This window comes from Lepidothrix coronata, unplaced genomic scaffold (assembly GCF_001604755.1).
Source record: "Lepidothrix coronata isolate B3197 unplaced genomic scaffold, Lepidothrix_coronata-1.0 Scaffold13, whole genome shotgun sequence".
In the NCBI taxonomy this organism is placed as follows: Eukaryota; Metazoa; Chordata; class Aves; order Passeriformes; family Pipridae; genus Lepidothrix; species Lepidothrix coronata.
In genome coordinates, this window is record NW_016690193.1 from 3,843,950 (window position 1) to 3,915,614 (window position 71,665).

General features: G+C 43.1%; 1 protein-coding gene across 1 annotated transcript; it reads left to right on the forward strand.

Annotated features, from left to right (window-relative positions):
- The first annotated feature begins 209 nt into the window (after positions 1 to 209).
- On the forward strand, positions 210 to 36,298 carry FHDC1 (FH2 domain containing 1). The gene is made up of 12 exons (XM_017806038.1): positions 210 to 263; positions 4,637 to 5,269; positions 12,085 to 12,146; positions 12,718 to 12,820; positions 20,944 to 21,029; positions 21,111 to 21,211; positions 23,760 to 23,830; positions 23,933 to 24,040; positions 24,935 to 25,005; positions 27,352 to 27,469; positions 29,658 to 29,822; positions 32,259 to 36,298. The coding sequence occupies exons 2-12, from the start codon at positions 4,787 to 4,789 to the stop codon at positions 34,269 to 34,271; spliced, it is 3,381 nt and encodes a 1,126-aa protein (XP_017661527.1). The 5' UTR covers positions 210 to 263; positions 4,637 to 4,786; the 3' UTR covers positions 34,272 to 36,298.
- Positions 36,299 to 71,665: the final 35,367 nt, after the last annotated feature.

The window sequence follows — 71,665 nt, forward strand, 5'->3', positions numbered from 1 at the left end:
CGGTCGCGGCGGCGCCGGCTCTGGAGAGCGGGTCGCTCTCCTCCCGCACGGGCGTTTCGGTGGCACCGGCCGGGCACAGAGGGACACGGTGCCTCCCCGTCCCGCCACCGGGGCGCTCCCGCAGCCGTCACCGTCACCTGCCGCGGCCCCGCCCGGCCGCGCCTGCGCTGCCCCGCCCCGCGCGCCCGCGGCGCGGCGGGCCAGGCGCGATGGGAGGAGGCGGCGGCGGCACCGGAGCGGCTGCGCCGCGGGTGAGCGCGGAGGTGAGCGAGGGGGTGAGCGCGGAGCGGGCTCGGTGCAGGGCTCCCCGGGCCGGGGGGGGCGCTCCGCGCTGCTGGGGGGGGGCGCGGCCGGGGAGGACAGAGGGGTCGCCGCCCGCGTACGTGGGTCCTTCTCCGTCTTCCCGAGGCGGCGGAGGGGTGAGCGCTCTCTGGGGAACGGGCTCCCCTTCCCGCGGGGTCCGACCTCCCGCTGTCCAGGGCTGAGAGCCGCCGCCGCTCCTCCCGCACGGCGTGGCGGGGGCTGCCGCGGGGACCCCCGGCTCTGTGTGGCGGGGCGAGCGCGTCCCGCAGGGGCAGGTGTCGGGAGCTCCGGCCGGGCCGGGCGGGGAGCGCTCCCTGCGGGCGGGGCGCCTCAGGACGCCGGGTCCGACGGGAGCCCGAGGGGAGCGGGGCGCGGGGCGCGGTGCTGCCCCGGATCCAGCCGAGCTGCCCGCGCCCTCCGCGCTGCCCCGTGGCCTGTGGCGTCGGTGGAAGGGAATTGCGGAGTAAGGATCTCTCTCGGGGCGCCTCGGGTGGTCCCGGAGGCAGGGACCTCACAGCGGGGCCAGGCACCTGCTCCAGGACGGAAAACAAGACGCTGAGGCTGAGGGCTCCTCCACTGGAAGTCCCTTCCCTGCAGCTGGGACCCCAAGCCAAAACCAGCTGGAATCGAGCCCCCCGGCCCGCTGCCCGTGCCCGTCCTGCTGGCGCGGGGACCCGCTCGGGGGTTCTTTGCCCATCCCGGCCGGCTGGCAGGGTCGTGGTTCCCTACCAGGGGTTTTGTTGGATACATGAAGGGATGTAGTTTGAAGTTGCTGTGATAGCACAAGCTGTGTCTTCTTTGTAACCTGCGGGTTTTGGCAGGATCAGGGGCTGGTTATCGGTATCTGCAGTTCCTCTCTTTGCAGTCAGCAACTAGTTGCTCCCTTTGCCCCTTTGTACAGCGGTTGTTGAGACGCAGACATCCAAATACTGTGGTTGGGCTTTGGTGTCAAAACCAGCATTCTCGTGAGAACTTGGAGGGCGCCTGACACAGAAACGTGGGCAGGAGAGAACTTAAGGTGTGAGTTAAAGGGAGTAATATCTTGCAGTATGAATTATGAAATGCCCTTCAGTGCATCGGGCATTTCACCTGTTGATTTGTGTATGCAAACACAGTGTGCGTCCGTCTGGGTGGCAACTGCCTTTTTTGCAAGAAACAAATTACTGTAGAGTGTTTCTCTTCCTACCTGGGGAGAAAGTTGTCCCCACCCTCTAAATTTTAAATTACATTTCCAAGTTAGATTAGGTTGGCTAAAACAATGAATGAGACAAAGAAATAAAATTTTTCTTTTATGCCAAATATGGACGCAATTAAAATGTGCAGTAAAGGCGTTACTTTAGAGCTCTTGTACTTCTTGGACTGTTTTGGGTAACAAACATGCAATAATGAAGTGTAATTGAGACATCTTAAACGTTTGTTCTTGACTCCCTTTTTTTTCCCCCTTTAATCCTTTGAAAAGTGCGGAGAGGCTCCTTAGGAGTTAAAATTTTGCTTGGCTTCTATTATGCATCCCAGTCCCAGCGTGTCTTAGTAGTTCACAGTTGGAAAGGCTGCGTCGTTCCCCACCTCCTCTTGCTGTACTTCCTGCTCAGAGGCACCTGCTGATACCAACAAGCAGCCCAGTGCCTGTCCTGGCTGCCAGCTTCTCTCCTCTCCCACCCACAGTAATGGTGGGAGCAGTGGGAACATCTTTGAGCCACTCCTCCAAGAGGCAGCACGAGAAGGGAATTCTGACCAGTCTCCTGGTACCTGGTAACTCGAGACTGCCATCCTCTTACAAGCAGGTGACCTCTGTCACCTGAATTGTGCTTATCTGTCAGAAAACAAAGCTGAATGCCAGCCTTTATGCTGTGCCTCTCCTTTCATGCCTTCCTTCCAAATGCTGATTCTTCCCCTTTCCTGCTTCTGGCTGACTGTTACCTCATCTAAAGCAGTACAGGGCTTGAAAACAGTTGGCTTGAAAACAGTTTTTCCTGTTCTATATATCTATCTTTACATCTAGGTTGAGATGTTTTCTTCCCTGTGCCTTCTCCACTCCTTTCACTAGGAGTGTCCCTTGTCTAACTCAGAAGCACTCAGGTCTGAGATCAGTCATTTTCCACTCCTGTGTGTTAGTGCTGGGACTCTGATGATTCATTGCCTACAACTTTGTTCCATTAGGATTTGATCCTGTTTTTCCTAAAGCATCCAGATTTATTGAAAGTTTCAAAATGAGGTTCTTGCACATTGCCAGGGGCATGGTTGGTCAGTCTGTCTCTCTCTCTCTTTTTTCTTTTCTTTTTTTTTTTTAATCTGTGGGAACCCAAGTTAGAAAATAATAATAATGTTGAATACTGCTTTGTGATGGTGGAAAACTAGCTAATACATTTTTAATTTTTAAATAAGTAGTAGGGAGGAAAAGTTTTTTTCCTAGTGGAGTATTTCTTTAAATTAATGCAACACTTAATTGCTTTGAGTGGTTAATCTCTTTCCACCACCTTGCACCTGCTTTTTTATGCCTCTCTGCTTCTATGATCATGGACTTGGGAAGAGAGGCGTGAACATACAGAGCCCTGTAATAGCAGCTGGATATTAATGCTGACTTAAATTTGAAACACTCTATCCTGATCCACTTTCTTTGTAGCTTTTCTCCTTTTTACCATGCCATTAAAATATTTTCCATCATTTCTATGATTTAAACATCATACAGGTTTTGATATAAGTTTTCTATTCTTATGAATACCTGTATAATGTAAGGTATAAGATCAGAAAGTCTGAAGCAGGAGAGAGGAGTTCATTGCTACCTGTGCAAGCTTTTGAGAAGAAAAGGTACAGTGGATCATTTTGTGCTTGTTTCCATTGGCTTCAGTGAAGCTGTGAGTGGCTGAGCCCTTGCAGACCAAGAGAGAATTTGCCCTAAGGCTTATTCCTGTGACTTGGGTCTGTTTGTTCCTGTACGGTGATGGATCTCTGGCAAAAATAGCGAAGCTTTTTCATCACTATTATACAATGTCAAATTGATCTGGGTTGCTATTAGCTCCATGTGAACCCTGCCGAAGAGGCATACCACTAAACAGGTGCCAAATTTCTGATTTGATGTTGTTCTTGTGCCAGTGCATTACTTCAGCTTTTTCTGTTGAGTTTTCCTGTGACTGATTTTTGCTCAGGGGCCCTGTGTCTTCTGTCTAAATTTGTATTGTGTGGCACTTTGATTTTTTTTCTTTTTTTTTTTTCTTCTGGTCAATTCCCAATTTTTTTTTTTTTTTTGAGATAGCTTCCAAATTTCCATAAAATCATGGGATTCCTCTTTGGTCTGTACTTGAAAACACTTGTTTTCTCTGAGACTTATGATTTAAATCTGTATCAATAGATTTGGCTTATCAAAATTGTAGGTTTTGTGGACATCATACTCTTACTTGAGGGTTTGCTGTCAATAATAGCATCTTCATTTAGAAGGTGACAATGTAGGAGAAAATACTAAAAGCTATTGTGATTCCTGTTAAGTTGTTTCATGAGATAAGCTAGACATAAAAATTTTCCTAAATATTTAAATCTTTGCATATGTACAATGCTCGGGATGTGTAGGATCCTATTCCTGTCAGCTCCTCTGTCCTTTCTGTTACTGAACTAGCTCTTTTAACTTAGATGCTGAAGTAAATTATAAGGGGCAGCTTAATCAAACTGTGGTCTTTGTTCTCTGAGTGTGTTTTGGGAGGTAGTATAACCAGACCAGCAATACTATAAATTCATCTTAGTGAACATAAAGAGTTTAGGGACTGCACACTATTTTTCCCTTATTGGCAATTGTGTGAAAAAGGCAAAAAAAGTAGTACATTAAGTTACATTGTTAAATCTTAGACATAGTTTGTTATTTTAATGCAATTTGGATTTGAGCCGTGAATTCAAAGGATTCAAACAGGGTCTCTTTGATCCAGTTAATCCAGTACCATAGTTAATACTTATATCTTCTAACTGTGTGTGGTCACCTTTAAAAATGTATCTGAAATTAGGAGTAGAATAATATTGGTTTGTTTTAGTAATTTGCGATAAATATATTTTCTTACAAAATTGCACTGAACTGAGATTAATAGGTAGTTTCAATATATACTGTGCGTGATTTAAGAGATGTTCTTACTTTTATATATGTTCTTGAAATCTAGGCACCTAAAGCTATTTAAAATCTTAGTGTGGATAAATATTATACAACTGCCCTGTGAAAGACTTTTGAGTCACTAAATTTCCCTTCTGGATTAAAAACTTGATAGCTGTTGTACCTTAATTTTGGTGTCTTTTCAGTGCAAGGGACAATATCCAGTCTCTCTGATCTGAGTCTCCCTATTGTCCTTTGTTGTAGGTTGCGAAGATGATACAGTCCCCTCTTGTGTTGCTGCTGCTGGCAGACTAGGGTTTAAGAGGGAGTGTCACCAGTGGCTGCTGCACTCACTGTTCAATGTTTCAAACCCATCCAAGGAAGTAACACTCTCCACTTTGGAGAGGCCATAAAATGCATGTTATGAATTGTCTCTCCTTGGTCAATGATAAAGAAAATGGGGCTATTCCAGTTGCAACAGGATTAATGAACGAGGATACGACGACAGCATCTCAACTTTCTCAGCCTGCAGCATCACCGCCCCCTCCGCCATGTCCCCTCACAGGGGCTCCCCCAGCCCCTCCACTTCCCCCGGCAATGCTGCCTCCACCACCACCCCCTCCTCCACTGCCTGGGCCCAACTTACCCCTGCCTCCACAGCTGATAAATGGGCATGACAACCATGGCAAAAAAAAACGAATGCGGAGCTTTTTCTGGAAAACTATCCCTGAAGAACAAGTCCGTGGTAAAAACAACATCTGGACAATTGCTGCAAGACCACAGTATCAGATTGATACAAAGACAATTGAGGAACTTTTTGGGCAGCAGGAAGAAACCAAGCCCCAGGACTCCCGAAGTCGATCTTCAAAGTCTTCGTTTAAAGAGACTAAAGAGGAGGTAAGAATTGAAGTATAACCTCTTTTTTACATAATGCTGTGGGAGTTATGTGAATTCTGCCTCGCCTTTGTCTCTTTCTCTGTCAAGTTTCATCCTTACGGCAAATTTGTCTTGATTTGAAGGAGAGGGGAGCGATGGAAAGGATAAACTCTTTGTTCTTAGTGGCACATATTTGTTTTTCAAAGAGCTAACAGTGTTTTATTATTTTAACTTGGTAAGTGCTGTGATTTGATCACCTGTTAAAATAAATATGAATAAGTGGAGGGAGCTGAAGGCATCTGTATTTACTCTTGTTGGATAGCCCTTGAGTTTCCAATGCGGAACACAGGTGTGTTGTTGCCCTTCTCTTCAGCTCTTTCCCTATGTCTGTGGTGCAGATGAGATGTTGTACATGCAAACATGCACCAGGCAGGAGAGAAGAGGGTCCTGTTGCAAGGGTTAATGCTGTATTATACCCTTGGTGTCCTAGAGACATCAGGAAGGGAAGCACCAGAATGACAGCAAGGATATAAAACATAATGTAGTGATTAAGGGTATTTGTTATTTAGTTGAGGTAAAGTTTCACCTTTCATAAACATGGCTTTCCTGCTCATGAAAACCTTATTTCATCTACCCTGCTTTTTCTGGGCATTAAAATAACCCTCTAACAAGATCTGAAGATTGTCACTGGTTTCTGTTCTGGTGATGAGGTGCTACATAGCAAGTACTCTCAGGTTCAGCCACTCTCTGTGAACTGATAAGTAGCTTTTCTAGTTCTTAAATCCTCATTTATAGACAGCCTCTTTGTGAAGCCTGAATTGAATTGTCTCAACTGATCTTTCTGTGAAGTAATTGGAGGGCTGAAATGCAGACAATCACTGGTGTGTGTCTACATACATGTTAGCTTGTAAAAAAAATACAGAGGGCATGGGGTTAAGACATGTAACAATGCATCAGTTTTTAGTGAGAAAATAGGGACTAAAAGTTGCTGGTATCTCGCAAGATTCGTGAGATGTCAAAATAAGATCAGCAGGGACAAGATGAGAAACCAGTATACTGATAGCTTGCATGTTGTACATAGACTAAAATGAAAGATTTTGAAAGGCATGTGTATTGCAGGCTCTGAAGCCCTGACATCGGGAAGTAGTAATTGGAGCCATCATCAGAGGTAGTCATTACCTCTGTGCTGTGTTCAGGCTATGTTCATCTTCAAATCAGGAGTGTAGTGAGTGGACTTCCTGTGCCGTTTACAGATGCTGTGTTTTCCTTAGAAGCTTCCCCTTTCAGAACTGCTGTGTAGTGAAGATCTAGTTCTGGTAAAAATTACAATAAGTTTCATAAAACAGAATGTGGCTCGTGGTGCAGTAGCTGGCGCAGAGAAAAACCCCATTGTGCTCCAGAACTCATGCAGCATTAGAGATGAAAATTAGAGGCCTGCAGAATAAGAGATTCACCAAGATACAGTGCCTTGGAAACAAAAACTTGCCTTGCTGCAAGTTAATTGTTTTTTTGCATCTGTCTGGAGCTGATATGGTGGTCCAGTGCATCTGCACTGCTTGATGCCTGTGCACCCTGGTTCAGGGCTCCCTGAGTGACTTTGTGCGTAGCAGGTGGTGAGGCAACAGCACTTGCCTCTGAGTGATGCCACTTAAGTGACAAAATGTTCAACACCGTTGCTAAGCTTTATCAAGCGTGCTGCAGCAGTGTGTCAGACAGCGATGAGCAATTTCTTATGTGTTAATGGACTTTGCAGTCCTATCTGCTTAGCAAAGAGGGAAGGAGATAATCCCGAGGAGCTATGTGTTATTGGAAGTGCGGAAGTACAGATGCGCAACAGCTCACCTGCTTAACGTGACTACGGACAGGCATTGTTCAGCAGGAGTCTGGAGGTCTGAGGCATGGGAAATGTTTGTGATTCCCATCGTCCGTGCTGTCAGGTGCTGCTCACTTACTTTAGTGCAGAATGATTATCCTCAGCTCACTGTAGTAAAACCTACACAGGCTGAAAGGAGTTGGAGGCAGGCTGAGGTACACGGTGTCTGTGTGACCTTGTGGAGAGCGTGTTAGCGTGGGGCTGAGGGCGCTGTAGTTCTCTTTGTGGCTGTGTTACTGGCTGACAGGGAAAGATGGACAAGATGTTTTTTTTGTTTCGTTGCCTCTGTTCTTAGTTGATTTTAGAAAGTGCTTTATGGTCTAGCAGTGAAAATATTCTTTGGAGTTTAAATAGTGGAATTAGCCCAGTTGGCATAGTATGTCAGCAATGAATTTTCAAGATTACTTCAATTGCTTGAACTCTACTATCACTTAGATCCAAATCTGAAAAAAGCAGCACGTGTTGAAAGTGCTTTACAGAAGTGCGTGGCTGGAGAGTGCTCTGTTGTTGCAGTGGGGTTCCCCTCAGTGCAGTGGTGTAGCTCCAGTGAAAGTGGTAAAGGGTGATTCTTCAGCCAGTGTTGAGGAGAGACTGTGGAGGAGACTGGGGGGTTCACACCTTTTCCAGAGATAGCTGTTGGTTACAAAGTTATGAGCAGTTTTGGGAGAAGTCCTACACGGGTGGGAGCTTACAACACTACATGTCCTTTTAATTCCTCACTGGCTGGTGATTTATACAGGGAATTTAGCTGTAACATTGTCATTATAACAGAAGTCCCTTTTGAGGTTTGAGTCAAAACTCCTACAGCAAATGCTTTCCTTTTTGTAAACAATCCCTCACCAAACCCTTAGGAGATTAATTAACATGTTTCCTCGACTAAAGGCTTAATTTGCCCTATGGTTCCATGTAATTTGAGCCTCTGAAAAATAGGGGGTGTAGAGGTAAAGTTTACACGCCAATTTACTTTCGCCGTCCTTCTGTGGTGTCACAGTATGGCACAAAATACACTCACCCAGGCTTATAGCAAGCCTGGCAGCAGAGTGGGCAGAACAGCTTGTCAACCAGAGGAGCTGGTCTTGCTTTGTCCTTTGAACTGTCCCTCTGCTTCTGTCCCTTACCTCACCCCATATGTCTGCTGGCTCTGGACAGATACTGGAAAATATAATACAGACACTGGATCCTCTGTAAACATATTTAAGTAAGTAGCTCAGCAGAATGCCGTGAGGTTCTTCATTTGTTTTCTGCTCTTTTAGTGAGTTTTGATGACTTGTGAAAGGGTGCAGTGAATACCAGCACCTGTACAATGGAGAGAGGAAGAAAGAGAAGGAAGATGGAAGGAGTGAACAGGATGTCTCTTGTCCCCTCTCCTAAATATGCCTTCTCTCTGTTTTCTCTGTGCTGGCTCTGATGCACATTCCACCTTCTTGAAAGCTGATTCAACCAGTTAATCCAGCAAAGAACTAACAGCAAGAACCAAATGAGATGAGTACCAGTGCCTGCCTAAGGGAAAGAGCAGGTTAGGAACGTGACAAGGGAGAATGACATGGAGTGGGACAGCCCTTTAGTAAGCTGCCAGGTTCACTCTGCTGCACTGTGGAAGTACACCTTTCCTCAACTATTCCAGGCAGTGCATGTGGCTCAGAGAACAGAGGCCAAAATATTAAACTCGACAGTGATTTAGTGCATTGTAAAGTGAAGTGGAAGTTGAAACAGGAAGTTGTTTATATTCTTCCTAACCTTCAGCACCAAGCCTGAGCCACCAGGATATTCCATGCTTGCTCTGATTTGTAAACTGTATCCCACCATGTGAAAGCCCATTGTTCTTATGCAAAGAATACATACAATGTTTTGCTTTCACTAATCTGTCATAAATCCTCTTTGTCATGTTCATGTTCCTGTTCCTCATTGACGATTTCATGGTAAGAAACTCCTGTTGCATTTCTGCAGTCACTACAAAGCCAGTTTTGATGAGAGGCTTTTTGTGTCTCCCAGAACACTCCTCTGAATCTGTCGTGTTGATTGCAAATTTGTGTCAGGGTTCAGGAGCTGATATCATCTTACCATCATCACAGCTCCACCATGGTACTCAAGCTAATTTTCCCCTTCTGTTAATACATCGAAACAGTGAACATTTCAGTGGTGGATTAACATTTGTTGAACTGAGGCTCTGTTACCTGTGCCTGCTGCAGATTTTGGAAACGTGCTGGGTTGAATACTATGGCGATGAAAAGCAGATTCATGAGTGAATTGGTGTCTGTGAATCGGTGTCCTTGCTTTAAAGATTGCACTGTTTATGAAGCGGAAGTGGCAAGTGTGTGAGCCTGTGATGCTTTGCATTGAATGGCAAAGTGCAGGTGTTGACATGATGGAAAGCGTCTGAGGGAATTGTAGTATTTCCAGTTTCAGAGAGCTGAATAAGATGAGAATGGAGAAAGCTCTCCTGAATTTATCTAAAGTAAATCATAAAATCCATATGAGAGTTTTCTTTGATATGAAGAATCCCAGCGAGAATAGGAATGTCTGTTCTCAATTTTCAGTTCCAGTCCAGTGTAACTCTTTGAGTCAGTAAGTCCAAGGGTATTACTGGTGGATGGCACTTTAAAATCTCTTTAGATGGCAAGCAGAGATCTGGAGCATGCTGTGCCGGCTCCAGTGTTGAAGGCCTTTATGAACAGAAGATAGGAGCAGACTGAGCAGAATTTAGAAAAAGCTGCAGTAATGTTTGAAGGGTGAAAAGCAACAGCAGACAGCTTTCTGCAAGGGTGAAATCAAATGAAATCTCAGGGGAGAAGAAGAGTAGACATTGCAAACAGATGTTGAGACTAAGATTATGAATCTAATATGCAACTGAATGTGAGATGGATGATACCGTATTTGTGTGCAAGGAGTAGAGTATTTATGGAATATTTGCCAGGTTCCGCTATTCTCATCCTCACACTCCCATCTGGAGACTCCTTGAAGGAGTTATGACAGCTTTTTCGAACACTTTTGATAAGCTCAAAATACACACCAAGCCAAGAATGACCAAAACCTGGGATGTGTTTTGATTGTGTGCTTAAACAAGAAATCAGGGGAAAAAATTGTGTACATGCATGTACAGAGCAAGAACTGTGTATAAAATCCTGGTACATAAGAACAGCTATGACATTTTTATGTTGTACTGATAATACAAGTGCAGCTGTATATGTTCCTGTCTGTTGTTTTTCTTTACAGAAAGATGTTTAAAATTTCTCTAATTTGTTTGAGGTTGTACTGTAAATCTGAGTTGTGCCATAAAAACCAAAGGTTTACCCAACTGATGGTCAGTCATCTTGTTAGCAGTTAGTGACTGACTGAAAATAATATATACAGAAGGTTAATTGTGAACATGTTTAAAAATCTCCAACAAACCAAAAGCCAAATCGTGATGGCAAAGCTTATAGGCTTAGTACAGAGAAATGAGAGAATTAGGAGTGACCAGAGCAATTGGAGAGTGGAGTTACAGTTCGAGAGGTCAGTGAGAGGTCCCTGCAGTAAAACATTTGAAAAAGATTAGATACTGCAGGCAGAGAGATAGTTGAACAGGTCCTATGTTAAGGGGCTTTTCCTTAATGATCTGTTAGGGGCCACTCAACTCCCAAGATAACAGGAGAATAAACCACGATGTGTCCTCTTATCTTTGTGTATGCTAAAACTGAAGGGCTTCAGGCTAGCAATCTAATTTAATCTAATTGAAACTAATATGCTGATATTTCCTGAGTTTTCTAGTCTTTGTTGTTTTCAGAAGTTAGGAAATTCCAGAATTTCAGAAAACTTTTCAATATGATTCACTCTCTTCAGCAGATGAGGAGGCTGTCTCCTGGGTGTATGCTGAGGATAGTCCATACCTATATTTTCACCGTCACCAGCTGACTGCAAGCTAATTCAATTTCATGACAATGCCAATGTTGCATTTAGATATGTATTTCTAATTTGAGCACCGTCACAGAGGTCAAAACGCCTTTCCAGTTGTCAAAACCTCAAACATGAGTCCCATAGTAGTCTTGAACATCTATGTGTACTGAGCTGTTTTATTGTAGCAGTCAGGTGGCACTGTTAAGGCAAGACAATTCTCTTGTCCTTGTAAATCTCATGACTTTTGTAACTGTTATCACCAAAATAGCTGTGGTAAAATTTTAACCTTAAGGATACAATTTCTAAAACAAGTCAAACTTCTCAGGTTTAAGCTTGTATACTGTTAGAGGAAGAAAAAGAGATGACACTTTTATTTAATTTTTTTTTAATTAGTGGAAAATGTCGTGGGGTTTTTTTCTCTGCTTAGTCTCCAGAGTTTATACACATAAGATGATGCAGCAAATCAACTTTAAAATACAAAGTAGGGGGGGACTGTTATTTTATTATGGATTTCCTTTTGCTTCCTTTTGAGCATTATCTGTTTCAGGTTTTGATTCAAGATCAACTTACTTATCTTTCTGTGGATCAGCATGGCTGTTAGTTTGCATGAATGAAATCATTAGTGGATACTGACCTCTGCTTAGAAATCCCATCCTCACATTTGTTATAAAACCTCTGAAATAACTTGGGGTTTGAAGTGTGGTGCTCCCTAACCTCGAGGCCTTCAAATGCAATACAACCTATTACCTGATAAGCAACATTTCACAGATGCAGCAGTATGAAATAAGCAAGAAGAATGTTTTTACTTTGTAATGAAATAAAAATATTGATTCCTTCCATACATGTTGCTGTGGATTTTTTTTTTTGCTGCACTTGGAAAAAGGTGTTTGAGTGTGCTGTGCGTTTCCATAGTAAAAACTAGTTTTGTAGTGTATGATCTTTGTTGATGAGAAGTGACTGTGTGTTCATTTGGCCTGTGATTTGGTGGCAACTGCACACAATTACCTGTAGCAATTGAAGAAACAATATCTGCATTATGTGCTATTTTCCTAGATATTCTTAGCTTAATCTCTCTTGCTTTCTCTCCCAGGTTTCCATTTTGGATGCAAAGAGAAGTATGAATATTGGGATATTTCTCAAACAATTCAAAAAGTAAGATTTGATTTTTCTGTGCAGCTAGTGCAAGCTACAGATGTGTGAAATTCTTTATAGTGCTCATCAAATGTATATTGTGCTCTGTTCCTTGTGGAGTTTACAGTTCTGTTCAGGTTTGTCAAACGTAATTTGACATAATTTGTTTTCTAATATGTTTAGTTCTGAGTTCTTTTATGACTTAGCACCAAACATTTAGAGTTTGCTAATGTTAACCAGTGGAAGTTTTCAGGGAGTTAGTTAAGAGTTAAGGGAAGCTCTTGTATCTCATGCAATACTGCATGCAAACTGCCTTTCACTGGCTTCCTTTCTTTATAAACAATTAGTAGAAAGGGGAAATGTGAGGAACTTTTAAGAGCAAGCTGTTTCATTGCTATATGTATTCGCTGAAAATGTTGCCCTTCAGTAAAGGCATCCCTGATAGTGGTGTCTGAACAGTGCTGCTGTGGACACTGATGCATCCATAGCCTCACTGTAATTTCATTGAGTAGCCCAGGCACGTTTTTTATAATCTGTGTAACTACTCACCCTGCAAGTGTTAGAAATATGTATGCTCAATTGTTTTTTCAAGGTCTGCTGAATCCATCATTGAAGATATTTATCATGGAAGAAGTCAGCCCTATGGTTCTGAACTGCTACATGAATTTCTTAAATTATTACCAGAAGCAGAGGAGGTAAATAATGGTTTTACATGGAACTTATTTTTTTGTAGAGTTCTACTGCCTGGAATTCCAACAAGAAGGTCTCTAAAAGAGGAATCTCAATGCCTTCCTGAGGCCAGGGGATAGGAAACCACTGAATGCAAATATTTAATCTTCATTTGACATGTTGTGTTGAGGTCACAGTGTAGTCATTCCCCTCACATCAAGTACTTTCACCTGCTTTTAAGGAGTTGTTAAGATCCTTTAGCTTTTGTGATGGTCTCTTTTATCCCACTGATATCTTAGCAAGACCTAGAACCCTCCTGTGTGCAGATAACTCTGCTCTGGGGAGGTCAGAAAACTCAGAATCAAAGTATATTCTAATGCAAACAAATTTCACTTCTTTGGCACCTGCCTCCAGCTTTCCCATCACAGTGCCTGTGAGCTGAATGTTGGTAGCCCTATGCTACTGTCTTTTTGCCTTCTGGTTCCCTGCCTTCTTGGTGCATCTGGGATTTGCCTGCTCCTGGGCCTGGGTCATTTGGTTTCAACAGTGTAGAAAGGCAGCTCCAGTGTGCAGCACCCATTGAATTTGCTAACACGGCTTCATGCTCAAAGGAGACATGTTAGAAGGCACAGAATTACCACAGCACCTTCTCAATGTTCTCGTGCTCTCCGTATGACCAACATGCAAGTGCAGCTTTCTCCCCTCCTAATCTCAAACTTCAGGTCTATTCATAGAATTAAAGAGGTGAAGCTTCATTGACTGACCTGGGAGCCCTGCTTAATGATGTACAGTTCCTTGTCTGCTCACATATTTGCACTGACCCATTTGTATGCACTTGAGAGAAATGTAAACCACAAACTCGACAAAATTAGCATTAGAATTGCTTGAGTGCTTCACATCAAAGTGACGGCTGAAACTTGGGAAATTGCTAAGTTAAAGTCCACATACAGATCAACCTCAACTCACATGCTTTACCACTTCAAGGTCATAGGAAGCACTCTGTTTCCTCTGTGCAGCAGCAAATCTCAGATCCAGTCAACAGCAGAACGTTATACTGTTTTGCTGTCAAATTTATAACCCTAAACTGAGTGCCTTTGCAGAGAATCTTGTAAAAATTGTGTTATTATACTTGATTAAGATATTGTTTGGCATTGGAGGGATATCAACAAGTTGAAATGTAATTAATAAAAAAAAAAAAAAGGCAACAGTAGTGCTGGGACCTCAAACCTATTCCCCCTTCCCTCTTTGTTTGAATTGTAATACATATTCCTGTATATAAACAGAATTTATCTCCTTCCTCTGAAGGAGTCAGGCAGAGGTGAACAGTGGAGTGCTAACTTAAAAGAAAGTGTCTCCTAGTTAACTTTGTGTATATACAGCAAATTAGATGGAAAGAAAAGTATTTTTCTTTTTTTTTCTGGTTTAGATCTTGGTTGTTATTTTATGACAAGTAGAAAATCTTTCAAATAACGTATTCTATGTGATACAAATGTTGTTGTCCAGCTAGAACTGTTATGCAAGTTGTTGAATTTTATCAATTTTGTCTGCAATACTCAAGTAGATGCTTTAGCTATCCAGGAGGTGCTGCTAAGAGTGAAAAGGTGTCCTTGTATATGTTTGTGTCCTAGTATATGGTTTGACAACAGACCTGCCCCTCAAGATAGTGGGGCCAGAGAACTTAAAAAGTGCTTTTAAGGAGTCACTTGAGAAATTAATAAAAGATACTTTATGGTGCAGTAGAGTATTAGACATTAAGGGACATCAGAGATTAGATTTGTTGCTGTTCCCAAGGGAAGGCTGGAAAGAGGCTGGTTTCCACTGTGCAGGTATTTGCGTGTATTTAATTAATTCCATGCATCAGAAAAAGGAAAAACTTCTGTTCTCTTTGTTATTCGCCCCATAGTTGTTTAACTTTTGGGGAGTTTTCTCTGTGAAAGCTGGGTGGATGGTGGCAGGCAAGACAGGGAGAAAATCCTGAGTGTAAGGGACTGATGCTTCTGCTGGTATGGAAAAATGTTTCCATGCCTTCATGTTTTCATGCTCAAAGTGGTCAAAGAATAAATGGGTCCAATAACTCATTTACTATTGTGGCTCCTAAAATTTTAGTGTAGGCAGTTAAAAAATTCATTCTTTTTATGAACCTCAGGGCTTTTCAGATTTGTTTTTTTCAGTGTTTTTTTCCTAAATATATGTTCATTGTCTGCCTCTGAGTCTGAATACCTGTGCCCTGGAATAGTGATTCACCATTTGCCAAGGGAAAGGCATCAGAAATATACAACCCCACATATAAATAATCCAGAATCACTAGAGATACCAGGTAAATTGGTGTTATTTGTTCTCTGTTCCCTCTTTTGTTTAACACTCCCTAATTTCTTTTTGCCATATCATGTGAGACAGCTTTGGCAAGGTGTCGTCACATTGGCCTGTCCTTACACAATGTTGCTCCTGTCCTCAGCAAGGATTCCCTGGGATTGCCCTTTAGATACTTCCCCTTCTCCTGAAGACCTCCTTTGTTGTTGTAGGGATTGAGAATTACTGTGAGCAGAGACTTAAGCATCCTAAAAGGTTAGTTGCTGTTCAGTTACCAGTGCAAACTGTCTTGGTGTAACCATAGGTGGGCTTCTGGAGTTCCTCTTTGTATGCTCTTTTCAACAGCTCAGGTATTTTTACAGTCACATTTCCCAGCAGCACAGGTTTCTTGCAGGTTGGAATGAGAGCCAACTACCTGCTGCTTTGCTTGTGATCCACACCAGTAACTGTGTTTGGAAATGTCTTCCGTTTTTTCTTTTATATAGCACCATAAATCCTTAGTCTGTAAAAGTGAAAGAAGGGAGAGGAATACCTTTCCTGGTCATAGCTGTAGAAAGGGCAACTCTGGACCATTTAGTTTCTTCTTTTTCACAATGACCTTTACAGTTCGTCTAATGTGAGTAAATGCCAGCTTTGTAGTCTAATCTTATCTTATCTAGAAGTGTTGTGATACACAGTCACATTACCTGAATGTGCCCCTGGTCAGTAGTTTGACATCTGTGACACATTTTGCATAATTTCAATTGTTAGTATCTCTGATACCTGATGGATGTTCCAGCTTTTTTTACAATATAGTCTAAGTACTTGCATTAACAAATACATTTATCATCTGCTGTCCTTAAAATTATTCTTTTTATTTGTGGTATTGTACTGTGGCAACTCTATTTATATGGATAAATAGGTGTCGGTACTGGTAATTTTCTAGCTGTTTTCTAAGAAAAATCCCAACAGCTATCAAATCTGTTGGGATTTTTGCGTATAAATGGCAAATACTGGCTTTACTGAATGGTTTTCTCAGACTGAATAAGACTGTTGTTGAAATATTGGCACTGCTGTGAAGTCTTTCATAAAACTGAAAACATTTGGGTATTTTGAAATGTTGAATTTGAAAAAGTTGACAAATACTTGAAGCTGGCAAACCTGGAGCTTGCTGCAAGGTTCTGCTCAAAGTTTTATTCAGGGCTGTGGGTATGTCTCCAGTCTGGCCACTATACAGTGGCTAAATAAAAAGACCAAGCAGATGTATAAAAATTCTCAATACAATAACAAGTATGATAAGATCACTGATTTTGTATAAGCCTCTTAGAAGTCCTGCTGTTTGTACCATACTGTGCTAAGCAGTTTTGTAAGAGAAAGCAATGCCTATTTGGAATCTCCTCTGCATCATCCTTTTTTTCAGTTCATTTTTTTCCCAGGGAACCTTAACTAAGGAATGGCCTTCTCTGCTGTATCACTTCTAAAATGATTCCTAACTGTTTCTTAATGATATCCCGTTGAAATGGCTGACAGCTTTCATTTACTGGCATCCTGACCAAAGCAGAGAAGGAGCTTTTAGCTGCTTTTATGTGCATATCATTGCACTCCTCAGCAGGCCCAGACTGGTAAAAGCTGAGAGTCCAGTGTTTAACGAGCTAGAATAGCCTGAATTTGTACTTTAAATATATACAGAAGAGAGCGTATCATACTGGTAATCAGCTCACCCACACACATGCACGCCCAGGTTATCAACACAATGTCTTAACTTCCTTTGTAATGTCTCAAGCCTGTCCTTTGCTTGTATACTCTGTTTTCAAACCCTAGTCATCTGTCACCTGCTGTACTGGAACTGTTTCTGTCAGACAGCTCTACCCTTTTCAAACCATGTCTGTGTAGTTAACTGCCCCCTCCTTTCCTCAGCCACTGCTGTATAGGGCTGACCATCCTTCAAAGCTTTCATCTCCTGCTTCCTTTTTTGCCCTTTATGATAACCTGCAGGTTTTTCTCCATTTCTTTTTATCATTTGCTCATGGTGGTTTGCCACTGCCCAGGCTTGTGCCCCATGATGCCTCACTGCCTAATACATTAGGTTCCCACACGCCCTTGTAGATGGATTCCACTGTGGTGCCTTTGGGGGGTTTGGTGTTTTTTAACTGTCTTTTTTGTGAGTGCTCTGAATATTTGCAGTGGCATGGAACTATTAAATAAAAAAACTCAGAGAAAACATTTATTCCTGCGTAGAAGTACAACAAATATGTTTTATGCCATAAAGTAAAATCCCACTATGAGTGTTACTGGTAGCTCAAAAATGACCAAAAACTCGAATACATTAGCGTTCCTGTCTGCGAGGTATAATGACATACTTGCAATAGGCATATCTACTGCAATTGTTCACAAATCAAATCAAAGATCAGGCTTTCTATGTTTCATAACTGTTTTTAAAATTAAGCAAATTACATATGTGAGAACCTTCTATATCTAAAATCTGATTTAGTGTGCATGGGCATGCATGGACAGTCCAAATGTATATTCCATATACAAATATAATGAAAAATTAAATTAGTAGCTCTGCACTCAATTTGAGTAATACAGAACTGAGCATACAATGTAATTACACTCTCTTGCATATATACATGGCACTGCCATACCTCTGTAAGTGACTGTCTACTGTTGTGGAAAAGATTTTGTTGTGCTTGAAAAGAGGAGGGCAAGGCCTGAACCGAGAGAGTTACTCATTGCAATTTTACAAGAATCCACTTTTTTACATCTCTTGTGTTCTCAGACTAACACACCTATCTACTATATCTGTTAATATGATTAACAGTGAACACTGTTGTCAATCCCCGTAGTTTCTTCGCAGTTCCTGGCTGCATTTGGTATTTGAATTTGACCCCCACTTCTAAGAGCCATCAGAGAATCTCAGTTCTCTTTGGGAAGACTCAGGCAATATGGCTGCAGGGAGAAGAGGCCAGTCCCATGGGATTTTTAGTAGTCTCCCTTGGAATGTATAAGGACAAACGTAAAAAATGTGTTTCAATAATTTTTAGCTTTGGGACTCAGCAGCTGTTTTTTTAGTTTATAGGTAGTGTCAGTAAAGTCAAATAACTTTCTTTTTTGCTTCATGGTCATATAACTGGTCTTTTTCAATCATGAAATTTGTAATAAAGAGGGATCAGAAAATAAATTGTCCTGTCTTTACCTTAAGCTATTTCCCTGATTATTTACTTCTTTAAGGCCAAGTTAACAGAAGATTTAGTCTTCTATGTGAAAAACTTACACATATGGAGAATCAGGCTATGCTATGCTGAATTCCAGGGTGAAAATGACCTTATAACTCTATCCTGTTCCTGTTTTGTCTGCTTGTGGAATGGGTCACTTTCCTCCACCATGTTTTGATTTTGGACTTGTTAGGTGAGCTGCTTTGCTGCTTGTTATAAAGTTAATTTTGAATGCCTAAGGAAAAACTGGGGGTTAAGATGGTTGATGTAGGCTGGGAAAAGTGTAACCAGGTGTTGAGCACATCTTTGATTTAAGTCTGGTTATATAGGCCGTCTTCTGGGTTGACTCAAAGCTTTTTGCATTTTGACATTCACACCCCATGCTACCTATCAAAAGGCAGCCTCATCAGTGTCTTCTGTTGTGCATGTTTAGAAACATTCCTCCTCTGAATGAATTCTGGGATTTAGTACTCCCTTGCAGCACTCCAGGCATTTTTCCGAGTAGGCAGAAGAAAGAGGATTTCATCCAGTGTCTGTAAAACTAAAATTCCACACAGAAAACATTGATTGCTACTTACTGGCAAAAGTATATTTAAGTATAGTACAGGTAGCATGAATAAGTTAATATTCCTTTGAGTATCTCAGGATCTCTTGTTCACTTTTTGTGCAGTTAAGTCTTCAAATTGCATCTTCCTATAATTACCTGTGGCTGATATGATCTCGATTTTGGTGACTTGGGGTGGGTTTTTTGGTGGGCTGCTTTTCTTTCTTTCCTCCCCCTCTCCCATATCTGAATACCTGTATCCTTTCCAGGCAAACTCTGATGTTTGCAACATAGTAAAATGAGGTTTGAGAATTTGCAGGGTTTTTTGTTTAGGTTGCAGACCACTATTTTTTGAAAGCTAGGTTAAAGAACCTGTAAAGACTAACTGAGATAGTAGACATATTCCCACTTCATGATGTAGAAAAAGTGTTTATTTGGGGTTTGTTTCTTGCTCATTTAATACTTTAGAATTATCAGCATTTTCACGTCTCGTCTTTCCTGTTTTTTGTTGGCAGACTTCTTGAATTACTCAGTAAATCAGGAGTTTTCTCAGGCCTCAAAAAACGGGTATACTGTTTATCTTTAGAGGAGCTTTTGTCTGAGTGTCTTGAGTTAAATAGGGAGGTGTTAGGAAATAGAGCTAGATAGCCTGAATAAAAATTGCTCTCTGATTAGAATTCTCTTTCTTGGTCATAAGTTTTTGTTAGTTGTTTTTGTTTGTTTGTGTATGTGTTTTTTAATTTGAAAAGGAATTCTTTTCTACTCTGGATTTAATCTATATTTTTTGTTTTTTCTTTCTTAATGTGTTGTCAACATCTATTTTTTTATGATGTGGAAAAAAACGTGAATAAAGTAGAACAAAGTGGTTAAAAGAATCCTTTTCTTCTGCTAGTTCAGAATTTATTTTAAATCCCTGATTTTGCATAGCATATGTTGTTTTCCACTACAAATCAGTTACTTTTTTACAGTCCAAGCAGGAAAATAATTTAAGTGATTAATTTGGAAGCTGATTCTGTAAAAAAACCTCTTGATATCTTGGTAAATCATGGCAACGTGATAACTGTTGATGTCCTGATGTAGTGTGCCTGTCTCCAGGATAACTTAATATGCTTTCTAAAACTGAAGACCATCTGTGTAAATGTGGTTGTTAATGGGCTTTAAGTGTAATGCTATAAAAAGGAAGGATGATGGGCTGATGTGTAAATCAGTGGAAACATGCAACTGCTGCTGGGTGTGAACTTGTTGGTTGAATGAAGAAACAGGGTACCTGAGAGTGAGCTCTGCTTTTGGACCCAGTTGCTGTGTTGGAAGATGTGGAAGAAATTCTAGTTACACTCAAACATATGTGCATGTATTTTTCAATTCTTCTATATAAACAAATAGTGAGTATGTGGGCAGATCAGCGGCTTCCAGATCATGCAAATATATGGATTTGGTGGAGCTGGGAATGATGATTGCCAAAATTAATGCAGTGATACTTCCTTTGCATGTAAATGGTGTTTTCAGAGTACTGATAACAAATTACTTAAAATGCAAGATTGGCTTTATCTTTAAAATATTTCATGTGAATGAAAAAAATACAAACTCAAGAGGATGCAGTTTATCCCTTAAGAGTGTTTTAGGGGAAATGGTTGAAGCAAGTATCTTGAAAAAAACCCCGTAACTTAAATCTTAACTTCATTGTGCCAAAGAGATCCAGGCAGTCCTCTGCTGGAAGTTCTGAACACAGCTAAACTATGCCCAAGTGTATATCACAGTTATTGAAGAGTTGAGGATTGTTTTTCGGATCATCATCAGTGTCCTAAACATAGTGATGAGAGCAAACATTGCTCAGAAATCAGAATCACCAATGAGAATGAAGGCATTGTATTTTCTTCCATTGGACTGTGTTTTTTGGGAGAAGAGGGATGTTATTTTTAAAAATTTTTTTTGTGGTTGGGGTGTGTGCAAATTACAGGAGCCTGGGACAGTGAAACCATTCAGTCAATGGGTGGACTTTCCAATGCCTTCTGTTAAATTTACTGCTTTTCAAGTTGTTTGCTTCCAAAGTCAAGTTGATCTTTGGTAAAATTCTTTGCTAGTGTTTTTTTCTCTTTTCTAGGTAAAGAAATTAAGAGCTTTTGATGGAGATGTATCAAAACTGTCTCAAGCTGATTCCTTCATGTATTTACTAATCCAGGTGCCAAAGTAAGGAGATAGCAGGTTTATTCTGTTCATGATAAATGTTGTCTTTTGGCTGTCAGTTCTAAACCTGTTTGTGTACTCCAGCTATGCTCTTAGGATTGAAGCCATGGTGTTGGAGAGGGAGTTCTCACCCTCCTGTGCTTCTCTACAGGATGACATGAAAATTATAAGACGGGCAACAAAAGGTAATTAAATATGTTGGGACATGCCTAATACTCTTGTTTTTGTTAGCATGTTAATTAGTCTGCATTACGAAGACTAGAGCTTGAATTTCAGGTACCTTAGCTATTAAAAGGAAGCTAACTCCCCTCTGACAAATGCCATCAGGGTGTGCCTGGTGAATCTTTGCTTCCAAAATCAAAAATCTGGAGACTTTGGACACACTAGCAACAAGTTCATAACCAAAGCCCGCAAGTACTGTATCTTAAACTCAGAGAAGCAAAGGTGTTCATGACCAAATGAGGATAAATCATCTTTTGCATACAGTTTGCTCATTCCTGCACCATTCTCCTTCTGATAGAAGATGCTTGTTACACTTCTCTGCTCATTCTTTCAGAGATTCATAGAGAAAGTGACTGTACTTTCTAAATTTCTCTGTATGCCATTTCCTTTTGAGGTGGCAGTATTGATAGGCTAAAATCCTTATGGTAGAGAATACTATTGCTATTTGTATGTTTTCTGTTTCTGTTCTCTATGTTTCTCTCTCTATCTATTTTGTTCTTTACCTTTCACAAGTGTTGAAATGCTGCAGGTGATTATTTGTGTGTCTTCTACTCTGCAGGAAAATACTTAATTTCCTGTTTTCAGTTAAACATTAATGCTGACTCTTTCCAGTGTCTTCAGTGACTATTTGCCCTGTTCCTCAATAAGAAATTCCAATTTCATGCTGGAAATGTTTTTGACAGGCTAGTAGAGCACTGCTTAGACTGCTTCTAGTGGTATAAAAAGGCACAGTACTAAAATATTCAACTATTAGCACTGGTGATTAGGATAGTCCTTTTAAGTGAAAGCAAATGAAAAAAAGCCTGCTGTGTTTTTCCCACCAGTGGGGATTGAACTAGTCCTTGAGTCAGGAAAATGTGCCTTAGCTTAAGATGAGGTTTGAGTTTGGCCTTTTATTAGGATTTCTTTCAAATCATTGTTCTTTGTGTTTTGAGCAGACATATGTGAGGGCATATGTTATATGTAAAAGCAGCTGCACCTTAATGTCCTTCACGTCCTTCACCCAGGACATCTGTAAACTTATGAATTAATTCCCTCCAGAGGAGACACTTTGGTCTCCAACTCCTGCATCAGGCCAGTCACGCAAATCAGACTGACTGAGCCTTCCCTGTTTTCAGTCCACTTGTGTCATGTGCTTTCCATTTGGACTTTTCACTTCAGGGTTTGTTGATAGCCCGAAGTTGTTTAGGAATTATGTCTACTTTTCTATTGCTATCTCCTAGGTTTCTTTCCTTGTAATTAAGCTGAGAGAACACTCACTTAAATTTTAATGCTGACAATCACTAAGGGTTAGGATGGTCTAAATAGCCTGATGGATTCTCATCTAGCCTGCAAATGGATGTATGTCATAGTGACGCAGAGCAGGCTCTTACTATGCAAAGTCTTTAGAAATTGCCTTCTCTTCTTGGCCTTGTGAAATTTGCTATTCTTTTCTGTATTCTCTTGTCTTTCTTCCTCCTTGCTTCCTCACCTATAGCTTGTTAGATCAAAGGTTATTTAATTAGTTCTATGTTCTTAGGCTCCTAATACTGAAATACAAATTTACAAGGGCTACCTGCTTCCAAAATGATAGATTACTGCATTGTGTTGAGCAGTTGAATGCAGGGTAAAAATTACAGAATGTGAACTTGGAAACAAAATAGATTTTTAAAGTATTTATGCTGCAGTTAAAAGGATTCCACCTTTTATTATGTTCATCACTCTAAAGTATAGTATATTACATTAAAACCAGCTCAGGGTGATTTTCTTGCTGTATGGACACTTGCAATATTGGAGTTATTTGGTTTGCCGTGCCACTTGTGTAATGCCAATTTATTAACTCTTTACAGTTCTGAATTTCTGCATCTCATTTCTAGGGCAATCTCTCTGGTGCCTTTTAAGCACATGTATTGTTCTTTGCTCATATGTGTAAATGAGCAAAATGTGTAAATGATTTGTACTAAATCATCTTTGATATGACTAAAGTAAAATAAATGCTGTTCTGAGTTGGTGATCATACAGAAATAAAATGATGATTCATAGTGGGAGTGGGATAAGAAGGAAAATTTAAAAACTGCCTGTTATCTTTTCAGACCTCATGGCCAAGTCTGCTAAAAAAAGAATAATTGTTCAAAAGCCCGATCCTGGCAGATGGCAAATGGATCCTGCAGGGTGCAGAACATTTGCCTCACACTGGAATTAGTAGGTGGTGAGGTTACTTAACCACTTGCATGAGACACTTCACACATTGCAGGATTAGGCCCCAAATGTTTCCTTAGCTGATGGAAGTTGCCTTGGAAATACTACACTTGCTGAGTTAAAGTCTGAACATACACTTGGGGTTTGTCAACTGTGCTCGTGAATTGGAGTTATATAGTACCATTATTTTTCCCACGACCTTTTCAGTTTATTGTAGTTTCATGTTAAAATTAAAAAAAAAAAAAAAGCTTGAGATGAAGAGGAGTTTGGTAACTGACTGTGTATATTTCTAAACAAACACTTGTTAGACAGCAATTTTCTTGCTCCTTACAGAGCTAATGACTTGTGAGGAACTGCATTCCATATTGCACTTGGTCCTTCAGGCTGGGAATATTATGAATGCGGTAAGTGACATCCAAAAGGGAGATGGCTGATGGACCATACTTCCTTGTTAGTATTGCAGTGCACTGATGTCATGCCTCAGCTGTTTGCTCATTTCTTTTTAGGGAGGTTATGCTGGCAATGCTGTTGGATTTAAACTGTCGTCACTGCTCAAGCTGGCGGACACAAAAGCAAACAAACCTGGGATGAGTCTGCTGCATTTTGTTGCTCTGGTATAGAAAAACTATTTTGCTGGTATAAGCAACTGCTACAAATGTAGGTCCATAAATGATAGACAATAGAAGGGGCCATGTGCCTCAGAAAAAGCAGCTTTTTTACAGCTTTGATCTAGTATTCACCTTTCTTCTCCTGCCACAAAATTCACCAGTTTACCTCTACCTGGTCATCCTATCCAGAAACTCATGGAAAACTTAAGTTTTTGTATCATGTAAAAACTTGCCTTCATCAAACTTCATCATTGTAGATTTTCTCTTATTGTCCTGAATTCTTACACTGTGAAAGTGGCTTATTTTGGTAAATATTCTTTCAATCTTCCTGTTGAATCATTTGAGCAACCTTTTTGATAGTTTTTCTCCCTTGATGACTGACACAAGTTTGTAAAGCTGCTGCAGACTTTTTTCAAGCTATTTTTCTTTCCTTTCAAACTTCTTGATTTTAGAAGGAAGAGGATTTAAATGCTTCTATATGTGACTTTGGTTATCTGTGTACAAACTGGCTTAACAGATTTCCAGCCAGCAAACAATAGGGTATTAATTGATGTTTGCACAGGAAACATTGTATCTGCTCAAACAATGGCATCAGTAAATTGTTCTTTCCTTGACATTCCTTATTAATACATGTGGCTTATGTTCACTGGCAGAAGCAGCTATTATTGCACACTGGAAAATGGAAGCTGGAGTTTAAAGTTTCCAGTTCTAATCCCTGCCTTTCTTTAAGGGATGTCCTCCACTCAGTTGTGTTAGGATGAATGGGAAGAAAAACAATGCAAGAGAGAAACCTTTAAGTGCCCTCCCAGAAGCTTTAGAACTGTCAGACTTAGGGGCTTTGGCATGGTGGTGGAATGTTAATGGATTGTGTATGTTTTGGTTTTGTTGTGTTTGTTTCAGGAAGCCCAAAAGAAAGATGCTGCTCTTCTCAACTTTTCAGAAAAAATCGGGAGTGTTCATGATGCCGCCAGGTGAGTTAAAAGAAAACTGAGAACTTATGGTTAGACCGTGACTTGGAATTTTCTTATTTGTGAAGCAATGAAGCTTGTTCAAGAAAGTCTTGGCACAAAAACAGATCTTTACAAATGTTTACTGTAGCTTTGAGGGCTTAATTTCCATTTACTAGCAGAAGTATGCCTGCAATGTGCCTTCAGGTATGAGGTTTTTTATTACACGATCTCCATAGGGGTTTGGTAGTTCTATCTCTGTCAAGTACATGTGCATGTTCATTACTTTTAAAGGATGGAACTAAAAGCATGTTACTGTTTTTTCTTAAACAAATTTTCATCTGTCTCTGAGCAGGCTACTATACTTTTCCAAATCTGGTATCAGGTACAGGTGCTGGCCCTGGCTTTGCTTAGATGCTTTTTGGGGTTCCATTTGCTTCTCTCTATTTGCTGTCTTGGATGGAAAATCTGAATGGCTTGTTGGCTCTGCATTTTTTATCATCCTGAAGTCTCAAGCTGCATAATTTCAAACTGAACCTGATTCGTACCTCAATAACTGTACTTGCTTATGTGAGACAGCATGATCTAAATCCCAGATCTGGAAGCCAGCAATGCTGAAGTTCTGTTCCCAGTTTTGCTACTTCCTTACTCTTGAGCTTTGGGCAATCTATTTACGTTCTTTTCCCAGCTGTAAAATGGATCCAGTCTCTTAGATCTGATGGAGAGTTAAGTAATGTCTGCAAAAGACTGAAATCTTCTGAGGAAAGGAGTGGCCATGGAGTTAATAAAAAAAATTTTTGAGGGACCACCTGTGTGGCTCTCTGCCATCCAACCCACACACCTTTTTGGCAGTCTGCCATGTGGCCTGCTGGGGAATGTAGCTTTCCTTGCCATCCAAGCCCCCTGGCAAACAGCAGGGGAACAGGCAGAATACCAAATTTGGTGATTTTTTTTTTCGTAACCACTTTGTCCTTTGATCATATTTGTTAGTGCTGAAAATCTTCTGTTGTAATTCACGCTGAAGTCTATTCGGGGAATGCACTCTGTACAGGAAAATGAAACAAAATTAAATAGTGCCTCACCATTGGGCATGAGGAAGGTCTTTAGAGAGAACTGTCATGTACAAGTTGCTTATAAATCGTCCCAATTAGAACATGTTAAAACAACTACCTTTATGTTCTTTATGTTTTATTGTCTTGCCTTCTTTACTTGTAGGCCATCCTCTTCCTCCTTCAAAGGCAGAAAAAAGTAGCCTGTATTTTCTACTGCTTTCCTTAGTTGCAAAAACACCTATGATCTGCCCAGAACAGGGAACTAATCTTTGCAGATGAAGTAAGCAGAGAAAAACCAGCACACATTATATTCATTTGTGTGTGCACTGACAAACTTATGCATGCTGTCACCATCTTGCTGCCACGTGCACTTCAGTCCGTCTGCCACAAATTCTTCAGCTTTACTATTCGAAAGTCATGCTGCTGGTGAAATGACCTTAGTTAGGAGTATGCGTACAGTTGTTAATCTTTAGCATTTAGGAAACCATAGTGCTTCAATTCCTAGACAAAGCCTAGTTCTCTTGTGAAGGAAATGCCATAGATTTAGAAGCATTTACTCTCAAAGTGGCTGAGAGATTTAGGTGGGAACTCCCATTGTATGGAACGTGGGTCTCCCAGGAGAACGCTTAGATTATATCAGATCAGAGCTCCTTCCTGTGATCTTCAATTTCTGAGTTACCTCTCCATAGGAGCAGCTCTGGTACATAGTACAAGGATGAAATATTATGACTCTTGGGTTTATACTGTGTAGGCTGTGTTGCTGTGACTGCTTAGAAGACTGTAGCATGCAATTTCATGATGCCAGATGCTACTGCCAAAATGAGTAGTCCTGGCTGACAGTCCCTTGTGGCCCCCTTTTTGTGGCAGCTCCTGCACTCGAACAATGATGTAATCAATTGGACCAAGCAAAGGAAGCAAATTGGCTCTTCTGTTTTCCTAGGTTAATTTTTGGTACACAGATGTGGCTTGGCCATCTAGAAAATGAGTGCTAGCACAGGCACCAGGGAGAGAAAAGGAACATCTGGTCAGACGCAGGGTGTTATTACCCTTTCTCGTGGTAAGGGTGGGTAGGACTGGCTGGAGTTAATTGTGAAACCACACCCCATGGAAATCTTTTGAGGTTGCAAATAAGAAGAAATGTGCTTATCTCTCTCCTAACCCTCAGTGTCTGCTCTGGAGAGATTTCCTGAACAGGCAGGTCTTGTTTGATGGCCAGGTTGCACCTCATGTAAAACATCCATTTTTGCAGCATGTTGTGGCTAACCTGTGGGCCACTCCTTCTCCTTTGATAAACATTCTCCTTATATGCTATTTTTAGGTTATCCGTCGATAATGTAGAAGCAGAGCTCCACTCGCTGTCTCTCAAGGCAAGATCTGTTAAAGACAGCATCCGACGAGACCCAAAACTCTTTCACCAGATGGAAAGCTTTCTCCAGGTTTGTAAGATATTGGTGTTAGTGTCACCTGAATGCAGCAGCATTCTTCAGATGAATTCAATTTGTATGGACATGTTAATAAACAGAAGTGTTATTTTAATACACCTCCCCTATCAGTTGTACAAAGGTGTTCCAACCTCATGCTATTTGTCAAGTAAGAGTGTTGGACTGTGTTTTTACAGGGAGGGATACTGAGTGTACATTGCCCCAGGCTTGTTAGGCAAGCATGTTTAATGCATGTGTAATGACTGATGAAGATCAGTAGTTAAAATATAAGACAATTTGGAGTGGTCAATGGTTTTGTACTTTGCAGCTGCCCAAAATGTAGTATCTCTGTGTTACGTTATACTGGAGCATGTCAGTTTTAGCTGAGACTGTGCAGTAAATATAAGTCTTTGTTGCTGGGTGTTTGAAGAGATACTAGCAGCTGGAAGGTTAAGGAACTGTTTTCTCTACTAATTTACACTTAGCACAGTCTCTTATTGTGAGCCATTCCATTATTTCCAGGTGGGTTCTCCTTTTTTTTTTTTTTCTTTTAGTACTGCAATGACTTTACAGGCCTGAATGTGTATAGCACTTAACTTTAAAGCAGAGTTCTTGGTATTTTCTGAGTATGTGGTGATGCTTGGAGAAATACATATTATACTTCAATTAAATTATTTTTCTGTTTCATGTTATAGATAATTATTAAAAGTAAGAAGGCAGGTGTTGATCCGGAACTTAACTGCCCTGATTTTCCACTTGCAAATATAGTTAATGAGTCCCTGCAGTTTTGTAGGAGATGAAAAGCTGATGAAGAAAGGGGTGGGTTAAGATTGAAATACTTGTCCTCATTCACTCTGAATCGTTGGCTTTTATCCATTGCACCCAGACTCTTTAATGTTATGTTTTAACATGTTTGGGATTTTTAAAAATTTAATAGCTGGTTTTATGTAACACTACAACCTTGTTTAGGCCACATTCCAAAAGAAATGTTGGGAAAAAAATCGTTTTACAAATGCATACCTTACATAAACACTTCCGTTTTTTGTTTCTAAATTAAGGTGATAGCCAAGCTGATATAAAAGTCAGCTTTGATTATCTCACCCTCCTGAATAAAGTACCGAATATGTGGGAGGGACTAATTTTCAATGTATGCTTTTATCAATTGTCCAGTTTATCTTCAGTCCAGGTTTTATTGTGAGCCTTTTTTTTTCTTTTTTTTCTTAAGACTAGCAAGTCATATTTGTTCCTACCCTACTGGTATAATCATCCAGGTAACTTCCTGAAAGCAGGATTGGCTCAAATGGTCATCAGTGCCTCCAGCTGCCTTTTCCCACCCCAGTATTACATTATCAAAAGTATTTAGGTGTCCATGAGTTAGATTCTGAGAACATACTTGTCTGAAAGTTATCTTTTCTCATCAGGTTACTTTAAATCACATGTGGTCTCAGATCTGGCAATGGGCGAGGATAGAAGCGAGTGGCTGGTGATGCAGATAGAGGAGACAGGAGCACCTGAGCAAAGTGTTTTAAGCAGTTCTGCTGCTCAGAGTCTAATCACAGCCTTATTCTCTTCCTCCTCAATCTCTTTGCACTGATTTACTCCCATCCTGTCTGTATAGCTCTACATTTATGATTCAAAGTGCTAGTTTATGGGAACATTTTCTGGATGTCTTAAAATATACATATTTCCAGCAGTTCCTTGCCTTTCTGGCATGAAAACCTTTTTTTATCATGGTCTAGGGTCACCTTAGGAAGGAAATGATTTTGTGATGTATATCCATGAATCTATTAATGTACTTTTCTGGAAGAGTGGGGAGGGGAAATTAATCCTTTATGCTTAGTCGAAAGTTGAAGGGGAAATGGGAAACTAAGGAATGAAGAACTTTTAAGGGGCTCCCTGGTGATCTGTCAGTGTCCTAGTACAGTCTTTGATTTTACTCATCTGAAAATTAAAGTTCTGAGTTTGTTCAAGGGCTTTTGGACTTTTTCCTGGTGTTTATCCATTTCTCCTGACCTTCTTTACTCTGTCTGCTGAAATGACATGTTTCCTCATTAGTAGGAGTTCTCCTTCAAAATGTTAATTTCCCAGGCTTGGGAATAAGTTCTAGGTTGGAACATGAACTTTATAAGTTCCTAATATATACATGACCTGTAGTGACTTTTAATTTTTGCGTGGTTCATGCTGTATATGGTTTTTGCTGCAGTTTGCTGTAAGACATCTAAAGGAGCTTGAACACCAGAAACGAGAATTGCAAAAGGAGGGAAATGCTCTCATTGACTTTTTCTGTGAAGACAAAGAAACTATGAAGTTGGATGAATGTTTCCAGATATTTAGGGACTTCTGCATAAGATTCAACACAGCTGTCAAGGTAAGAATGCTGAAGTATATATACCAAGATGAAGGAGGCATTGGTTACAGTTTCGGTTCAGCAAAGTCTACCTATTGTTACCAGTATTTTAAGGCTTTTATAAATAGTATGAATTAGTTGGATCCACACATTTCTTTATTTCTGTGCCTTATGCAATCTGCATTTGACAGCACTTTGTGTAACAGCTTTAGTTCAGAAAAAAAGAGAACAATCTGGATTCGTAGCAAGCTGACAGGATGTTCAGCTAACATGCCCGTCATACCATTAGCTTACCTAAGTTTTGCCACCCAAGACAGCACATAGTTACACGTGTGTGTGGACATTATACAAATGTACAAAACCACATGGTGATCACTACTGCAGTCAGTCTAGCAAGAGATGACTTCATGCGTATACGTTCAAATATTTGGGGGATTTAATTCATGGTCACACATTACGAGTGGTTGTTGGATAGCTATTAATTTGAGGTCCAATGGGGATTTTCTTTCTCTCTGTAGTAAGCAGCTACACTCTAAAAAATGACAAATCAGACTCTTACTTGGAAATATTAAGAAGATTTGCTTACTAAGCATGGACTAACCACTGTTCCTGCAAAATTAAGAGAGCAATTCAGAATAAAGATAGCAGTTCTGAAAAATGAATGTAATGTGTGGACCGCAAAACCAGCAGTTTATGTCTTTATGTGCTTAAAATAGATTTTTCATTTGAGTAAAATCTCCTAAAACATGTTCTGGGTGGGGTTAAAATTTTCTGCATCTAATATGGAATATGATGGTAATAATATCTACACCTCTTTTTAACCATTTGTCTTTACAATGCAGTATTTAAAATTGAGCTTTAGCATTTGGCAAGAATTCATTCTGTTGTTCCATATGTGTGAAAGCAAGCTATCTGCCACAGACATTTTTCCTTTCTTAGCTGCTCAGGTTTCTTAAGTCTCTAATGCATCTTATCTTTCAGAGCCCAGTGTAGTCTCAAATCTACCTTAAGAGGTGTAGATTAATCCATTCATCAAAAAGCATTAGGCTTTTGTTTACTGAAAGCTTTCAGGTGACTTCTTCTAGTTATGCAGCTCTTCTGTTGTCACAACAGTGGGAAGATCAAACTAGACAGTGCTTCAGACAAATAGAGGTGTGTTTTTTTTAAACAGTGTGCCAATGATCAGAACAGATTTAACAACATGCTGGAAAACTATGTAATTTTCGAACCCTCTGTCAAGACCAGCCTCTCCCACTTCTTTGTTTTACTACCGCTGTACTGGCTGCAGCAAACCAGGTTCTTCATTTCAGAAAGTGACCCAGAAAGCTCAACCAAAGGTACAGCTGGATTAAATCTGAAGCCTAGAGGTGACAGTTAAATTTTGATATTCGCAGGAAATCACCGGTAATTATTTTAGTAAAAAGGTGTTACTGTGTTGTCTTTCAAACACAAACTACCTCTTCTATGGCTCCCTGAATCAAAATCCCTCAGCCTAGCTGCCAAAATCTCTATCCTATCCTGGGCAACCTCTCTACGGTAGTTGCCAGTTTTTGAAGCCAGCAGTGAATATGAGATCCAGAATTGGAGTGAGACATTGATAAATGGTCCTTGAGTGGTGTCAGTTGATGTCTAAGTATTGTGAGGCATTGTGTTAACTTCTCTATTTGCTTCCATATGCAATTAAGCAATGACTTTTTGCAAAATATCCAATCTGTAATGATAGAGGGAAGTAGCACTGTGTAGAAATTGCACTTGCTGAGGAACAATTGCAATTGTAGTAAGGGTGGATGGAAGGACCGTGGTGTTAACTGCGTGCTTGTCAGACAAGTTTGTCTTAAAATACAAATGTAATGATTAGATAGATGTTTACTCACCTGATAAAACTGCCAGCTTTAAACTTAGTGAGGACTTGAAGCTCTCCATCTTATAGCAGGAACTTTTTAGCTGGACCAAAAGTGGAAGCTGGTTGGGCACTGGAACAGGCTCCCCAGGTCACAGCACCAAGTCTGCCAGAGTTCAAGAAGCATTTGGACAATGCTCTCAGGCACATGGAGTGATTTTTGAGCCTGTCCTGGGCAGGGCCAAGAGTTGGACTTTGATGATCCTTGTGGGTCCCTTCCAACTCAGGATATTCTATGACCTGACATCTACTCGGGTGTGATAGATCACGTTGCTGGTCTTTGCAGGGACTTATGCATTTTTTGCCTACGCTGACCAGACTGATGTGTTGTCAGCATTAGTTATGTGGGGAACTGCTCTCCACAGGGTTAATAGTTGCAGGCTGTGGTTGCCATGGTGATTTCATGTGTGCATATTTATTGGAGGTTGGGAGAGGGTGATAGCAGTAGGAGCTAACTTCGATGGGAAGAAATAAAGGGAGCAGTAAAGCAGCGTGTCTTGTTCTCATGCATAGGACACTGTCCTCTGGAGTCATGTATTTATGGTTTTCCCGTTTAGGAAAACAGGGAGCGAGAGATGCAGGAACTTCATAGTCTGCAAAGGCGAAAGGAGCTGGAGGAGAAGCGTCGATCCTGGGCAGCTGGAGAGCTTGGGAGCTTTGGGCGGAGCAGCAGTGAAAATGATGTGGAGATGTTGGCCAAAAAAGGACTTGGAGAGTTTCTTCCCTTCTTGCAGCAGAGACCTCAAAGCCCTTTGTACAGAAACACAAATTCTAGACGCTCTCGACTTTCTTTGGGGATTACTGCTGACAGGGAGTTGCAGAGTTTCCTGGAAATCTCAAAAGACGAGGATCCAAACAAGTTTAACAGCCTTCCCCGTGCAAACACCCGACAAGCAAGACCAAACGTAGCCTGGACTGAATCCAAAGAAACAAGAGATCTCAACTTAAATACCTTGAACTTACACCAACAGTCTGAAATGGAAGTGAAAGGTGGTGGCCTAGTGCAGGTGCCTCCAGCTCAGCCCAGTCACTTCAGCAGCTCAGCTCGTCCTGGTGCCCATTATTCACAGAGGAGCACTGATTACAACATGCACACTTCCAATGTTTCCTGCGAGGAGTCTACAGATTTAAATGCTCTGGCCCTGGCAATCGAGGAGCGTGAACCTGTTAAAGGATTGCATAAGTTTGATATTCAAGGAACAAAGCCTGCAGAGGATGCACCTTTAATATATTTAGAGGATGGTGGTGGAACAGACTTGGAGACTCTAGATGATCTAAGCTTTCATTCCCAGAGCACTGCCGATGACGACCTGCCTCCAGCTTGCAGAAGTTCCAGAGAGGCCCACGACCATCAAGCCAAGGCAGTGGGTTGCAAGAGTGAAGCTTCAGAGCCCAGCAGCAGCAGCCCCATGTCTGTGGATACAAGTGTTTTGGGAAGTAGGGAGGATGGGCCAATGTGCTACGTGTCAGATACAACAACTGATTGTTCTTTGACGTTGGACTCTGAAGAGGGAAATGATTTTAAATCAACAGGTAATGAAATAAGAAGTGAGGCTGTCAAAGCATGCTCTTCTGGGAATGATGCTCAACACAGGGCTAGAACTGTCTTCTCAAATCTCACCTCTCCAAATGATAAGGATGATGCCAATAGCAAGCACATGATTCCTAAAGAAAAGCCCATAAAAAATAAAGATCCAGCAGGACCAAAGAGAAACTCTCTAAAAGATAGATCTCCAAGCTCCTCAAAACCCAGTGGCACTCGCCCTAGCCACACAGCTCCTTCCAGACCTGTCAGAACTTTGAATGCCTCTGAGAATGAAAGTATGAGGAAAGTGGTGCCTATTTCTCGGTCAAACAGGGCACCGAGCACCGTGAAAAAGCCAGAAGCCAAGCCAGTCCTTCGTGAAACTAGTACAGTGGAAAGTCGGCTGTCTCATCGCAGCTCTGTCCGAGGCACAACAGACACACTGCCAAGAAGTCCTTACAGGCACAGCATGTCAGTAGAGGAGCCAAAGTTACGAAGGGGCACTGTCACCTCAAGCAGTGCTCATTTTGAGAGGGACAGAGTCTCTCTCAAGAAGCCAAGCTCTAAACCTGTTAGGAGTAATGTCAAATCAAAGACAGACGAAACAAAGATGTGTCGCTCCAGTGTAAAACCCCAGACTCCTACAGATGACACCAAGGTTGCCACAGTCGGTATTCCCAAAACACCATCTGCTGTCCCAAACTTTGCAAGGAATACAGTGGCCTCTTCTTCAAAGCGTGCAAAAGTGGATCTATCCAGCTCATCCAGACCTCCAACCATCACAAGGTCTGTGTCCCAGAGGCTGCCTAAAGTGAAGCCAGCAGCAACCTCTGATGATCCAAATCCAAAGGAGAACAGTATGAGTACCTTAAAGAGAGCGAGTAGTGCCAGAGTGGTTGGGAGAAGCATCCTGCAGGGAGAAGCCGTCAGCACTACAGCAGAGCCTGCACCAAAGGAGCAGGGAACAGTGGAAAAGGCCTCTCTTAAACTGAAAGATGCAAACCGGACCACAATTGGTAAAATACTGAAGCCATTACTGAAATAAGGGAGAGGTGTTTTTTAACCTTGCAATGTGAACACTTGTTCAAGCACTGGATGTCTGTGTAGTGAAATTCCTTAAAACAGTAATATTGCCGATAAATGGCATCATGTGCTCATTAAAGTACAGCACACTTTGGAAAAGGTCAAGTAGTTGTGTTCTGGTCTAAATCCTTTTTTATGAATTTGAATGTATTTGAACCTACTGTGATGGAATGCAAGCAGAACAGCAAATCTTTGTGTTTATGATACAGAAGGTCACCAAAAGCCAAAAAGTTTTAAGAAGTTTTAACTACAAGATGAAACACTTTGTGACAGAAAACGTGGATATAGGCCAGTTTTTTTGTGTACATAAGATTCTTCCTAAGACTCAAGCCTTTGTGCTGGTTGGTTTTCTTACTTGATGTCAAAATGAATCCTGTGGAACAGTACTGAAAACAAACTTAGGTGATTGTGCTTTCCATTGCTTTTAATTCCTTGGATTCGGGAGCTCTTTTTGCCTGTTGCGAAGTCCATTGCTGGCAATTGGACAGACTGGGAACTGCTGGCCAAAAAACTGTAGAACAAGACATTTGCTGTTTTGTGGCTATCTTTAACCTCTCTGAAGAATTTATAGCATGTTTTATGAATGTGTATGTGTGTCTGGAAAAGGCTTTCTGCTGGGCAGGAGGCTTGTTCTCCAGGAATGTGGCAGCATTGTCTTGCATGCACACGTAGATATGGCTGGTGCTGCATCGAATAGCACAGCTGGAGGCTGTGCCTGTTGGAAGGGCCATCTGTAACCATTGGGATGATGACTACTCCTGACTTGTTTTAATCACAAGCAAACTTGCCAGCTTTTGGTCATACAGAAGTGCCATATATTTATGATACATATCAGGATGTTTGCAGTTCAGCTCTTGAAGGCTGCAATGTAGTGCCGAGCACTTTCTTACCATTCCATGTTTCCACTGGTTTATATACTACCAAATTACTTGAATGTTGCAATGGCTCTGGTTGAGCCATTAGTTTCCCTGCCTCCTCCTCCTTCTCCACTCCCTCTCCTTGTCAACAAGAATATTTAGCATGAAACACAGAGCTTACGCATGACAGTGTTTTTGTAGAGCTCCTTGGTTGCTTCAAATGTGGCTTTTAATGTTTAAAGACTTTAAAGGAACTAAACTAGTATTTGATAAGCTTTTTGCAAAATAAAAACACTTTTTTTTTCTGCAGATACAAATTTTAACTCCTGTCATACTAAGATAAAGAGAATGAGGGAAAACTCATTCAGCATGCTGTGCATCTTCCCAAGAGAAATGTAGGTAGGCAGGGAAACTGCTGTTCTCCTAAGCATCTTATTTAAAGAGTTGCCTTTTATTCATTTACGAAGAAAGCCTCGTTTAAGAATAAAATAAAAAATAAAAGGAAAATCTCTTTGGACAAGTGGCATTGACTTATTAGTGGTAGATCTGTTTGTCTGCTTTATCCCTCAGTGCTGGGAGAGCATAATTCAGTGAGAATGAGCCATTTAATTGCTCACATTCTTCTCACGGGCTAGTATCAGGGACAGCTAGCTTTGAGGTTTGAATTTGGCAAGGCACCTTTAGCTCCTCCCACGTACCAGCAAATCTTGATGCAGACATCATACCCAACCACCATGAAGTATTGCATAGGGCCTCTTGTTTGAGTCTGTCCCACAGGGAGAATTTATATAGCCCGCTTTTTGGCAAGAGCAAATATTTTGCTTGAAATGCCATAAGCTTTTTGGATTCTGCCTCCCTTGTGGGTTAGATAAAAAAGCATCTCCCTTGTTATTTGTATCTGTGTGGATGTATGCACATCTGCAAGAGCAGATTATTCTCTTTTTTCCTTTTTTAAAAAAGAAAAAAACAACAAATTTTATTGGTAGCAAGCTTGAAAAATAATTTAAATGTGTTTGGAACATGTAAATAAATTTCTATAAATCGGTGTAAAAGAAAACTGACTGTATTTAATGGAACATTTATACATTTCGGAGTAACTCGGTAGTTTAATAAAGTTCCCATTTACTGGGTATGAGGTTTGTACTTTCTCTTTCCTGTTATACTCTTGGCTTTGGTCCTGGAGATCTCAAGCGACTGAGACTGGGTGTAGGTGACTGAGGAAAGACTTTACAGCAGAAATCGTGATTTGTTTTTGTACTGAGACATGCAATTGAACATCAGTTTCTGAATGTTTCTGAAGTAGGACTTTCTGCACATCTTGGGGTATAACATGGAAGGCATTAGATGGTAGATGCAGCACTTTGTGTACACATTGTATGTTGTGGCCAAGGCAAATGTTCGTGGCACTAACAAGTCTGGATCTGTCGCTATCTTCATGCCTTTGAGCTTAGCACACTTTATTGAGAAATTCTGGTTTACAGTTCCCAGGACTGTGGAAATAAAGAATGACCTGTTTTGCAGGAGCAGGTGGTGACTTTTACACTGCAATTCTGAATTTTTCAATTTTATCCCATTCTCCCATTATTTTTTGTTCTTTACTGCACACAAAATAACATCTTTCAGCAGAAAAAAAGTGAAATCCATCCAGCCTCCTTGTCCTTAGGGAGGCACTTCCTCGTCTCTGCTATGGAAATGATTTCTGGACTGGAATTGCTGCTATTTGCAAACTTGTTTAGCCCCTGACTTTTCTAGTTTGGTGAGTGTGTCTCTCCTCATTTGGAGTGGCAAGCACCTGCTGTCTGCCAGTGCTGAGTGATGGCTGCTGGTGGAATCTACGTGGGAAAGCCCTTCACCAGCAAAAGGTGTGTCTCAAAAGTTTATGTTTCTTTAAACTTCATTTTTATGTCAAAAGGGTTTATAATTACCAATTCATTATTTAAACTACCAGCTGTCAGAGACAGTGATTCCCTGTAGCTTTAATTTCCCATGTCATACAATTTTCCCAAACACTAACAGGCCAGGGCGCCTGGTTGCAGTTGGTTTTCAGGAAAGAACTGAAACCTTTTCTCCAGCTTTTTTCTACTGAATGGCTGATGCTTCCAACTGTGACCAGGGGTACATCAATCTCCTTTGGTGGCTGCTGAGGTGGCAGTGAATTGGGGGAGCCCGGGGGACCATGAGGGAATCTGGTGGAGCTGGTGGAGATTCAGAGGTAGAGGAAAGCCGTGGGAGTAAGAGGTGCTGATTCACACTTAGAGGAATTTAATATTCACATCTCATGTGGGAGCTGCATACAAATGAGGGGCTCAGTGCATCCCTCATTACAACAGCTCATTAAATTATCAAGAAAGACAGAAAGGGTCTGTCTTTCACTGTGGGACACACCTCCCACAGTGTACAAGTCCGGACGGTGTCATTCCAAATGGCACACCGGTGTCTTTCTAATCCTAGGGTACATCTGTGCGGACGGATGCAGACAGCCACACGCTGGTTCCCTCCTAAGCCGAGCCGAGGTGGCCGCAGGCTGGAGGCGCAGGGCGCGTTCCCTGGGCGCTGACCCCGAGCTCGCACACCGCGGCTGTAATTGCACACCCTCGGCCGGGCTCGCTGCTTCGGCAGCGCTGCCGCACAGCCCCGGCTGTCCGACCCCGGGAAGACCTGCTCGCCGCTGCATGTGAGAACGTAATCCCTGTGAGAGAGGCCCAGCTAAACACAGTTCCTTTCAGATTTGGCTGCTCAGTGTTTTCCATTAACTTGATACATGCTGTTTACATCCCACTGCCGCCAGTGCCAGAGATAACTGCCTAGGGAACAGCTCCCTGCAGGTATTGTTAACAGCTGCTGGAAACAAAGGAGTTTGTTTTAGCCACGTCACTATCTAAATAGCCAGAAATACGTTAGTTTTTATTACTCGTGAGCTGATATTAAAAACTCTGACATGTTTTCCTGGTTGAAAGATGCATTCGGGAAATCTTGTACGCCATTAAAAGTGGCAGCTGAGCAAATATCCTTGCAACTTCAAAAGAAAGTGACACTGAGACAAGGGACATGGAAGGTTCTTGCTGTAAGGTATGTGATCACCACCACCAGTACCAACTACTTGCGCTCAGAGAAAACTGATTCCAGCCAGCGGTTTTTCCTTGCCATATAGTTGGTTTCTGTGTCTTTTCAGGCTGAAGGCTGAGGTTGCAGGGTAGACACTGCCTCAGCTGGCAACTTGCTCTGATTTAAAAAAAAAAAAGGAGAAGAGAAAAATCCTCATTAATCTCTAGCTGCTTATGTCCTTACTTATAGCACTGAAGCACTTGGGATATGAGCATATTGACTTCAGTGGTGCTGTTCAGGGTGAGTTAGGCAGTGACTGAGCAAATGCTCAGCAAGGGTGACCTTGTCTGCATGGAGGGGAGAGAGTTACATGGGTTTCTGAGACCATTCACACCATCTGAAGCAGACAGACTCCCTTTGAACAGAGATGTGCCTCTTCTGCTTTTCATCGGGTCTGAACAATAGGTCCTTTTTTTTATCCTATTCCAAAAAAAAGGCAAAAAGCTTTGATGCCTCCTCGTGGGTCAAGTGGAGCAAAGATATGAACTCTACCTACTCTGGTTTTTGTCTTTTTTTAACAATAGGACTTTGACTCATAAACAGAGCTGTTAGCTTCAAATAACTCTCTGCTGCACAGAGGCAGCAGATATTTTCAATGGTTGCAGTGATCCAGCAGCAAAATAGGCATAAAAGCAAGAACTGTTTAGCTCCCCAGTGCATCCCAGTGACTGCTTTCTCTTTGCTCTGAAATACAGACCTCTAGCAAGTGAACCCAGACAATGTTAATTTGGGCACCCAAGAGGAGCTGGCTAAAATATGTTTGATTCCACTTCTAAATAATTACTCACAATAAATTTTATTTTTCAATAGTCTCCCATTTTTTTGTCATTAGAAGTAAAAAAGTGACCTTCAACAGAGAGCAGTAAAGGGGGCTGAGGGATGCAAACCTTCTCTCAACATCACTTCCCTGGTGCTTGCTCTCACAGTTCTTTTGTGTAGGGTTAAGTAAACAGATTAATTGATCCTCTATGTGCACTTTCAATAGTTTCTTCAAAAGAGTAAGATTTTACATCTTTCAGGTCGGGTAGCACAAGTTGTGGGAAGGAACTGAATGCATTTCCAGGATGGATACCTGCATAATAGGTGTTACGCGTTACTGAAGCCCAGTAACTGATGTGCTGCCTAGGGAAAAGTGCATAAGGGAAAATGTGGCAAAAACAAATGTATAGGCACAACTGGAGACAAGTGTTCAGAACCCGTATGGGTCACTTTCTCTCTCTGCTCTTTCTGGCAGCTCTAGGTTTAAATCATGGTCTCCAGGAGAAACTAGGACTCCCCTGTGCCTGACTCCACCGAATCACTGCAGAAAGCAATTCTCTGAGAACTGCTGGAGTCGCTTGAGTTCTGGGGCTGAAACTAGGACACGTTGCTAGCTTTGTGTTTTGGTTTCTGGTGTTTCTCACGCAGTGTTTTAAACTGATTCAGATATATTCCCTATGCAAATCTTTAATCCCCTGTTTTCGGATGAAAAATTGGTGTAAATGTGGTTTTGATTTTTTCCCCACCCTTTTACAGCTGTATTTGCCCCTTTACATCCCATGACCGCTTCCTCCCACTCCTGTTTCCTCTGTTATAATTTTCCATCCTCTGCTAATAACTCATTCCTCTCTTTATCTTATTTCCACGTGGCAGGCATTCTATACTCTTCCATTTGCTTCATCCTGCTTTCTTTGTTTCTTGACTCCAGTGGCTGCTTTGCTCCATCTCTTGCTTTCTTCTTTCTGCCAATGTGAGTCCTTCCCCAAACGTCTGTCTGCAAAATCTGCAAGCTGAGACTTTTTGCTGCCAGCTTCCAGTAAGGTGTGGGAATAGATCAACAAAATGAACTCAGTTTTTAATGCTTGCATGTCTGTATTTTGCAGCTTTGCCTTGTCACTGCAAGTGAGTAGCTGGAGGAGGCTGTTACCCAGAAGTGCATCTTTGCTTTTCTATATGAATGTCGCTTGTCCCGCACGCCAGGCAGCTTACGGGGGAGCAGGGGGAGCTGAGGAGCTGAGCACATGGGATGATTTTGCAGAGGTGGGTGAGGAAAGTCTGTTCAAATAAAGGTGTGACTAATTTAGCTTTGCGGTGTCTAAAAAGCCCTAATGAAAGACCGTCGAGGACAGCTTAAAAAGCCGTTTGCGAAGTGATTTCTAACCCCACCCATAGTCATGGTACCACAAGCAAATAGATTTGTGCAGTCAGTTTGGTGCTGCTTCCCTGTGCACCAGAGCATAATAATTGTATTACTCTTTCTTAAATGTGCACATAGGTTTTCATGATATGGGTTAATGCTCCAGGAGATTTTGCATTTCTCTGACAGACAACGGACCTTTTCATAAGAGATAGTGCATGGAAGCCCAAAGATGGGTCTTGAAGCATATATACTCAATTTTAGTTCTGCTGGAAGTGACTAATCACTGCATGAAAGGGAGAGCACTTGTAAGGCATGCACAGTGTATTTTTATAGGGTATGCACTGCTTATTGCTGTAAGTACTTGGTGTCGCATGTGTTCTTTCTAAAAACAGTTGAATCCTGTTTAAGAACGTCTTTCCTCCCAGGAGGTTATAGCCTAAGCAATTGAATAGTTGAGCTGAGAAGGCATCTCTAGAGGTCTCCCAGCCCAGCCTCCTGCTCCAAGAAAAGCTAACTTCACACGTAGGTCACTTTGCTGAGGGCCAAAGGGTGTTGTTCTTAGCACAAAGTAGTTATAAAAGGGAGGCGTAAGATTCTGCTACTGAAATAAGGGTGCTGAGGATGGGAAAACACTAAGGAAAATGCCCGTCTTCTGCAGGCTATGGCTTGAAAAGTGTTTGCCACCTGGTTCAAGCAATATATTGTAATTTTTAATGTTAGCCTTAGCTAATCTTAGGTGGCTGATGGTGACCTGAAGTCAGTAAAGCAAGTAAAGGCAGGAGCTGGGCAAGAAATGTGAGGGAACACTCAAAAGCAGAAGGACCCTACTTAATGCAAGAAAGAAAGAAGTTTGGGGCTTAAGAGAAACCAGAGGGGAAAAAGGAACACTGAAAGTTGCAAAGGCTTCTGGGAAAGAGTGGATATTTGCAATTTGGATGAAGAAAGAGGAGGAGAGGTGGGAGATGTTCAGTAGCCAGGCTGAGAATCGGCCCAGCACTGCTAACCTGAGCGCAGGTGAATGTGGGCAGGTGCTGGTAGTGGCATAATTGATCCATGGGATACTGAGAAATGACCCTCGTGAGCTCAACAGCTCACCCCTTCCTGGCAGATGTTTTCTTACCCTCTTCTTAAAGGAATAACCCAGCCAAATACAATAAGTAAGTTACAGTAAGTATTCCCAGTGATGAACTTGTGTCCTGCAGGATGGGATGCCTCTTTCTGCATGTACAATTTAAGCAAAAAGTCTCCTGACAAATGTGATACTTCTGATGCTTGTCTTCCCTTGCAACGCGGCTTTATGAATGAAACCAGGACCCTCACACTTACAGAAGAACCGCTGTGGTCATCCCAAGTAATACAAATACTTGTATGGAGTGTGTAAAGCAGCAGCTAACCAGGAAGCCTAGAAATCTAGAAAATATTTTATATTGCTGCAAAATACTGCCTGGGTTGCTGTGATGGATTTGATGCAATCTGTTGTGAGAGACTTGTAACTTGACTGGATGGAGCGTGGGCTGGATCATGTAGCAGCTCCTGATGGTGCTTTTAGTGGTCTCTGCAAAATATGAAACTGGTTCATACTCCAGTGGAGATGGTCCCAGATCAGAGCTCATGCCCTGAAGGACCTCATAATGCGTAAGGCAGCAAAGGAGACAGCTGTAGGGAAAATACAAATACACAAGCCAAATCTTAACCCCTGTCCTCCCTGTGTGTACCTTGCAGTAGGAGTGTAACCAATTTTCACTGACCACTTGGACCCACTTAACAATACCAGCCAAACCAGACCCCTGCAAGACAATTTACAGATGAGTTGCCAGCTGGAGATACAGCACAGAGGCACAGACAAGTGGCCATGAGCGGAGTGTTAGCAAGGAGAGCTCTTTAAACTATTGTGAGGAATATCCCTGAAATCTTGGGCTGCTTCTCATCTGCACAACAAGCTAGAGGAGCGAGGCCACTGGGCACAGCCCTGTGCCCATGGAGTCCCAGAGGCTGTGGCGTCCCCAGCCCGCACAAAGAGTATCTGAAATAATGTATAATGTGGCATAAGCAACCCGTGGGAGAAGGGCATGTGGAAATACAGCAGGAGACGTTTTGTAATTGCAGAAGCCCAGCAATATTACAAAAGACCATAAAGCAGAGATTTGCAAGAATGTGTAGCTTGGAAATGCAGCATGAATTGGCAAAATGGGTCCACGACTAATCACAGAGGTCCATTGTATGATCAAGTTTAACCTCGTGTTTAATGAAAGTACTTCTCTGAATAAGTTTCATTTAAAGTACAGTAAATAGCTCTGAATAAAATGTCCAGCCTTAATATACAACATTTTAAATGACAGAGAAGTCACCCCAACCTTTGGTAAATAGTTCCAACACATACTCAAGCTCTCTGTTTAAAACTGTCATAGGATTTCTAACACAAATTAATCGGGGTGGAGTCTCTAATTGCTGGTAACTGGATCTGTTACAGTGCTGTTTGCCAAACTGGCAAGCTCTTTTTATCATATTTGTACTTCATGGATTAAGCCTTTGCAAGAACAGAGTTGTGATTTCCCCCTGTTGTCTTCTGCAGCTGGTCCAGTCCTCCTGTCCCTTAAGCTAGGAATCTGCATTTTTCAGTAAATCTCTCTCCCTTCCCCCTTGGGGCTGTGTTGAGCATTCTGTAATTAAGGAGACAGTGATAACATCTAATGATTCATTTATTGACATTCTTTAAAAAGGAATCTCTTACTCTGTCCCCTCTTTTCCTGGGTTTCTCTCCCTCCTTCCCTTCTGCTAAAGTTGATGACAAGCCTGGAGCTATTCTGCAGATTAAATGGTGGCTATGCCACCTGCTTCTCAGTTGACCATTTTCTGACTGTCTTGACCATTTTCTCTACTTTAGGGCTGCTTTTTAGAAAAAGAGACTCCTTTTTATCTTTCTTTTTTACTTTTTGGTGCCTGCATGAGCCATGCTGCTCCACAATCGCTCCTGTTCAACTGGGCTAAATGTCCCTCAGTTGAGCACAACACCTTTGCTGCAGTGCCTTGAGGTGAATATAAAACAGATGGCCTCATCCTGGGTCATTTTGTTTTATTGATGTTATTGTGGAGTCCCGTGCTATGGCAACCAAAGGAGTTGCACTCTTTGGATCTGGAGTGGGGCGGAGGGAGGAGGGACTCTGCAGTTGCTGTTTGGGACCAGCCCTGCTCCAGCAGCCGCGGCTTGGCCGGTGCCAGCGCCCTGCCAGCTCGCTGCGGTGCGGGTGTTTATCCAGCACAGCGGTGAGTCACATGTGCCATGCTCCACCAAAGCCACCTCCAGCAGCTTCCCCATGAATCACTGCAGCCTGAGAAGACTTGCAACAATTCCTGGGCCACCAGAAGGATGATCTCATCGCCTGCTGAGGGGAATAAGGATAAAGTCACGTGGAGCTCTGCTCTCAGAGCCAGCGAAAACGGCATCCCAGCAAAGAGCTTGCAGGTGACCTAACTGGGTATGTGATTCAGTGTTATAGGACCAAACAAGGCAAAGATCCTTCAGGCAGGGAAAGAAGGAAGGAAGGAAGGAAGCAAGATACTGCAAGATACATAGAAATAATTTGAAGTGGCTTTCATAGCAAAACATGTAAGGAAAGGAGGGATGATGTGGCACAGGGTCTACAAAAGACTTAGTTTTAAGTAATTCTCTTAGTATTGACTGTTTTCATCTCCTTTTATGATTCTCCAAGTGGTATTGCCTATTCTGGATGATTACAACGTGAGGTTTGATGATGTAATCTTTGCATACTGTGTCCTGCCCATAGAGCTGAGTTACTGTGATACTGGTTCAAACTCACTCACCAAACCCAGCTGAAGGATTTACTCAATTTTAACTCCAGCTGACATGAAGTGCTTTTGCCTCGTCTAAAAAATTAATTTGTGGCAATTTTCCATTTCCATTGGACTTGTCATTATTTCAAGGAGAATGCTGTTTTCTGAGCAGGCATCAAGTGGTCTTTTCTGATTTCAAATATAAAAAATTAGTAAGCCTGTGCTCCTTCTTGTAACACAAATCTTTAAATGCTACGAAAAGTGCTAGTTATTTATTTTAAATGTGTGGATTTCTAAAATCAAGACCAATGGAGGAAATTGGTAACTTTTTAAAATCATCTTGAAGTTGCACAAGGCTGAGAATTTTACAAAAATTAAAAATCAGCTCTTTTTGTTTGTTAAGAAAGGTTGAGGGAGCTGGAATTTATGAAGCTGGAATTTGTGCCTATTACAGTGAAGCAGCTCAAAGCTGCTTCTTGCCTCTACTGCTGGCAGCTGGAGTTCAGACCTAAAGAGAAAGTGGAGGAAATTTAGTCCCAGAGATCCCTGGGGTTTCAAGGTGCCACATCTGCTGTTTCTGAAGTATGTGCCCAGGATGCAGGCAGCCAGCAGGCTGCAGTGAGGAGCAGTCAGCAGGGACTAACTCCCACACATATTTGCTCCTTGAACTGTGCGTGTAATGGCCATCATCCCTCTTCCTGGGCAAGGTATCATCACATGTTGGTGCTAATTGGATAGTGCTGACAACCCCCAAGGTAATATTTTGGCAGCTGCTTTACATTTCTTCACTCTCTTAGGTGCATGTTGGTGGCCAACCACATGCAACAGTGTGGGTTAGATAATGAAATTATTGGGGTAAGCACTGATAGGACTGAAGAAATTGATTCCAGATGGAACTTCCTCACTGTAGACCATCAAACAGTACCACCAAGCCCTCCCGCTCACATCCACTAATTTTCCCTTCCCCAGGCCCAATGTCATCTCGCGTCACGGAAAGGCCTCATGGAAATTTCAACTGAGGATAAGCATGGTGTTCTCAGCAGCATGTTGGTCCAATGGTATCAAGCACCATATGTGAAATATTTGTGAAAATCGGCCTGGTATGTTTTCCTGCTTCCATTCAGCTTCCCAGTCTGATTTTAACAGATCTCATAGCAGCCTGATTGCTTAGTTGGTAAAAGGGATGAGCTGCTAAACTGGAGCAAAGAAGCCTTTACACCTGTGGGATGCACTGCGTTACTTCCGAAGGTCTCTAATGGTTCTGTAGGTAAGATGGAAACTATCAGATAAAAGGCTTTTTACCTTCACCAGAAGAGCTACTTTGCTAGTGCAAGTGAGCATCTGAGCATGGCCCAAGCCAGAGCTGGAGCACCAAGGGGCACTATTTGCACGTCCTCCATGAATACCAGCTCTGTTCTGGCTTGCAGGGTTTTAAGGAAGTGAGTTGCAATCGCGATGACATCAGGCAGCTAATATTGAATTCAGGCTCGGTGAACTCTGAATGTGCCCGCTCTGTGGAGGTGAATCTGGAGCCTTTTGAAAGGACTTTCCTTAGCTGCTGTGCTTACTCCTTTGAGTCATAACTGCAGCATTCGTGGCGCTCCCAAATGCAGCAACTGACTTTGGGAGAGATGTCTCAACAAATTTCAGTGCAGCGTGTTGGGTAATCTTGAAAATTCTGATATTTTTCTGTTGAGCCTGTTTTAAAAAGTCAGAGTGCGTGTGCATAGGAAGGGGTGCAGCGTGGTTGCTGCTTTCCACGTCTCACTCCTACGGGAGCTGGAAATGGGGCACTGGCAGCTGGTTCCCCGAGGTGGCCCTTGCTCTCTGAAAGCTTTAGAGATGAGGAGGTGGACCAAGGAGCTAAAATCTTTGAATCATGGCTATAAATGGAAGAGAGGTTTTAAGATATTCTCCACTGAAATGGCTGAAAAGCAAAAGTGTTTGGAAATGCTCTCAGTGCAGAGGAAACAAGTTGTTTATGATCACACAGCTCTCTTTGGCCTGCTTTATGCACAAATATGGCCAAAAATTATTTTTGAAGAGCTACAGAGAGATGGGGAAGGACAAAGAAGCAAGATCTCTTAGTTGGTTGCCTGGCTTGTCAGAGGGGAAAAGAAACCCCAGAGCCTTATGCTGGGTAACAGATACTTTGGGGAGGGGATGCTCCCAAGGTGACTGTAGGCAGATGGAGGTGAAGTACAGCTCATATATCCCTGCTATTCACTGTAATACAGCCGAAGCAGTCTGCTCTCAGTTCTTCACCGATGCCTGAATGTCACTCATAGCCTCTGTGCTGCTTGTTGTGCCACTAGGCCTTGCTGTGTTGGCAGTGACCAAGCTGAGGCCGTAGTCCTGCTGGGCATAGGAGGCAGTGTAGCTCCCACCTCTGCTTTCTGCTTTCCACACAGGGGAGTGCATGGGTGAGCATGGTGGGAGCCTCAGACCCCCCAGGAAACTTGTTCCCAGTGCCCCAAATCAGTGCTCAGCTCTGCAAGATGTGTGCAGGCACCTTGTTTTCCTGAATGAGAAAGCTCAGCATGCCCCAACATTTTTTTTTCTCCCCCATCTTTTATCAGTTTATTCGTTATAATAGGATTATGCTTGTGTTCTTCTTGGCCCGATCCCAGGGGTTCCTTCTATCTGCTAGGAACAGTCAACAGACACAGCCAAGCTGTCTTGTTTCAGGATAGCTATCTGAGGCCATGTGAATTGCACACTGCAAAATTAACTATGTGACTGCAGGACTCCTCACTGTTGGCACAATGTATTAATCGCTTGAGATTTCAGCATAGCCCAGCATCTGAACCGAGGGCTTCCTTTTGGTATGCGCCTGGGTCTAATGAGGGAAATTTACTATGAGGTGTCCAAAATATGAGATAGAGGTCTACACAAACCACTTTACGTAAAGGCATTTTGGATGAAGGAAGTGTGTATGGATATAGAAAATATTGTAAAGACTTCCCTCTTTCTTTAGACTGTTTTACATCACCTGCTGTACACAGAGCTGTGCTGCTTCTCTGGTAGTTTTCGATATTCTGAGCTTTTGAGAAGTAGGATGCTGATGCTCCCTAGTGAAGAATCTGTGGCTCTATGGCCACACATTGGAAACAAAGCTTTGCTATTTTTTTTTTTTTTGAGGAAGAAAGAAGGAGGAACATGGAGGGAAGAGTATAGGGGATGAAATGAGCAGAGCCAAAGGCATCAGCAGGTAGTGACCAAGAGGTATGAAATGTCAGCAGGTAGGAGCAGGTGCCTGGTGTGATTCCTTGAAGAAGAAGCTGCTCCAGGAGTAGTCGAGTTGAGGCATGTAAGTGGTGAGTTGTTCATCATTACTCAGGGGAGCAAGACAAATGAGAAATCAATTGAACATCAAACCATTGTTACTGATTGCCTGTGTTGAAAATAAATGATTCATTGAGTGCTTTAATTGATTCATATACATGGCTAGGATCTCCAGTCTTGATCTATGGACCTCTCCACTAGTTAGGCCGGAAAGTCTTGCTCCTGCTCACTTTATTTGTGCAACAAATATCCTTTTCTCTTGGCATGGATTAAGCCAACCCACTTACAAGTGTTTTTCTCTCTATGATCGTTTACTTTGCCTTAAAGAGACTGATGATTCCTCTCACTTACATGGTGGTTTTTTTAAAAAAATTTTATTTTGTAGCAGAGGAGCCTGGAATGGATGAGGATGGCTGTGCACAAAGTGCTGGGCTCTGTGCCCCAGGGCAAGTAGATGACCTCATCCTCAGAGAGCTGCAGTCTACAGTGTACCACGGATTTACGGTGTCCACTGCCAAATAAGTGGGAAAGAGAAAGTTTGGTAACTTAAAAGTCTTTTGTAACTCCTTGTGAGATATACTGTGGAATACTTTGTGTTTTGAAATCTGTATGCCCTCTGTAGAGATAAGCGGCTGCTCACAGGGGCTGAGGAGGCTGTGCCTTGTCCTTGCTGCTGTGTCTGTTATCCACACACCTGAGGAGGAGATGTTGGAGATCTGCCTCCACTTTGCCACAGCTGTTTGATAGGGTCGTCAAAACAGAAGGGAAACAAGGGGATGTGTAGGTGAGGTGAAGGGATAGGCAGGGAGCTATATCCTGGCTTGTGTAACTGGTGGGTGGTACCATGGTGGGGAGAGGTGTGAGGAGACCTGCAGGGACAGGGAGATCCCCTCTGGCTGATTTGGGAGGGCATGTCTCTGGCAGTGCTGGCTGGAGGGAGAACAAGTAGAAAAAATAGGGAAAAAGAAATTTAAGAGTTATCTCTGATTTTATCAGGTGGCTAAGCCAGAGGCAGCCTCTCCTAGCCCTGTGTGACCCCAGCCATGCGAAGACAAATGACCTGCCTGCCACTCACTTCACCACCCAAGCTGTATTGTGGCTGCCATTGCTGTTGGGTTGCATGGCCCTGCCTAGATCTCTCCGTGTGCCCTGAGGCCAGGCTGCAGGGAAGCAGTTTGAGTTGTCTGGGGAGAGCCTTCTCCAGTTGAAAACACTGTAATGCCACCAAGCTCCTTGACCCACAACAACAAGTGAGATGGTGACAAGCAAACTGAGGCTGAAACAGCATGAGAAAAAAAACCCCAACAATAAAACAATGGCAATCTCTTGCAATTATTTGCCATCAAGTAGAAGAGTCCTAACTTAGTTGCCCAGGGGCTGATTAAGGATGGAGCCTGACAAGTTGCTCATAGGAGCTGTTATAGGATGAACTGGATTGCAGAATTTATCTGTCAGAGAAATAATGCTTTTCACCAGGTTGTTTTTTCAGCTTAACACTTTTTTTAAAAAACTTTTTTTTTAAAACAGTTAACACTTTGATTCACTCAGCTCTTTGCAGTGGTGCTGGCGCTAGTGGGGTGGGAGAGGCAGCACAGGAGATGAGAGCAGCAGGGTGGGCAGGAGCTGCTTTTTTTCTCTGTAACTGCAGTCCACACCATAGCTATGGGGCTTTGGCTGGCAGAACCCGCATCAGCCTGACGAAAAGGATCTCCAGCCTCTCTATGCACAGGATTCCTTTGTGATTTGATCAAATGACTTGGTTTGATCTGTTTGGCAGTAAAATGACTACAGTGCTGCCATCTATGTTTGTCTTTTTTTGGGTGACATATTTTTGCATTGTAACGGAAGGAGTTCATGTCTTGTGTCAGTCTGTTTAAGAAAGCCCTAACAAACAAGAATAAACCTAGAAACACCTCCTGGTCTGGGCCCAAGCTGTCTCTGGTGCTTGGAGGCCTCAACCTTCCACCACCTGACAGCGTAGCAAAAGCAGGTTATCTGCCTCTCTGCTTCACCCAGGAAATTCTGATTTCTGCAAGTTTGAAATTTTGAAAGCCTGTAAGGGAAGTGTCTGAGTCCTTTGCCCCTGTCCAGAGAAGCTTTGCAGGCAAGCACTGATAGGACAGCCCCTGTGCTGTACCTTGGTGGACACTGACCGTCTGGCTGCAGGAGCCGAGGGGACAGCAAGCTCTGTTGAAGCTAGGTCTAGTTGTTCCTCTCTTTGATGTGTAACTCCCCTCTTTCAGCAACAGTTCTGTGAAGACAGTGTGGATTGGCTATGGTGTGGGAGAGCAGGGTTAAAGATTGGGAACTTTGACTTCAAAATAGGGTGATTTGGGGAGGTAGGTAGCTCGGGAGTTCAGAAAAAGCAGTCTGTGGTGAAAAGAAAGAAGAAAAGAAAAGGATGCTGAGAATGGTGCTGGGCTGATAGACAATGTGATCATATAGCTATGGACAGGGACTAACATCTGGAAGGATGCTGGTGTGCTTGTGCTGCCTGTTATTTCTTTTCTCTGTACTGGTTAAAAGACAGCAATGTAAATCTGGGGAGGATTCAGCGTTCTCCATCCGAAGGACATATGTGAGCAGGGAAGAGTCTCTGTAAGCCTTGCTTCAGTGCTGGTTCTGCAAAGAGGCTGCAGGAACTCATTATTCATGATTTTATCTTGCTACCTGAAATACATAAATAGCCTAAAGGTTCTTCTGATGGACTTCTTCCAGCTCTTTGATGTGCCAAAGATAATTTCTGTACATACTCCCTCAACCTGTCCCCACTCCCTACCTAAAGTTTAATGTTTCTACTTGTTATGTTTACCTGTCTGTACTAGACTGTAAGGTCTCCAAGGCAGGGACCTTGCTGTCTTTCACACTGAAGTACCTTGAAGGAGTTGTAACATCAACAGCTATAAAATGTGATATAAATTATTGAAGCAATGTCAACTAACACAGCTCAACTCTTTGGCCTTTTCTGCACCAGGTGAGCTTTCTGTGGGGCTGCCAGCTGCTCCTGACACCGGCTTGGCATGGTCTGTGCCAGCAGTGCTGGCAGCCCAGCCCCAGTGGGCAGCCACTATCGTGAGAACACATGGTGCCCTGCAAGTGAATCCTGCAGCTGTAGAACGAGCAGGCTGATATAGCCTGTGCCCACTTGTAGTCAGGCTCCTTATGAGGTGCCAGCAGCGGTGAGACTTTTTGGAAAGCCTCCACCTGAGAGAAATCACACTGCCAGTGGCAGGACCCTATGCCCCTGTTGGTTTAAAAACTATACCCCAGAACTTCTAATAACTCAGGAGTCTCACAGTGCTCTGGACTTCGATTCCCTTGTGTGAGAGTGTAACAATGGAAGCAAACAGATGGATCCCTGACTATAGGAGTTAATACAACAAATAGGCAGAGCCGAGCAACACAATGCTCCCCTGCCCCAGCTCCTGCATGGTTCTGGCACATCCCTGAGGCTAGAGCCCTGATCCCACAGCATTTTCTGGGAGCGTGCCCCTTGCACAAAAAGTCCACAGTGGACTTATAGCCGGGTCTCTCTCACCTTCCCCTCTTTGGAGCTGATTTCTTAGCGGAGCCTGGGATGTGTCAGGGAGAGACCTTGTTTTTATAACCTCCTGTTATGGCTGGAGGTGATGCCTCTGCAGTGACAGCTGGGGAGCAGGCTTTGATCTGGTGCATCAATGCCTCCTCTGGGAATTCAAGCCTCTGAGTCTTATTTGCCCTGGGCAATAGTCAGGAGGATTTCCCCTAAATAAAGAGCCATCAAACCTCATCAGCTGTCTTGCTATTCCTGTGTCACCGCTCTTTGAAGACAGCATCTGCCATGGAGAGGTTACCCAGAGAAATCTCTCAGTAAAAGCCCAGTGTGTAGCCCAAAGCAGCTCAGAACTAAGGGGACATGTCCTGGCATTGGCTCAGCCCCACGGCACCCCAGCAGCTCAGGGACTAGCAGCCATCAGGCCAAGAGCCCAAGTCCCAGCTAACTCTCTGTGGTACCATCAGTTGGTACCATCAGCAGGGTTTACCAGCATCAAGTGGATCCCACACACCCAGGAAAAAACCTCTGCAGAGCCTGCCAAGTCCTGGCAACGGGGCAAGTTGGGCTGAGGCTGTGGGCAAGCAGTTGTTTGATGCTACAAGTGGTCCCTGGCACCCACTGATAACATCCTGAGGCTGGGCTGTCCTGCTGTGGTGGTGGAGAGAGCAGGGCTTGCTTTTAGGTTTTGCAGCTCTGATCACTGCAGCATCCCAGAAATCAGAGGAACAGGGGCTGATGGAGAAACAGGGTCAGGTCAAATTCTGCTTCTGGCTTTACTACATACCCTTACTTTCCCTAACTGTAGAAATGCTGATAACCTTTATGCTTTTCATGCCTGTTTGGTTTCTGAAGGGTTGACCATGATGTTTGGAGGTAAACCACTGTGTTATAATGCTGTTGCACATACAGGTTGTTTTTCCTCTTCAGAGAAGCCTATTTCCAAAGACAAGGGAGTGGCAGGATATTAAAGGCCCTGTAAACTGGTTCACATAGGGAGCTGCAGACCCTACACCCAGCCAGACTGCCTTGCTTGAAGCTGGCTGTATATGAGAAGTGCCTGCAGTTTTGGTTACTTCTTTTGCACATCTGCTCCTGCAGACTGCTTAAGGCTCTTCCATATTTCTTTCAATCAGAGCTATTCTTTCACTGACCCAGGCCTGTTATTCACTGATGAATTGGATGCTGTTCATTGCAGCTTGAAATACTATTTTGCTACTCTTAATGCTTCCCATTCATTTTCTGTGATGATTGGATTCATAACAGCAGAGATGCAGCTTTCATTGATACTTGATGCAGCAGCAATACCCTCAGCAAAGGCTTTTTTGTACATAGGGCTCCAAACCTTTCAACCACGCTATCATGGAAAGTCATAATGTCCCTTTTCTGCAATGCCCCAAGCCACCTGCAGCCCCTGAAAGAGCACATTGTTTCCCCAATTAAAGAAACAACACGGGCAGTGTCTGCACTGGTTGCAAGGGAGGGCTCTGGGTAATCTCTTTTTGCCCTGCCCCAATCCTTCACCTCCCACCTCCCCCCATCCTGTTTGAATCCAGCTGAATTTCAGACCCGCTGCTGTTTAAAACTAAATGGAAGGATGTTTGCAGGGTGGGTTATTTTAGCTGCTAAATGAGCCTCCTGGTATTATGCTCCCAGGTGGGGCTGGCTCTCCTGGGGTGGCAATCCTGCTAGGACTAATTCCTGGGTGCTGGGGTTTTATATGATCAGGCACAGTTTTATTCTTGCTGTCTCTGGAAAACCATACGCCTCTAAGCGACTGGGGTGGGGGGAGTGGGGGTGGTTTTCTTTCTCCTTTTTTATTTTCCAAAAAAAGCACTTGTGTGGGGAGAAGATGCTGCACTACCTTTTGCTCAGAGAAAAGGAGTCTGACAGCTTAACACTGCTCAGAGACAGGAAAATTACTTTGTCTACTGAATATTCCAAAGAGATAAAATAACAGGGCACAATCAAAATCCTCTGTTTAAAAGAAGAGCTGCCTCACTCTTGCTAAGCCAACAATTTATTTCACTCATCTTTTGCAGAATAACTTTAGAGAAGGAATGCTGGAAATGTCTGCAAATGCTTTCTCCTAAAGAAAAGGAAGATTCAGACTATAATCCATGCTGGCAACCAGATTAAAAATCTCTGCCATGACAGATATTGTGGGCATATCCTTGTTGGCCCTTGCCTGTTTCACCTACCGGAAAAAGGAGTTGTCACCTGCAGCTCGGTGCTGTCAAGCGCCACCCAGCAGCAACACGGCTGCCATTTGGCATGGTGTGATACCAACCCTTGCTTGTTTTGAATAAACAGAGCTATGTTTTGAAGAGAATAGCAACGCTGTTTAAGAAAAACAGAGTACTTAAAGAAAGATGGATTATAAACTGAGCTAGAAAAATGCCAGAGATGACAAAGATAATCTCCAAGATGGCACACAGCAGCCCCACGGAATTCGCGGTGACTGGAGAAGTGGCTGGTGTGTTGTTATCCCAAGAGATACAGGGAGGTGGGCATAGTGCTTTGAGTCATGGCTTTTTCTCTGCCCCGCATTTTGACTTTCCTCCTTGCAGTTGTCTTGGAGAGGCTGGAGTACTGTAATCACCTCTGCATCTCAGGAGCGAGAGAAAGTCACCTTATGTGCCCAGCCCTTGTAAATATTCCCTGCCTCCTTTCAAAACCCATTCCTGTATTTGTGTCCTGTTCAGTTTCAGAGAAACTGATGGCACAGAGTAGGCACAAGCCTGCTCCCCCTGTGGTGTGCAGGGCTTGTGGTGAGGGGCTCCGGTGAAGTCAGGGTCCAACAGCGTTGTCCTCAGGCAGGGCTGCTGCAGGCAAGCAAGGGTTGAGGCCATCCTGGGATTCCCAGACACAGTTCCTACTAAAGCCCTGCAGAAAAAAAAACAACCTGGCACAAGAACAGCTTGCCGGGATTCCCCTTTCCTGCTATTCCCCTCGAGGGCTGAGCCACTTGTTTATCTTGTGGGAGAAGTCCTCGGCCACAGTTAGCTTTGCATATTTGATCCTGTCTGAGGTCATTTCTTCTCCTATCTGCAATATTTCTATTGCAAGAGCCTATAAACGTTTCATTGAGGTAATGCTTACAATTACTCAATGAACATATTACCTCTATTGTCCACATGATCTCGAATACAAATGTTGTGGCAGTCACCAATTGTTTGTGGGCTTAGTGACAGAGGTGTCAAGAAGCAAGTGTCAGAGCTGGCCATGGCTGCCACTTCAGAGCCACTGTCTGCAGAAGCTGTGGGAGCCAGGCATGGTGCTACCACCCTACACCAAAGGCAGGGTTAGTGCCAGTGTCCCCAGCACGCCTGCTGAGATGACTGCAGCCAGTTTTGGGGCATAAACCACAGCAGCAAGTTCGCTTTTTTAAAGGATGCGGGACCCAATGTCTTCAGTTCCTACCGAGCAACCTCAGGGTTGTGGGTGTGCGGCACTCCTGAAATTCAGGCTATACTTGAATGGGAAAAGGCAGAGAGACGTATGACAGGAATGATCAGAGACGTGCAATGCTATCTATATGAGAGGAGACTGAATCAGTCAACTTCAGCCTAGAAAAGGGAGAATTTGAAGCTGCAGGTTGCAGAGTCTGCAATGTGACAAACAGCAGGAGGAATGGAAGCAGTTGCTCATGAGGCAAGAGCCAAGAGATGTTAAATGAAGTCATCGGGCAGATATTTTTTAAGGCATAGAAGAGGAAGTATTTTTTTCACACAACCATAATTAATTGGTGGAACTCATTGCCATGGGATGCTTCAGGTGCTGAAACTATACATCGGTTCAAAAAGCAATTAGGCAAATTAATGGGAAAGCAGGCTATGGAGGCCTGTTAGAGCTGCTGCTGCAGATGCAGCCTGTAGCTTGGGAAGTCCCTGAGCTGCCTAGTCCTGGGATTTGCAGGGTTGCATCAGGCTCACCCCACTCTTCCCCCCATAACCCCTACGGGCCAGAGCTGCAGAACAACTGCAGCTGTAGTGTGTCTTCTTTTCCCAGGGCACGCTGTGCCAGACTGGAAATACTTCTTCTGTAAGGATTTTTCTCAAATGTAAAAAATCAAAGGAGTTCTGAATATCATTGTGAGGTACTGGGAGGGAGGAGAGCTTGGCAGCACTCACTTGTCTGAAGTGCATTACTGTGGGAGCATAAATTGTCCCTGTTTGGAGAGCTGTGTTTTTGCCTTCCTCCCCCTTCCTGACTTTCATATGGGCAGCGGTGTTGCCTGACAAAGGGCAAGCTGAGCCAATAGTGTAGGTACTGACACAGAGAATGCGAGGCTATGGGGGGCAGCAGGACAGAGAGGGAAAACAGGGACATATTAGCTGCCCTAGCTGCGCCTTCAGCTTTGCTTTCCTACACCTGGATACCTTGTCCTTCCCCCCAGCATGCTCTGGTTCATTGTGGCATGTGAGAGTGACACTAGATGCAGGTGTAACGTCAAGAAATTGCAAGGAAACAGCTACCATGTATACACAATTGGAGAGAGAGTGAGGAATAGTCTGCAGGCTGTGATTAAAGCTCAGTGCATTTACATTTTAAATGCTTCAGTACCCAGTCAGTTTAGATAGCTTAACCTCTGAGAATTAGATAGCTTAATCAGACAGAAATAGAAGCTGTACAAAGAAGGCTCTGTGAAACCTCAGGGCTCTGGGTACAGGAGCCCCAAGCTCGACTTCATTTTTGTTTAATGCAGCAGTTTGCTAGGCATTTTTTAGACAAGCATAAAAAGTACCGAACAGATATATGTAAAACAAGACCTGTGATTTGTTTATTACATTAAAGAACACAGAGCTTTAGGATAAAAGGGTATAAAATAAATGCCATGGGAACCCAAACAGCAGCACTTTTTGCCTGGCACAGAGAGAGGTAGAACATGGATTGTGTCAGGTTGCCTCATGTGAACCCGCCTGCCTGAGGTTGAGAGATGCTAACACTGGCCCTAGGTCTGCCCTACCCCAAGGTCTCCTGCTGCTTTGCAAGGAGTCACAGCTTTGGGGCGGCTCTTGTATGTGGCCATCCAGACCCTCTGCTGCATGCAGCGCATGGGAAATCCTGATGGGGTGTTTGCTGTGGCTGCAGCAGGGATCCCTCAGGGGCTACAGGTCATAAGGACACCAACTGCCCTGAAACGGGGACAGTCAGTAGATGTGATCTACAGAGAATAAATCCAGAGTGACTCCAAGGCTATCGCCAACAAGAAATTACCTTTGGAAACTGGTCTTGAAAAATAACAGAGGTGACAGCAGGGCTTACTTGTGGCACTGCATTCCTGGGCTTCCACGAAAATTTCTGAGCCCTGCTGTATAATCTGGTCTCTTACTCCTGATTATCCTATCTCGGTCACTTGGAAAAGCTGTATTCACCCAGGAAAAATGTACTCGCCCCAAGGTGTGCGCGCGTGGGATTATTTACCCGTGCTCCGGAAGGGCAGAGCTGCTCCGCACAGGGATGGGCAGTGCGCGCCCTGCAGGGAAACCCTGCGCAGGCTGTGAGGAGACCATGCTCAGCCTTTCCCCCATTGGACAACAGGCACTTACTTCACAGAACGGAGAGCAGTGGCTGTAAGGAGGGATCTGCAAGGTGCATGGGCATCTCTTATGATAGTCATGCATCTCTTTGTTTTGTTTTTGTTTGGTTTTTGTTGTTGTTGTTGTTTAAACTCTCCATCCTGTTAATATCATACTTCTTCCTTTGTTGTCCTGTTTATTCTGGGTTTTTTCTCTCTCTTTCCTTTAGTGATGCTTGAGAAACACCACAGAAAGGCTCATTTCAGGCACTCTTCCCCCTTATTCTTCCTTGCCCAGTCCAAGTGCACTCAGCTAGGTTCCTCTCCTTCCGTTTTGCCTGTTTTCTGCTTTGAGGCTGGCCACAGGGTTTGTCTCTGCAAACAAGCCGCTCTCGGAAGGGTGGTGGGAGCTTCTTGGGATGCAGCAGCACATCACTGCCCCCCTGCCCTCTCCCTGAAGCTGAAGCTGTGCTTTAAGGCCTGAAGCGAAGCGAAAATCTCTGCAGTGTCTATCCCTAGCCAGATAGCACAAGGCAGCAAGGAGGGAGAGGCTAATCTATTCAGGTCATTAAGACGTGGGTAGAACTCAGCCTGTCTTAATGATCCCCTTTGAAATCCTATACGTATATAATTCATCTTGTGCTCCAGTGGATCCTGCCTGAAACTGGTATTGCAATTTTGTTTCCATGCATCTGCTTTTGTATTCAGTACTTTGAGGTAGTTTACATAAATGGGTGGCTTTAATTTGTGTTCCCATTGTAACTGCCTTGCAGCTGTGTGGGGTTAGGCTCCCTCCACCCAGTTTTTGACAGGGGCAGACTTACTGAGGGTGTAAGGAGCCCTGTCTCTCGCTCACAGCCCTCCGTGAGGTACCAGCAGGCATGTGCTCTGTGGCAGGGGATCGGGCATCCCTACAGTGTTGCCTGCTCCACTCTCACACCCCGCCTGGCTGCTTGAAGGATTCTGTGCCACCCTGACCTTGCAAAGTGGGGCCACAAAGGCTATGACAGTCTGCATCAGCCTGTGAGGGACACCAAGAGCTGGCTGGGATAGCTTTCAAAGCTAACTGGCTTTATTTGTACAAGAGTTTGTTTGGTTTCCTTTATGAGTGAGTCTGAAGGATCAGATTGTTCCCAGAACATGCTTTCCAGGCTGACTGAGTTGCCATTAGCCATGACCATCCCCACAGCCAGTTGTTGGCTCCTCGGTCCCATTCCACACCAGCATGGAAATTGTGGCAGGGCGTGGGGCTTCTGCAACATCTACCACAGCCTCATCTCTGATCTTGATTTGGGGTCTTTGGATGTGACCACAACAGATAACCTGGGAGAGGCCAGACAGGCCACTTGTAGGCATGAGTATTTCTACTGTTGAGAGGCACCAGCTTTATTTTGGCAAACCAAATAAGGCTTTTGCATGTGAAGGCAGAGCAGCAAGAGGCCTCCCTGACAGTTGTTGTACTTTCATCGTTACCTCATGAAAGGGTCGTAGGGAAGAGACACCATGTTGCTACCTGCAGGGCACCTCACACTGCTCTGACCAGCTTTAATTTTAGCAGCTTGACAAAACTAGGTGTATGTCTTTCATGTCTCCCCTTGCAGTCTGTCTCTGGAGGCTTCACTGGAGCTTGTGGCCTGGAGCCTGTATGCACAGTAGACAAACATGAGGAAACGACAGGAAGACTTATATTAATTCTACACTTTCTCCAATACTTAAAACCATTGCATTGATCTCAGCTCAAAGCTGAAACTTTCACTGTAAACAACAGCTAACAATCTCTTGTCTGTCCTAAGAGGACACGCAACATCTTGGTAAGTGCAGGAACCGGTCCTGGAGGTTACAAGCAGAGAAGAAGAGGCAGGGAGGAAAAAACATCATCACCATGTTTAGTGCTAAACCTGTGGTGAGCAGTGTCAATGGTAATATACATACAGAGAACATACATCTTTCTTAGCTAGATGTTAAAATCATTGTTAGAGCTGGCTGAAGAATTGATTTTGGAGTTTGGTGGGTGAAGAGAAAACCTGAGGCAAAAAAATGTTGTTTCTGGCAGACCCAAAAACCAAGGGGTCATTCTGTCTCCAGGCTATTCAGCTCTCCTCAGTGTCACCTGTAAGCTCAGCAGCAGAGTCGAAACAAAACTTTGACATTTCATCCTGGTGAATCTTCTCATGTGATGGCAGTTTTTAGACAGGTTTTCCTCTCCCCCAGACAGGGAGCAGTGCTTTTCCTATCTGAGCCCTGGTATCCAAGAGCACTGGCCTGGCAGCACAGCTACCCGTGTGCCTGGCTGGGCTCACAGTTTTGGCAAGTGACTACCATGGGGCAGAGGCTGTTTTTACAGCTCCCTGTCCAGCTGCCTGTGCTGGGAGTCTGTGTGTAGGTAGTGGTTGTAGGGTCACTGTGCCCCGGTTATCCCCATCAGTGTGTAGACTCAAGAGATGCCACCTGAGCCTAGGCATCAGTGTGGACCAGTGTAAGCCTGTCAGAGGACAAGGGATTTATTAGTCTCTTTTTTCCCCGCATCACCTAGTGGGCAATTTCAGCCTTTCTGTTAGCAAGGAAGAGGAGTTTGCCCAATTCCCCAGCTAACTGGAAGATGCTGCTAACTGTGGCCATATGACAGAGATTTGGCAGTGTTAGCTGTCTTGCCCCTGCTGAAAGAGCCTCTCTTCCACCTTCTCCAGCACAAACCACTGCCTTTCAGTGAAAAAAGTACCTTCCATTAAGCTTTCTGTATCAGTAAGCCCTGTACTCAGCTGTGCTCTGTTAGTGAGGGGCTCTGAGTGGAAACAGAGATATCAGCTCCCCTTGCGCAAAACCCCTGAACAGCAAAACTAATTTATGCTTGCTTTTTTTTATGCAGGGTCTCAGGGTAAGGTGTTGCAACTCATAGGCAGGATTGCCTCTGAAATGAAAGGTGATCTGAAACCGGCTGTGAGAAATCCTCCAATTGCTCTCTGCCATGTCTCTAGCACAGGTGCCAAACCCCTCCTGCTCCCTTTTTATTTCTCTCTCCGCTTTCTTCTTTCATTTCTTGCACTGAGTTCCTTGACTGCACCACACTGTATGAACTTGTAGTAGGATTAATGTGAGTTGAAGCCTGAGGCTATATTCAGCTCGGATTTATATCAAGAGGCATGGGGTCCATGGTACTGGAAAGCAGGCAGGCCAACAGCAGCTGAAAGTGCTCCTTGTTACCACTGGCAGCCTGGATGTGCAGGAGCTAACATCAGTCTTGTGGGGCCGGGAGCTGGAGATCCCCAGACTGGACACTCACATGGCTTTGCCTCTGGGTCAATGCCATCCTGCCACCATCACCTTGTGTCTGCGAGAATGAGGGGCGATCTTCTTCATATGCACCATAAACCGAGCTTTAGGGCCATGTTCTGGCTGCTCCATAAACTTGGGGAGTGCAGCAGCCAGAGGAGGGCCTCCAAAAGTGCAAGGTGACCATGTGTTTCTTACAGGGCAGAGGCAAATATTGCAAACCCCTCGGGCCACGTCTGTGCTCAGGGCAGGCTTTGGCATGCTTAGCCCTGCCACCTGCATGCTCTTGCAGAGAGTCACCTGGACTGCCGGCTGCCCAGCCAGGGCACACGGGCTCAGTGCCATCTGTGTCCAGCTCCCTAAGCACTGTAGGCACAATGGTCTGGACTTGCATGAAGGTACCTGAGTTTTCCCTCTCCCAAAGGTGCTCCAGCAGAAGTGGGAGTCCTGACCAGAAGCTGGTGTGCGAGCGTGCTGGGTGGCCGACGAGCCTCGGCAGGTCTGGAGGCAAACCTCCTTGGTGGCGCAGGCAATGGTGCAATGTGGGGCCTGGGAAACGGAGCACTTCTGACAAGGAGGCTGTAATGTGACAGCGCCACACCAGAGCTCCCATTTGCTTAAGTCAGGTAGCACAGCTGAAGTTAAATGATGAATTACCTTCGTCTAAGGATGCCGTCTAACTTCACCTAAAGCCCAATAAGGTAGGGAAAAAAAAAGTTTTATTTTCCAGCTTCCCCAGCATCAAATATCAGCTACAGTAGATACTGATTTGCTTTCTGAATTTAACTATCAAATTAGATTAGAAATAATTAAAAAGCTATACCTGTTCATTACAGTGGGACAATATATGGCTAAACTCCTGAAAGTTATCAATCTCCTCACGACTGCTCACCAGGCACAGAGGGCCCGTTTTTTTCATCAGGCTATAATACTACATTTTCAGTCCTGTGTGCTCCTTGAGGCTTTCTGTAAAGCATTAGATGGTCACATCAGACTTTGGTGCCTGCATGTAGCAAGGCTCACTCATACTTCTGTTTATTAATAATGTGGCTACCAAAGGTCACCTGTCACAAGCAATTAAGCAATGTGACACTGGTGACTCATCCCACGTTCCTGGGAACACCTTGGCCACAGACATGCTTTTGTGAGTGTACCACACCCTTTCTTGCAGGCTTTAACACACCTTGACTGCAAAGCATCTTAGTATTGTTGGCTTGAAAAAAGTGGTCCTCCAACTGGTTAGCCACTTGGCTACCATTATAGGAACCTACTAGTGTAGCATCTGCTTTGCATAATGTACCGCTACAACATCTCAATAGTGTCTGCCTGCAGACATTTGCCACCTTACAGAGCTGGGATGCAGAGCGCATTCATTTTGTAATAATCTTAAACTGAGGTCCCCATAATATGACGCACTCATGGAATAAAGAAATTAAGAGATTGCTGTACCTCTATCTCTGTAAATATATCCACTTGATTAGGTAAATACAAAAATAGGCTTATTTTGGATAATACATTTGGACTTGAACAGAAACAGTATATTTGCAGATTCATTCCATGATTTGTTAATGACTTTTTTCCTCACATGTCCATGTAATTTGTATGAGTGCATTGCAAAGGTTAAGATTTTATTCTGTTTTTACACTGGTTTCTCCGAAGTTTATATTGGACCCACTCTAATGGAGATTTAGCTAATCCCTATTCCCATTTCAACATATAACCTAAATAACGTTATGTTACAAGCTATGGTTGTGTTTGCATTCTGCTCCCAGCTCATTGCAGTCCACTGTATTTGTCAACAGATAATATGAAAATTCAGGTTGACAATATGCATCCTAAAATTTTTTTAGATATTGTAATTACCTGATTTGCTAATATATTTTATTTTTACCTTTCTCTCACTTTTTTTTATCTCCTCTGCTTGTAGCGTCTTTAAAAAATTAGAAGCAGATTTCCTGCCACCATATTTGTTTAGCTATGGAAGCATTTTGTAAACAAGACCTGGCAGTGTCACTTCTCTCAAATGGGGTGTGCCAGGGCTGTGTGTTTCCACTGAGCCAGTTTTCAGCCTCTGAGCACCACTACCCATGCAAGATGAGAGTGACAGTTGTTTTGCCTGCATTATGATTGTTTCCCTGAAACTTCTGCTCTGTCTGGACCATAAGGCCGAGGGTTTATTTTATGATTGCTTTTCCCTGTATTTCTTTCTCTCTGTTGCACTACCCCTCACCAAGGAAGACAGGCAGTTTCGTGTCCAGTTTGCTGTCACTGGATCATTTGAAAGGCTGGAGAGGGAAAGCAGAGATGCTTCCCACCTGTCTCCCAGGCTCTCAGGAGGCCATTGATGAGCAAAAGTGTTTCACTAAAAGGCCAAGAGCTGCCAGACTCTCTGTTCCCTAGATAATCAAAAGAAGGCATTACAGAGATTTTTCCACCATAAACTGTGGAGCATGCAGAAGCCCTTCCTTTCATTTCCCAAACTCATTTCTGGCTGCCAAATCTACACGGACTGACATCATCCTCTGCTAAGGGTGAATCAGCGTGGTTGAGAAGTACGGTTTTGCAATCTCTTAATGACAATTCGCCACAGCTTGTCCCTGTATCAACTGGCCAGGGAAATATTAGTGCCCAGTAAGCAAGAAACAAGTCGCAACCTGCGACTTGGGCAATGCCGCTGATGCTGCAGCTGTGCACATGGCCTGGGAGGAATTTTGTTGCTCAGCTCCATCTAGTGGCACTGGTTTGGGAAAGACGGCGGTGGCCGTGGGTGGGGACACGGCCCGTGGGGACGGTGGGAGTCCGTCAGGTGGATTTAATTACAGCTTTTCTCCCTTTGGGTAGATGCATGTGTAAGCGTGCATATCGCTGTGGATCTCTATTGTAATACATACACAAAACGGTGCAGAAGAGTTCAAATTATGCAGAATCACCAAAATTATGCACAAAGCCGCTCTATGTAACTCCTTGTTTTCCCGTAACTCTTCTGTTTTCTTTAGGGGATGTTTTGTGCAGTTGCTGCATCTTGTCTCAGCCAGAAGATGAGCTCTGGGACCACTAGTGGGTGTGCCTGAGTGTCACCTCATGAGACAGGTCCTAGATCCTGAGCTAGGGTGCTCCCTTCCCCTGAAATGCAGTAAATAATAATCCAAAAGGGGTGGTAAGGAATGAAAGCAACTAAAGCAAGCATGATCCTAAGTAGCAGTTAGGATCTGGAATCTGTTGGGGAATGTTTGGGCTGGGTCTCAGGTTCGATCCCAGAAACGCTGGATATGGAGTCACAAAATGCCATTTATTCCCGGCCAGGGATGGGTTGGGCTGCAGGGAATCTTGGAAAGTCAATTCAGCTTCAGGAGCCAGAATGGCTAAGACTCATGTCAAGCTGTTGGCAGGTTGTAACACTTTTTCTTTGAATTTTTGTATTTCCCATGGCAACTTAACGTAAGAGAACCAGAAAGTGAGAGTGACTCAAAGCAATGGAGAAGGGATAATGCCAAAATCAGCAGGATTGTGAAAAGCCTATTTGCATTTTTCCCTAGGGATGCTTGTTTTTAATATAGAGAGGTGCTAAAACTAAAGATATTTGCTTATGGGTTTTCTTAATGACATCCTCAAATAGGAATTTCTTGGACATACTACTCCATTTGGAGATCGGAGTGCATAGCAGGGATTCGCACTCTGCACTTCGCTGAGTAGAGGCATGTTTTGAGTAGCTTCGTGAGTCCTCAGGATCAACAAATCCATATGAAAGCAATGCTCAGCTTTTACACACTGCAGAACCTTTCAACTTCAAAGTGCTTTGCACACATTAACTCATCTGAGATGCGTTCCGTCATGAAACTGTTATGCCTTTGTTTTTTTGTACCACACTATTATTATATATATTAACCTGGTGCCTAGAGGCCCAACTGAGCTCAGGGCTCTGCTGTTCATAGACGGAATAAGAAAACAGCTTCTCTCTGTATGAGCTCATGATCTAAAAGAGTGGCAATGGATGGGAAAGGAGAGAGAGGCACGGGGAAGTGAAGTACGTCTTGTGTCAATCAACCAGCAGCTCGCAGGGCTCAGGCTTTCTCACTTCAAGGCCGGCACGCAATCCCTTGGCTTCCCTGCCTCCTGTTAATGTCAAAGTTGGCAAGAAAGCCTGACAGCCATTTTGCCTCCAGATCCGAACAGGCTAATACAGACAAAGTTGTGTGCGACGCTCTCTCAAATACTCTTTTGCCCGGGTTGTTTCGTTGTGGTCTCTTAATCCAAACTAAAGGTTAGTCTTATTGAAATCACTCTTTACACATCATATATAACTGCTCCCCCCCAGTTATAGTGTCCACTGTTTGTGACCTCAGCTGGACGACTCACACATCTACCTTAAAGGGCTGTGTATACACACACGTGCTGAAGTGGAGGTTAAGTCAGGTCTGACATTTCTCTGCTATAGGTTACCATTGCATCTGCACTGCAGTCTTGAGAGTTTGGGCACAGAGCAAATGGGTGGGTTTGTGAAATCTGAACTGCTGCTACAGAAAAGCTTTTCTAGCAGCTTAGATAGTTAATTTAACATTTTGAAGATAGAAAAGAACAGAAAAATAGCAAATACTATTACTAGCATTACTTAACATAAAGAATTTGCCCATGCCAGTGAGGAGCAGTCCCATGCACCAGTAAATTCAGAAATGTGCATCTAAAATGCTAGAAGGCTGTGCAACCTGGGGCATCTTTGGGTGGGCAAAAAAATAAAAAAAAAAAGACACAGAGAGAAAAGAAAATCCAAGGAAGCTGCAAAATACAAATAAATTGGTTGCAAACCGTATGTTGCAAATAATACTCAGGAGTCAACAGGTACAAGAGCATATGTCCAGATGTCGGGTATTAAACTGCATACCGTTTTGGAGACTTGCTACCAGGACCCTTGAAGAAGGGGGACCATTACCTTCCCAAGTAATTCTGTGGAAAATCAACCCTGAGAATCAGGCAGGTCCTAGGGGTTTATTGCAGACTGCAGACCTTCCTGTGGGATTTGACACTGACTACTACTTCTGTGGCAGATCTCTGGAGGACGGCTCTGGGGCAGTATGAGAAGGTTGGCATTTTGAACTACCTAGGCAGACACTTTCCTCCTAGAATAATTTCCAGCATGTTTTGGAGTATTATCTTAAAGTTCCTTTGACACCTAGTTCATTGAGCTTATATTTTATCCTTGTACAAGGAAATATACTTGTATAAGTCTTTTTGGGGCAGAGGCTTGTTCTGCTTTTACCTGCCTAACATAATAAGGCCCCACCTTGAGGGGCCCTAGGCGCTGTCCTAATAAATAACCTTGAATTAATTGCACATTCATCTCCTTTAACCGTGTGGGAGGAATAATGCTAGTGGACCTTTTTCGTCTCTTGTCACTTTTCCAAAGTTTGCTTTGGATGTTCATGATAATTGAGGCATGCGCCATAGAACTTGCCCATGCAATCTGTCTTGGTGAAGAGCTTCACTCCTGTGGCTTTTCTGGGGCATGACACCAATTTAAAAACAATCTTCTGCTCTGGTAACTCAGGTCATTCTGAAAGCTATCTGTCCCTCTGACAATCTGTCACACTGGCTTGTCAATGGCAGTCAGGAACAGACAAACAGCAAATACACAAATTATCTAAATTCTGGAGAAGCAAATAAATACTTGTAAAGATTTTGCTTCATTTGCACTTTGCCTTTATGTAATTTATCACCTTTCAACGTCTTGCCTGCACTTTTTAATTACTGCAACCCTTCCATCATTTTTGTAATTTTAAAAAAGCCAATTATATGACAATCTTGATTGCCTAAGAGTTCTAGTAAAACGTACACATGTGTATGTCAGAATGATTGTTCTTTCTTGCTTGTTTTTGTACCATTCACCTTTCAGATATCTGGGTTATATAATTGTTCCCTTTGGCTCAAGATCAAGTTTTCAGATTAATGATGGCTCTGCTGTAGTGCACTGGGGAGTTGACATATGGCTAATCCACCCGACAGGCTCTGGCTCCTCATTCCTTAAAAGCATGTGGATGGAGGATTTTCATGTTAAAACGGCACTGTCAGTCATGTATTAAGTGAAATCAAGATCCCGATCTCCATCTCTAAACCAGCATTAAGAACAAGTTCAGCGCTGGAACACAGTGCTACTGCTCTTGCAGACGGGCTTGCAGATATGTAGGAGTCTCAGCTTCCTCTGGCTACACTTAGGAATTCTGAAAATCAGACATGTATAAAACTCAAACCCACCTTTGTTTTCCACAAAGTAATCATTATTGAAAAACACCTTTTCAAGCCTTTTATTTTCACCCTTTCACTTATGTATGTAGGACATGATATTTTGTGTCCTACCTCCAGTGAAACCTTACCCGTCAGGCTTCCATGCCTAAGTTTATTACTTACTGTTGCTTAATGTGTACTGAGACAGTATCCAGCAGAACCCTCCAGCACCAAAGTGACACACACTGAATGAGTGGTCAATACTCTTTAAGGGGTGTAAAACTGAGACAAAAAAATCAGCTGAAATGTATGCTTATCTCAAGTGTGTCTTAATACAACACCTAAGTGTAAGGATGTGACTAGGTTGTGCCCTCAAGTATTTGCAGGAATACAGGCTCAGGTCCACCCACACAGCCCACCAAGCAATATTTCATGTGGGTATAAGGTATGTGTGCCCATTAACAGCAATTTGCAAGGGAGAGACCTGATTGCTCCTTTGCCAGTTGTTGTTGGGTCATTGACGCAAAAAAGCTAATAGAAAAATAGCTATTCAAAAAATGCTTCATAGATACCCCTGGTGGTGTCCCTTGAGATGGACAAAAGAAGACTATTCTGGAACATGTATTTTCATTCCCCTCTTCAAAGAGAAAATACTTGCAGAGTTCAAAAGACAAGTAGTAAACAGAAATGCTAAGAAAAATGCTATTTTCAGGATTTAGAAAGAGGATTCTAAAAAGCCAAAGGCTTTGAGAAGGTCTGAGGAAAATAAAACAATTAAATTATCAGATCGTTTTGCAGGTAACCAAAAAAAAAATACCCTGTCATAAAAAAATTACAGGACATATGAAACAAAAGAACTAGTAAATACTGAGATGCTGTTTTCCATGTGAATAACTATCAGTTCATTGCTATGAAAACAAGACATAAACAAAACTATGCCAGAGTGATGCTGTAGCATAAGATGGTAGAAGTATGTAGTGGTGGGGAGAAATAAGAGCAAGAAGTAAGGGTTTGAGTTACTGGTGCTGCAGGTGGGGAAGCAGCATGGGGACTGAGAATGCTCCAGGAAGGGACAGGGGGAATGGTGCACTTTTTGAGTGGAAAAGACAGAGAACAGGAGTCCATTTAGACCAAGATTGAAGTCTGCAGGTTAGCCATCATTAGATTTTATAGCTTAGTTCCTTCAGGTGTTGAGACATTGCATTAAAAACTGAGTTAGTTCACCTCCTGTGAGCAGCAGCTCTGTGATACAAAAAAACCACATATGCTTTCATTTAGCTCATTATATCAGTTAAGTGGTTAAAGAAGGCAATGCATCCGAGGACATCTGAAGATACTATTGTGTCTCTTTGGTGCACCCACTTCAGTGTGGTCCTACCACTAAGCTTTGGCAGCAATTCTTAGAATAAAATTGCATTTTTTTTTTAATTAATAGCAAATTTGCAGGTCTAGAGCTCACAGCTGGGGGCAGAGGAGGGGCTGCCTTTGACTTTTTTGTCAAAGTCGGGTTGCGGGCTAGAACTAAAAATGCTTTCCCTCAATGAATATTTGCTCTGTGGATTGATTTGACAGAAGGGGGAATCTGGGGAAAAAACCCCAAACCCACACACAAAAAACCCAACTCCTCCCCAACCAAAACAAAAACCCAAACAAAGAAACAAACCAAACAAACAAAAAACCAAAAAAACAACTTGGGTTGGTTGCTTTAGGCTTAGCAATACGCGAACTTCGCAACCTGCATCCCGCAAACACAACCCCGTTAGCCGCCCTGGCACCGATGCCCTGAGCAGCCGTGATGGGCGACTGTAGCCTGGGCAATGAGAAAGGTCACGAAAAGCCAGCAAAGGCGGCCATTTCGCATCGCTTCCCGCTAGCAGACTGCATTCACAGAGCTCTTTAGAGAACACTTTAGAGCTTTTTCTCCTCTTGCTCGTTAAGGGGAGAGAGGAGCCCGGAGAAGAGTTAATTAACCCACCTGGGGAAGGGTGGGGGTGGCAGGGGGCTGCAGGGATGCAGCTGAGCTCTATCCCCGCTGGCCTTGGGCAGCGAGTGGGGCTTTGCCGCTGTGGTATAAATGCGTCCAAAGGGGATTTAGTCGGCTGTTGGGGAGGTAATGCGAAGAAAACGCTGTTTGTTTGTGGCGGGGTGGGGGGAAAGCCCGGGGACCCCCTCACGGCCCGGGGCGGCGGCGGCCCCAGGGCGCCGCTGGGTGGCGCCAGAGGCCTCTCGCGGGCCAAGGGCCGCGCCGGTGCCCGGGTGCCATTTTCGCGCTGCCCGCGGCCGGGCCGTGTGAGGGCAGCTGGGTGCGTGGGTCTCACTCGAGAGGCAGCGAGTGTGGGGCACACGGGTTGGCATGGCACGGGCTGTGTGTCTTTTAATATCAGAGTAAGAGATGAGGCTGGGATTGAGCGCGGATAAGAATCTGTGTTACAGCTATTTGTCACGTGGTTCATGTGCCTTTCCCCGGGGTTTTAGATTGCTGCTTGAAAATGTTACTTTTTTTCTCTCGTTATATGCATTAAAAAACGGTCGTGCCTACTCACGAACCTGCTTAAAGGAGAAGGTATAAAGAAACCCGAGACTTGGTGGTGAGAGAAGATGAATGTTAGGGAGTATTGGTGACTGATAAAAGACCTGGATCTCGGCACTGTGAGCAAGATCCTGCAACTTCTGAAGTAAACTACAGGTGTGCACCACAGGCTGAAAACTGGTGCTTTTGGCAGAATTTCAATTTTGTTTTCCCCTTGATCTGAAGAATCAGACTAAAGCTTCTGTTCTCCATGAAGACATCCAGTCTTGGTTTGGAAACACCAAGCAAAGATTAAAAGTCTTCCCCCAGGGTACTTTACTTCTCTGGTTAATCACCTTGTAGATTACAATTTTGTCTGATTTCACGAATTAATTTTCTTAGCTTGAACCAGTGGGGTTTGTGTGTGTGCGTGTCTTTCTTTGCCATGTTAATCATCTCTCTAATAATTTTTATTTTCTCGTTTTGGAGGATTTATATCCTGTAGCCGAGTAATCTCTGTCTTCCTTTTGATAGCCCAAACAGCTGGAGCTCCATAGGCCTCTCCTGAAAAGTATTTTCTTGAGCTCTCACCTTTTCTTTGTCTCTTTCTACCTCCTCCCAAGTTCTTAATCGAAGACCTGAGAAACAAGCTTCTCTTCTCCTGCTCCCCTCCTCTACAGCACAGTGCAAAAATACAGACTGTACATGCTCATTTTATTTCCTCAGATATGTATATAGTGTCTTATTTTTGTGTAAACCCAAATTTTTTCAAGTTCTTTGTTTTATAGAATACACTGTTGTCTTGTGAGGCTGGTGTTTGCTGTTCTTACATTTATTGCATTGTGTTTGCTTGAGTGCTACGTGTTACTTGAGTTGAATTTAGTTATTATCAAGTTCTTCTACCCTTTGTCAGTCTCAGTATGATACACAGATGTGTATGTATCACACATACAAACGTGTATGTGTGTTATGTACAGTTCTGTTTCACAGAAGAGGGAGGAAAAAACCTATTTTTATGGTCTGTGTACCCAGAATGAAACCCTGCAGAGCCCCACTAGAAACTTACTCAATTGATCAAGTTTCCCCACTATCTTTGTGAGTTTGACAGTTAGCCAATTTTTAATCCATATGTTGTGCTTTCATTGGTGTTGGATAAGAGCTGCCTTTTAAAGTGGAGTATCCTGCAGCACTGTGTCAAGTGCTCTACGGAAGTTTTTGCACTTTCATAATAATCATTAATAATCAATCTCACAGGCTCAGAGAGTGCAATCAGGTTTGTGAGTTGGTGTCTATTTTCCATATAAGCGGATAGGCCAGCCCTACTTATGTTTCCATCCTTTCATCGTTTATTGATTGCATTGCATGTTTTTTGCCATTATCTTACCACACATTGAGGGTTATAATTACTGAGGTCAACCCAATCTCTTCTTCAGTGAGTATCAGTATAATGCTGCAGTCTTCTGGCACATTCCCAGTTGTTTGAAGGGGAATCTCTTTTCAGCATAATCGGAAGAGGTATGAAATTAGATACTACTCAGTGCCTAAGTCTCACGAGCAGCTTGATGCCAAAGGCCTGGATAAATAAAAAGTAATCATGACACTGATACTGTTCTGTCAGAGATCCTAGGATTTGTTGATCCTCCAGAACGTGTCTTTAAACCTCCATTTGACCTTCATGTTCCTGTAAATTTTATACTCTTTAAAGCTGTAGTGTGGAAGGGTGAATACTGTACAGCAGTGTTTTGCACAATCCCTAGCATGTATTGAAACTCCATTTTCATTTTTAGCAATTTATTTTATTTTTTGTGAAGAGTAACTGAAGGACTGTCTGTATCATTTTACCAGACTGTAATCTTTAACTGGGTTGTAACCAATTAATCTGACTAAGAGCAGACACAGTTATCAGTGCAAACAGCCATCTGTTCATATCCTCCCTTTTAGCCACTGTACAAAGTAGTCTGAAAAATGTAGAGCAGGAAAGAGAATGGGCAGATAAACTAGTCTCCAGAATGATCCTCCAAAGAATCTTATCTTTCTTTCCAGCGAGAAAGGTATATTAATTGAATCCTCAAATTGCATTTGTGAAGAGGAGTTTTATAATTAATTTCTTTCTGTTTTGTCCAATTCTATGCAATTGGAGCTGTACTTTTGCTAACTGGGAGACTTGAATTTGCCATTCCCCAACCCTACAGATAGATATAGGCAGCCATCTTAGATTTCACAGTATGGTTAAACCATATCCATTAATATCTAAAAAATTATTCAAGAGTTTTGGAAGACAAAAGATCCACACATGCAAAGGTTTATTTAAATAGAGATTTTTTTTTTTTTTAAATTTGGATCAGTTGTATTGCTAAACTGATAAGATTACACCCGTACTGAGTCTCCTGAGCCTTGTACCAGTGTGATGAGTGAGGGGGTTCCTCCCTCCTCATGGTTTTTCATGGCAAATGTGCTTGTGGGTATACCTAGGAGTCTGGAACAGGAGCTGAAACCTTACTGACTATAGACAGCAGTTTAATTCTTGATTGGAATGGAAAGCCACTTAACCATTGGTCTTCATAATGTGCTTGGTGAACAAGAGGAGAGGGCTCTGATTTCAGTCACACTGGTAATTTCTGGCTTTTTCATTTAATTCTGTGATACACGCTGTGACTTTTGTGCTCCTGAAAAGAAAGAAGTGTTTTGTATTACAGGTGCTTTGTGAGCTCAAAGGAATAAAATTGTTCTTCATCCTCCCCTGATTTTCCTGTTATTCCAGTCCTAGCTTTAAGTCCTTCCCTGAAGCACAGACTCAGCAGCACTGTGGATGCAGAGCTGTGTGGTGATGTCAGTCAATTGCATGTGCGTCAGAGCTCAGAAATGCAATATAAGCTATTAAATGAGGCTCTTGGCTAAATTTGTAGCTGCTCCCAGTCTATAGAACTGCAGCTGCTTTCTCTGGTGGCGATGTCCCTTTGGGCTTGCACCTGTACCCCAGGCGTGCTGCTGTCACTACTCTGCATGGAGCACCTATGGTGGTGGTTCTGCTCTGTCACCAGGTACAAAGCTGGTGTACCCAGAGGTGTGTAATGAAGGGATAAGGGGCAACAGTGAAATGTTGCAAGGAGAGAAATTCCATTTTGACGTGGGGAAAAAAGTCCTCCCTGT

Excerpts from the sequence above, each read along its gene's own strand:
- FHDC1 (XM_017806038.1), top strand. The coding sequence starts at position 4,787 with ATGCATGTTATGAATTGTCTCTCCTTGGTCAATGATAAAGAAAATGGG. Across the intron at positions 12,147-12,717 it reads TTTCTCAAACAATTCAAAAA|GTCTGCTGAATCCATCATTG; the intron begins GTAAGATTTGAT and ends TGTTTTTTCAAG. Across the intron at positions 23,831-23,932 it reads CTGGGAATATTATGAATGCG|GGAGGTTATGCTGGCAATGC; the intron begins GTAAGTGACATC and ends ATTTCTTTTTAG.